This window comes from Rhineura floridana, chromosome 8, assembly GCF_030035675.1.
Source record: "Rhineura floridana isolate rRhiFlo1 chromosome 8, rRhiFlo1.hap2, whole genome shotgun sequence".
In the NCBI taxonomy this organism is placed as follows: Eukaryota; Metazoa; Chordata; class Lepidosauria; order Squamata; family Rhineuridae; genus Rhineura; species Rhineura floridana.
Genome location: NC_084487.1, coordinates 48,118,366 through 48,170,194, shown reverse-complemented (window position 1 = coordinate 48,170,194; position 51,829 = coordinate 48,118,366). Strand labels below are relative to the sequence as shown.

At 42.8% G+C, this 51,829-nt stretch overlaps 1 protein-coding gene across 3 annotated transcripts; it reads right to left on the bottom strand.

Moving 5' to 3' along the window:
• Window positions 1-9,310: 9,310 nt before the first annotated feature.
• LOC133390537 (cytochrome P450 2D14-like) lies at window positions 9,311-42,791 on the bottom strand. 3 transcript variants are annotated; one of them, XM_061639332.1, is made up of 10 exons: window positions 42,742-42,791; window positions 42,362-42,466; window positions 38,296-38,467; window positions 36,995-37,147; window positions 35,095-35,255; window positions 32,266-32,439; window positions 27,396-27,537; window positions 18,428-18,615; window positions 17,312-17,453; window positions 9,311-10,162 (listed from the first exon to the last, which is right to left on the bottom strand). In XM_061639332.1, exons 3-10 carry the CDS (start codon window positions 38,390-38,392, stop codon window positions 9,984-9,986), a joined length of 1,236 nt encoding a protein of 411 aa, XP_061495316.1. In that variant the 5' UTR covers window positions 38,393-38,467; window positions 42,362-42,466; window positions 42,742-42,791; the 3' UTR covers window positions 9,311-9,983. The 3 variants fall into 3 exon arrangements, with proteins under 3 accessions (XP_061495316.1, XP_061495314.1, XP_061495315.1); XM_061639330.1 differs by lacking the exon at window positions 42,742-42,791 and having other exon boundaries at window positions 42,362-42,720; XM_061639331.1 differs by lacking the exons at window positions 42,362-42,466; window positions 42,742-42,791 and adding an exon at window positions 38,716-38,822.
• Window positions 42,792-51,829: the final 9,038 nt, after the last annotated feature.

The window sequence follows — 51,829 nt, the reverse complement described above, 5'->3', positions numbered from 1 at the left end:
GGCCTTTGGTAAACCAAATAAGTATTTATTTACTAATAACAGGAAATAACAAGATTACTTCAGGAATGTTTCACAAGCGTATGGTTTCATATATGGTTATTTATGTTTCTGTTCATATATATCCTCTTTAAATATCAGCCAAATCCAATCCAAACTTCCCTCAGAACTCTGCCAACCAACTCAACAACCTCTCTCCAACCGACTCTCTCTCCAACTCTCTCCCCACCTTCCAACCGACCCCCTCTCATCACTCACAAACCTCCATTTATACCTTCAGCCAGCCAGCCACTCAGCCAATCATCATCCAGCATACTTCAGCTTCTCACCCATGTACTCCCCCTTTCTCTCTCAGTCAATTACCATACATCACCCAATAGACCCGCACTTACCATATTTACAGATGCTAACTTACAGGAACATCACAGTGGTCTCTTCAAGATGCCTCATTCTGTAGAGTTAGAGCTATAGATTAGAACAGTGGATCCCAACCTTTATGAATATGGGACACCCTTTGTAACCTCAAAAAGTTTTGCAATCCCCATGTGCTAATTGTTGTAATTTTAGTAAGTTAATTGAGAAATATATAAACATTAAATAATATCACTTTATTAATCACAATAACAAATATGATGATGATATCTATCACCAGAAGATCCCAGGACAGGTTACATCAATATAAACAACTTTTAACAAATTTTGAAGAAAATGAAAGGAAGGCGATAAAAGTAAACTACCCAGAGTGTTGAACAGAGACTGGTTAATGCCAAGGCATTTGGACTCTGGTTTTAAATGTTCCTTCTATATATAACTTGGCCTCATCTTCAGCACTCGGCTCGGGAAGCTCCATATGGCAATAACCCCACAACAAGAAGAACAAGTCTAACGGACAGAATCTCAACAGGTGAAGTGTTCCTCATAATTGTATTTCCATGCTAGAAAGGGCTCGATTTAATGTATATTTAATTTCTGCCTGCCACACAGCTGTTAAAGGCACAAGAGCCCTGCTCTCCCCAGTGCCAACCATGCACCTAAACCATGCAAAGAACTCAAATTAAGAGTAAAAACAACACAATTTGGGCAACTTAACATATTTTAAAATAAAAGAAATTTAAGATGAACACATGCAACTGTATAAAAGTACACTCAAAGCTTTGATAAACAGCAACAAAAGTACACTGAGCATGTGCAATTTCACATTTTAAAACTCAATTTATCAATCATTATTTTGCTTACTTACTGTCTTGGGCCAACCACTAACTCTCAGCCTAACCTACCTCATTATGGCTAGTGAAAATAACATACAAAAATGCATTATATTAGGAGAAATTGCTTGGAAATATATGTGCAATAGTCAAAATTTCATACAAAAATGTGTTTATTAGGAGAAATTTGCTAAAGAATTTTCATACGGATTATTTTTTAAAAAAAATTTAAAGCAAGTTGCTGGAGAAACGTAGAGAACTGAATTTAAGATTGAGAAAATGAGAAGCGGAGAGAACCAAAACTGACAGATTTTTTCATTCATAATGTGAACTGATCTAATTTGCTGGTTCCAGACTTATGTAGAGATTGGACACAGTAGCTCGGTGAGTGCCTTCTGACCTGGGGTCTCATCTTCCAGCACTGTCTCATGTTGCATTTTAGATACTCTGTTCATAGGGTTTTCATGGTAAAAGGTATTCAGAGGGGGTTTACCATTGCCTTCCTTTGAGTTTGTGGCCTATTGCCGAAATAAACACAGACACCATTGACTGGGTTAAATAATGGGCCACTTTATTAAAAACAGAGTCAATTATAATAAATGAACCTGCAGAGGGAAAATCAAGTGTAGGAGAATTCTGCTGATCCAGGCAAAGCCTGCTTGCAGCTATAGGGCAATCAAAACCTTGCCTGGGGCTGCCCTGTGCCAGGCCCCAGCTCCGGCCACACCCTGAAGATGTGTAGGGGGTCCAACCCGCATCACTGCCCCCCGGAGCCCTGAAACTCCGAGCAGATGAGGCACGTTGGCCCCAAAAGCGGCCCATTTTCTGCCCCTGGGCCGTATAGCCCTGAGCTGCAGGCCTCCGGACCGCCAATCCCCCCCAAAGGTGCCTAAAGGTATCACCTAGCTGCCCTGTCCCTTTTAACCTTTCCCCTGCACTTCCTTGACCAGTGACCATTAACCTGTTAAGCCAAAACAGACCAATTAGCCTATTAGCCCCCCAAGGCACCCGTGCTAACTCTTGACCCTCCCCTGCAACCACAGTGTGGAGTAGGCAAAAGAAACCTGCAAGCAAAGCGAGGCAGGCAGGCCAAAAATTCCTAGTCGGTCCCGTAGCAACCAAATTAATCACACTGCAGCCAAGGCAGGGTCGGGCGGGCACCACCAAATTCACAGTGAGGGTGGGTGGCTGGCGGCGCGGCCTTAAATGGCCATCTGCCGCCCTGGCGCCAGCACGCTGCGTGCACGTACACCTTCCCAAGATGGCGGCTCGGTAAGTCCCGGGCACGGAACGGGGTTGGATGCATCTTAGTCTGGTGTCTCAGCTTTGACCATTCCGCCTTGGGTGCCTCTACTAGGAGTTCAGCCTCTTGATCTAGACTCCTGATGGCATTGCTCTCAGCTTCTTCAACACTCTCAAACCCCCTCACCACACTAAGGTGTGCATCCTAGAGGCACCTCATGTCTCTAGTAGTACCATATTTGCTTCAATCAAATGTTTCTCATCCTATATCAGGGATAGAGATAGGGAACCTGTGGCCCTTGTAATTTATTTATTTATTTATTTATTGCATTTATATACCGCCCCATAGCTGAAACTCTCTGGGCAGTTTACAGTACCTAAAAACACTAAAAACACATATACAAATTTAAAACACATCTTTTTAAAACAATTTAAAACACAATTTAAACATTTAAAACAATTTACATTTGTAATGTTCCACACTTTTATGTTAAATTATTGCATGCATTTGTATTACGTTATTTATGGTGCGTTTTAGTGAGTTGGTAAAGTAAGCAGTGTGTGTTGGGAGGGGGAATGAGTGAGACAGAATGTTGGGGCAGGCTGGTTTATGATTGGTTGAGTGAATGGGGGGTTGAGAGTTTTGTATTTGAGTGTTTGGCAGTTGACCTGCAAATAAGGAATTGGCTTAGAAGAGATAGGGCTTAACGTTTGAAGGGATAGGGATTGATGCTGGAGAGGGACAGGGTTTGACGTTTGAAGGGAAAGGGCTGGAGAGTGTGTGTTGGTGTGAGGGAGTTGTGAGAGTTATATAGGCAGATTAATATTAATTGACAATACAGTAAAGACTGTCGGAACTGTATACGTAAATAACATATTTAGAAACCACATGCTTGAGTGCTTGAAATGTAAACAGTCTTGCTTAGGAAACATCATGCCTGGTTGTTGGCCAGCTATTACAAGACTACACGGGTGGCAAAACATAAACAAAGGAGAAACAGTATCAATGACGGCAGAGAAGTATCTGAGAAAGTAACTCTGTAACTAGGTTACAGAGGACAAACCCAGGGCTGTTATCTTTGAGAGTCATAAAGATACACAGGGGATTGAGGCTTGACTGGAAACCTGGATGTTTACAATAAAGGCTGGGGGAAATAGGCAGAGTCCCTAATAGCAGTTTTGTGATAAAGGGTGGTGGAAGAAAAGGGAAACGACATCTCCCTCTGCTAAAGGTGAAGAGTTGGCAGGGTGGTGACGTGAGCACTCAAACGTGTTGTTGAGTCCAACATCATCTGGAGGGCCACAGGTTCCCATTGTCCTTGCCTGTAGGCCAGCAATCTGAAAGTTACCAATCATAATAAGGAGAAGGATAACACATATAAGAAGCCCTTACCAGATGTCCCTTTCTGGTGGGTGTCAACTGCTTGGGTTATTTTGCTTCCTAAGCTTCAACTGCCTTGCAAGTCTTAATAATACTCAAAAGGCAGAGAGAGGGCAGAGTGATGAGTTTATGATAAAAACATATAAGTAATTACTGGAAAAAACAGATGTATTAGGAATTAATCCCTAATCAACCTAATAGCAATTTTTCACTCTCTTCCCTCAACTTAGAACTTTTTCTTCCTCCTCCAACTCCCTCAGAATCTTAACCCCCTCCCTACAGAAGGCAGACACTTTTTAAAACTCAGGTCAAATTCCACCTCCTACATTGGGTTACAGAGAAGCTTGTTACCTAGGCTGCACACACACTTACCTGTTTGTAGCACAAAAATGTAGTTTTTCCTCAGTACAGAATAATTGATGCTTGTTTACAACATACTGTTTTCAATCTAGATTGATTGCAGTAGATCCTGCTGTCCAGAAGGGTGGGTGTAGTTACTTGAAATGTGTTTGAAACCCCTCCCCTTAATTAAATCACATGTTTGAAACCCCTCCTCTTGTGATTTTGGTATACACCCACTGGGGTGGAAAGTTCTGTCACTTGTCAAGGATTATCAATACTTTGGCATAGTCATTAACCAAAATGGAGACAATAATCAAGAAATCAGAAGACGACTCAGACTGGGTAGGACAGCTATTAGAGAACTGGAAAATTAAACCAGAACTATCACTAGAAGCTAAAATAAAGAAACGGAGGTTATCATATTTGGACACATAATGAGAAGACATGATTCACTAGAAAAGACAATAATGCTGGGAAAAACAGAAAGAAGTAGAAAAAGAGGAAAACCAAACAAGAGATGGATTGATTCCATAACAAAAGCCACAGACCTGAACTTACAAGATCTGAACAGGGTGGTTTATAACAGCTATTGGAGGTCGCTGATTTATAGGGTTGCCATAAGTCATAATTGACTTGAAGTCATCTAACAACAAAACAACAAACTTACATGTTTATGAGGTGGTCCAAGGGCTGTGTTTCTATTCTTTATTTCTTTTTACAGGACCTAGCTGCTTAGAGTGGTTACACACCATAGCTCATCATGTGTCAGAAAATTCCCCCAAGATTGACAGTACATGATGATGTCCAATTCTTCTTAGGGACTTTGTATGGAAAAAATATGATCCCCCTGCCTGCATGGGGCTCCCACATGGTAGACATTCAAACTTGGAGTAGGGAGCTGATTGTCTCTAATGTAAATACACTGATATGAACATTAAACCACAATTCTTTAATGTTCAAGTATGTTCAGCAGCAAAAATTGTTCTGGGAATACTAAGACTTTCTAAGCATGGCCATTACCCTGATAAATACAGATTTTGTGAGTTTATAACCACTACTGCACCAATATGTCTTACTTCTTCGGATATTATCGATCTTTTCTTTCTATATAGCAACAGCCATACGACTAGAGTGATAATAACCTTTGCAAACAATGAGAGGGCAAAGAAGTTTCATGCTTCAAAAGCACTTTTGGCAGATCATGGATTATTCATTATTCACTGCTTTAAGAATGCAGTCTCTCCTTTTCCGTTGATAACTGAAGCCTTTAGATCAAATATTTCTGTAAATGAACACACCAGTCCTCCTGTTACTCCAGTTACTTACTTACAACAACCTGTTTTGGAGCATCAATCCTTCTCTAAAGACGACTTTAACGAAACACGTGAGTTGGAAGACCTCCAACTCATCGAAGTCTTCCCTGAATTACCACTGGATGAACAAACCAAAATAATTAATAGGCTAGATCGACTGAAGATGGATTTGCACCAATTACAACATCAGTCTCCATCTCTACCTAGTAAACCTAACGTAAAATCCACTAAGACTCCTCCTCATCTCCAGCCAGATGCTCCCGTTTCACCTTCTATTTCCTGGACAGAAAGACGACACTTGGATCCAAATGAGACTGGAATATGTTCTCAGCCCTCGCAAACTTTTGGTCATGTTAATAGGGGGGGTAAATTGATAATTTCAAATGTAAGTGTAATAAGACCGGAATTAGACCAAATTTCCCCACTAGCTGAACTTAATCCTTGAAACTTACAGGCATGTGATGACAATAATTTGTTTCACCCAGTCCCGGTCGTTTCCCTTACCTCCGGGCTTAGTGATGCCTTTAACTTATTATTCTGGAACATAGCTGGATGGAATAATAAAGCAAATGATCCAGAGCTTTTAACATTCCTCCGTACATTTGATCTCATATGTCTCCAAGAAAAATGGTTAACAGAAGATCAACCTTTTTTTGTTAATGGATTTAAATGTTGGACTAAACCAGCTAAGCGCTTTGCGCAGAAAGGCCAAGCCAGTGGAGGCGTAGCGTTTTTAATTTCCACAGAGCTAAACGCTACAGTAACAGAGATACCATTCTCATCTCCAGAACATTGCCTAGCCCTAATTATATCTTTTAAATCACTTTCTTTACAAACGTCTCCATCTCTTCCACCTCTCATTTGTATAAATGTATATATTCCCCCCAGTGGCCCAAGCTTAAACTCTCAAAGGTGGCAAGATCTCCTAGAATTTATTGAGCAAATCCAAGAAAAATATCCCATATATAATTTAGTTATGGGTGGAGACTTCAATGCCAGGACGGGACCCAATATTCCAAACTCATTAGTACTTCCAGACCTATGTCAAGGAGACTATTCATTCCTTCCTCGTACTTCATATGATAAAGTAATAAATCTAAATGGACATGCTCTATATAAGATGCTGATAGGTATAGGCTTGTTGTGCCTCAATGGCACTGAATATGATTCGTCTGAAGGATTTTTCACTTTTATAACCAAAAGAGGTGCCAGCGTGGTAGATTATGTGTTGATCTCTCCACAAATTCTAGATCTTGTAAAGAATTTTGATATTGCCTATAGATCTGACAGTGACCATCTTCTACTGTCACTCTCCTTGTCCCTTTTTGTTAGTAAATCAAAAATACCAGACGTTTCAGGGCCCAAAACGCAGAAGATGGTCTCCCTTGGTTCTTGAGGAAGTAAAATCAATTCTAATGTCTTCTCCATTGATGGAGTTAAGGCATAAGGCTACCTTGCCATCTAATGACATAAATGTGATCTTTGAACAGATTGTATCCCATCTTCTTCCAGCTGTCAGCACATCTAAGGCTATCCCAGATATAATTCAGCATGGGAATAAACCGTGGTTTGATAAAGCCTGTTTGGCTAAAAAGAAGCAGGTCTGTTATCAAACCCGTTTTACTAGATTACATTATTCGGAATCTGCCATAGTCAAACTTTATACTCTCAAAAAAGAATATAATAACTTATTAAAATATAAAAGATCATCTTATGTTACCTCATTCTGGCAAAGACTTGGGGCTGCGGCTCTCAATTCCAATCAGGAGATCTTCTGGAGATTGGTTCGTAATTCTCAGTCTGATAACTCCCACATCTCAATTCCTCCAATCCTCCCCAAGTCTTGGATTACCCATTTTCAGGCAATTTTCGACGACCCATTCCCCTTGGATCTTCCCACCTTTGCCATCCCCATAGACTGTCCACAATGGCCCCCAGTAACTGGAACTGAAATAGACAACTTGATCACGCAATTGCGCTCCGGGAAAGCCCCAGGTCAAGACTTCTTACCAGCTGAACTGTATCAATCTTTCCCTATATGGTGGCGCCCTATTCTTGCCACCTTATTTACTAAAATCAATGAAACGGGCCATATCCCCCATAGTTGGAAAACGAGCATTGTAGTGCCAATATTTAAAAAAGGTGATCCCACTAAACCATCAAACTTTAGACCCATAAGCCTTTTGGACGTTGCCGCAAAACTGTACGGGCGTTTTCTTCTAAATAAACTCCTTGATTGGGACAAGGAGCAAGCTATTATATCAGACGTCCAAGCAGGGTTCAGGGAAGGGGCTTCAACAATACACCAACTGTTTATTCTACAGCACCTTGTTAAGCATGTAAAGATGAACTCACAACGCTCTTTATATCTAGCGTTTATTGATTTCTCGGCTGCCTTTGATTCTGTTAACCGTCGTATACTCTGGAGTAAACTTGAAAAGGCTGGCATTAATAAAAGATTGCTTTGGCTTCTCCAATCCTTACATCAAGACATGGTCTTAAGAATTCGCTTAGGTCATACCGGTCGCCTATCGCAAAAAATTCCAATGAAGAGAGGAGTAAAGCAGGGCTGCATATTGGCCCCTTTCTTGTTCAACTTCTTTATTAATGATATTATCCCGGCAATGTCCTCCCCGACTTTTTTTCCACCCTCAATCAAAGATAGAAAAATTCCGGTCCTTCTATATGCGGATGACTTACTCCTACTCTCCCAAAATAGGATAGGCTTTAAACAAATGCTCTCACATTTCCAGACATACTGTGCCGCTCAATGTCTTCAAGTTAATTATACAAAAACTAAAATAATGATATGCGGAAAGTATAACAAAGTCAAATCCATCTGGCGCTTAAATGGACATATAATAGAACAGGTCCAAACTTTTAAGTATTTGGGAATCTACATTAACAACAAATTGTCATGGGCTCAACAGTTGGCACACATCAAACTTTTAGCTCTTAAGGCCCTTGGTCTTTTGAAGAATTTTTTTTATTCCAAGGGTGGCCAACTGCTGAGACCCATGTCCAAACTTTACATATCAAAAATTCTTCCAAAAATCTTGTATGGGTGTGAGATCTGGGGCCCTTCCCTCCGGACAGCCCTAGAACCAATTCAAAACACCTTCTTTAAACAAATCTTAGGCTTACCCAAAGGCACCCCGGCGGCTTTTATGAGAATAGAACTTAATTCCCCCTCCCTAATGGCCAGAGTTGACCTAGTGTTTTTACGCTTATGGAAAAAATTCTCGGAGGCCAACTCACCCTCACTGGCCAAACTTTGCTGGGAGGTACAACTAGAAAAAGGGGGTTGGGCTAAAATTTCTATGATCTGGGTATCCAGTATCTTTTGACCCCTCCTCTGCTCGCCAGTCTCAATCCAAAGGTTCTGTCTAACCAAATTTACGATAGTGACGCACAACATGACATCACAAGGATCGCCACTTCCCATTTTTCCAAATGGTTTATCTACATCAAACCAAATCATATATGGCCGCCCTATTTAGATGTCCTAACATGCGCGCCCCTCAGAAGAGCCTATACTGAATTACGTTTCCAGATGATGCCCTCAAATTGTTTGTATGGCCGATACTTAGGTATCCCACATGCTGAAAGGTTATGCATAGCAGGATGCAGAGTGCCAGAAGATCTAATCCATTACATGCTCGATTGTCCTCTATATTCTTCCCCAGGAACAAGATTTTTAGCACCGCTGATTCCAATGAATAATAACGACAATAAGTCCCAGATTTTGATTTTTTTATTATCTGCTATTCAGCCACATATGATAATTTCTATTGCTAACTTTGCTCTAGCGGCAAAGAAACTGAGAGCTTCTTATTCTGGGAATAGTTGTTAAAATCAATTTATTTGAAATTTTAATTTAAATTCAATTTAGGATGATTATTTTATATTGTATGAATGTATATAGTATTCTTGTTGTAACAGCCTATGGCTATAAACAACTTATTAATAAACTGACTAAGACTTTCTAGAGATTTTCTGCAATCAAAAAACAAAATCCATCTGGCTTTGAAATCTGTTGAAGAAGGGAATTGCAGAGTAAGTGAATACACACATAGAAGGTGGAGTAGCGCCTTCACCAAAGTGTAATACAAGGGGCAGGGAAGCTCAGAGAGTCATCCTTGGCATGAAATTCGAGGTGTTACAAGTATGTTTTTATTTATTGAATGCTGGAGGGTCTTAGTCCATGTACAAAGGCATCTTCTAGTTCCATATCTGGAGCAATTCTTCTTTTCCAGCCACACTGGTGGTGTAACCTCAGGGCCAAGCTACATATTACTTTTAATGTGTAGTTCCTAATGTACACATTCAAGGGTGATAGACCATGTGGTTGTCATTGCCTGTGACTTTGTCACCCGATATCCTTGCATTTCCCATTGTTTTCTCTCTCTGTGTCTCTTTGACTCCTTAACTGCCCATTTCTGACTTCTCCTCTGCTTTTGGGGTTAATGGTCAGGACTGTTAGATATACTAAACTTGGAACCATTACCTAGGAATGGCACAAATCTGGAAAGGGGATGGATTAACTGTGAGGGCATATAATCTTTCTTCCTTGGGCCTGGGATAGTTCTCAGGAATGCAAAAGGTGAAATGCTGCAGGAGGCTGGTGAAGAAGAGGAAGAGCTCCATTTTGGCCAGCTGTTCTCCAGGGCAAGCATGACGACCTGCAAGTAAAAGACACATAATATTTTGTGCATCAGAATAGGAGGAAGGATAGCACATGAACCCTCTCCCTGAAACCTTCAATACTCAAAACCCACAACTACTTTCACTTGCCCTTGGCAGAGGCAAAGTTTAGTCAGTTCATGTTGATTTTGAGCCACTCTCACCTATGCGAAGCCAGTCACATGACTTGTACTGCTAAGGGCTAAAATCAGCGTAGATTCTCCTTTTGGAATATGTGAAGGAATGAAACTATTTCAGCTGCTTGGTGCTAACTGATGTGACATTTAAGGGGGAAATGTAGATGAAAGCAGGAGCAGGCAATCTGTGGCTCTGCAGATGTTGTTAGACTCCAACTCCCACCAGCCCCAGCCAGCATAGCTAATAGTCAGGGATGATGGAAGCTGTAGCCCAACAACATCTGGAGGTCCACATGTTGCTCACCCTAAAGAAGGAGACAGAAACCAAGGAAATCATGGTAAAGAGAAATTGAAATGAACTCTACTGCTTTTCCAATTAGACATGCCATTGGGAGGGGGGGAATGGAAATCATGTATATGTAACTCTGTAGATAGAGTGGGTTAGGTTTACAATCTGGATGGGTGGCCGCTTAGGAACCACATGTATGTCCTGTCACTTTGATTGCCATGACGGAAGAAAGATGAGATATAAATTAGGTCTGTGCACCATATTTGGCTGAGGCCCGAGCCAAATTGGGCCTATTCTGAGGGATCCATGTCTCGCTTGATTCAGGTTGAGACAGCTCCGGATCACTACAGGTTGGGTTGGGCAGCCCAGAGCAATCTGGGGCTGTCAGGGAGCAGGGCATCAGGCAAAAAGGAGAGGCGGGCATGCACAGGAAGAAGGAGAAACTGGGAAAAGGAGGCACCTCTTCATGAGAGAAGGTATGTGCCTTTTCCTCCCAACCTCTCCTTCCTGCTAGGACTACACTTCTTGATGGAATCCTCCCACTTGCCAGCTGATAAGCAAAGGATTCATTCTGCACGGTGCTGCTTGCTGCTCCTTTGAGAGTGGCTTGTGAAGGAGCAGAACCCTGCACTATGGAATCATTTAGGTTACCAGCTGGTAAGCAGCTGCTTGTTCATGAGCATGCAGGGAAGCCACTCGTAAAGGACCAGCACTGATTCCATCCTGCAGGGTCCCATTTGCACCCACATGCTCTCAGCAGGAAGGGGGGGAAAGATGCAGTGTCTCCTCCTTCCCCAGCCTTCCCAAACATATTTTTAAATCCTATGGCGCTGATCTGTGGGACCCATGGCAGGCCAATCCACCTTGTCCCAACCAGGGCCCCACTTGCCCTGTCCCAGATCCATCCCCAAAGCAACCTGGGGATTCAAAGGGACCTTGATAGGCTGGAGCATTGGGCTGAAAACAACAGAATGAAATTCAACAGGGATAAATGCAAAGTCCTACACTTAGGAAAAAGAAACCAAATGCACAAGTTATAAGATGGGGGATACTTGGCTCAGCAATACGACATGTGAGAAGGATCTTGGAATTGTCGTTGATCACAAGCTGAATATGAGCCAACAGTGTGATGTGGCTGCAAAAAAGGCAAATGCTGTATTAGGCTGCATTAACAGGAGTATAGCTTCCAAATCACGTGAAGTATTAGTTCCCCTCTATTCAGCACTGGTTAGGCCTCATCTTGAATACTGCGTCCAGTTCTGGTCTCTGCAATTCAAGAAGGATGCAGACAAACTGGAACAAGTTCAGAGGAGGGCAACAAGGATGATCAGGGGACTGGAAACAAAGCCCTATGAGGAGAGACTAAAAGAACTGGGCATGTTTAGCCTGGAAAAGAGAAGACTGAGGGGAGATATGATAGCACTCTTCCAGTACATGAAAGGTTGTCACATAGAGGAGGGACGGGATCTCTTCTCAGTTGTCCCAGAGTGCAGGACACGGAATAATGGGCTCAAGTTGCAGGAAGCCAGATTTTGACTGGACATCAGGAAAAACTCCCTAACTGTTAGAGCCATATGACAATGGAATCAATTACCAAGAGAGATAGCAGGCTCCCCGACACTGGAGGCATTCAAGAAGCAGCTGGACAGCCATCTGTCAGGAATGCTTTGATTTGGATTCCTGCATTGAGCAGGGGGTTGGACTTGATGGCCTTATAGGCCCCTTCCAACTCTACTATTCTATGATTCTATGGGTGTGGGATTAAGGGTTTTTAAGCCCTACCTTAATTTAATAGCTCTAATAAAATTGCAAGAAAATACATAAATAATAAGTTTAGAGAACTGTTGTTATATGCCTTCAAGTCAATTAAGACTTATAGCGTCTGTTATGAACTACCCTGTTCAGATCTTGTAAGTTAAGTTTTGTGGCTTACTTTATGGAATCAATCCATCTCTTGTTTGGTCTTCCTCTTCTGCTACTACCTTCTGTTTTTCCCAGCATTACTGTCCTTTTAAGTGAATAATGTCTTCTCATTATGTGTCCAAAGTATGATAACCTCTGTTTCATCATTCTAGCTTCTAGTGATAGTTCTGGTTTAATTTGTTCTAACACCCAATTATTTGTCTTTTTCGCCATCCATGGTAGGTGCAAAGCTCTCCTCCAACACCACATTTCAAACGAGTTGATTTTTCTTTTATCTATTTTTTCACTGTCCGCCTTTAACATCCATACAGAGAGATTGGGAATACCACAGTCTGAATGATCTTGACTTTAGTGTTCAGTGACACATCATTGCATTTGAGGACCTTTTCTAGTTCCTCATAGCTGCCCACCCCAGTCCTAGCCTTCTTCTGATTTCTTGACTATTGCCTCTGTCAAGAATAGCTAACTTTGGTCAAGCTGAAGTGAGGCAACCAGAGAGAATTCTGGGAGCCTGTGGCTTCCTTAAGATTCCCTACTGGGGAAGATCCGAAGCTCAGTGTCAGACAGGCAATTTACAACCTTGCAAGAAAATGCAACTGATTCTTAGGTGTTGCCCCTTATCAGCATCCTGGGATTAAAAGTCAGGAAGAGGGGATATTGTAGATTGGGACACCTGGATGGTGCTGTCTCGCTCTCTCAATCTTCAAAGACTTCAAAGGAAGGGATCCCCAGCAGGGGCGGGATATGGCTATTTACTGTCCCCCCTCCTTGTTGAGGAAAAGAAACCCATAAATATGAAGAAGGTTCTTTCAAAAGGGAGTTCCCACATGTTCCATCGACCTCGACTCGCTGACGTGTAACAGGGACAGCCGTTTGGGAACCGGCTGCTCCATGAAGGAATAGAGTTACTTGGATGTAAGTATAGGATCTTAGTTAGGATAAGTCTTTCTTTTGTTTCGTGTCTGTATTGAACATCTCTCCTTTTGTTATGCCAGTGACCATGTGTAGCCCGCCTGAGGGTGATTAGCTTTAAGGAATCAAACTATTATTTCTCCTTTTGTATATACCAACGTATCTACTCTTAAATAAACAACTTTGTATAAAAGGTTTGTATTGGCTTGCAACTAAGGATTCTAAATGTAGTGCTGGAAGGCTGAACGCTACGGATTGATTAGTGAGGGTAAATCCCTCTAAAATCACATAGTTCTCTGAGGTCCCTTCACTCAGGGGAAGAATTTAGAAAGAAGGGTGGTGGCAGTGAATACCAGGGATAATTACTTCCGTGGAAAGGGAGGAGTGTGCCTGAGAAGTGGAGACCCAGTGGGGTGGGGACTGTTCTCAGAAGCAAAGAACCCCCTTGGAGTACTGAGGGTGAGGAACCCCAGGGGGATGGTTCTTTGACAGCCTCCATTTTGGTTAATGACTGTGCCAAGGTATTGATAATCCTGGACAAGTTCAATATCCTTGTTGCAAACTTTAAAGTTACATAAGTCTTCTGTTGTCATTACTTTAGTCTTCTTGATGTTCAGCTGTAGTCCTGCTTTTGTGCTTTCCTCTTGAACTTTCATCAGCATTAGTTTCAAATTATTACTGGTTTCTGCTAATAGTATGGTATCGTCTGCATATCTTAAAATATTGATATTTCTCCCTCCAGTTTTCACACCTCCTTCATCTTGGTCCAATCCCGCTTTCCGTATGATATGTTCTGCATATAGAATAAACAGATAGGGTGATAAAATACACCCCTGTCTCACACCCTTTCCGATGGGGAATCATTTGGTTTCTCCATATTCTGTCCTTACAGTAGCCACTTGTCCAGAGTATAGGTTGCGCACCAGGACAATGAGATGTTGTGGAACCCCAATTTCTTTTAAAGCATTCCATAGTTTCCCATGATCTAAACAGTCAGAGACTTTGCTGTAATCTATAATGCACAGGCTGATTTTCTTCTGAAATTCCTTGGTCTGTTCCATCATCCAACGTATGTTTGCCATATGATCTCTGGTACCTCTTCCTTTCTAAGTCCAGCTTGGACATCTGGCATTTCTCGTTCCATATATGGTAAGAGCCTTTGTTGTAGAATCTTGAGCATTATTTTACTTGCATGGGGTATTAAGGCGATAGTTCGATAATTACTGCATTCCCTGGGATCCCCTTTCTTTAGAATTGGGATGTATATTGAATGTTTCCAGTCTGTGGGCCATTGTTTTCTTTTCCATATTTCTTGACAAATTTTGGTCAAAATTTGGACAGATTCGGTCTCAGTAGCTTGTAGCAACTCTATTGGTATACCATCTGTTCCTGGTGATTTGTTTCTTCCAAGTATTTTAAGAGCAGCTTTCACCTCACATTCTAGAATTTCTGGTTCTTCATCATAAGGTTCCTCCATGAGTAAATCTGTTATCCTTGAATCTCTTTTATAGCATTCTTCAGTGTATTGATTTCATCTTCTTTTTATTTTATCTTGGTCAGTCAGTGTGCTCCCCTGTTGTTTATTCAACATCCCTACCCTTGGTTTAAATTTCTCTTTAATTTCTCACATCTTTTAGAATAGGGCTCTTGTTCTACCATTTTTGTTGTCCTCTTCTATTTCTAGGCAATAACTATTGTAATAGTCCTCTTTGTCCCTACGTACTGGTTGCTGTATTGTTGCATTTAGGGTTCTAACTGTGTTTCTATGTCCTTTTGCTTTTGCTTTTCTTCTCTCTTTAACCATTTTAAGAGTTTCATCAGTCATCCATTGGGGTCTTTCGCTCTTTTTAACTAGAGGTATGTATGTATGTATGTATGTATGTATGTATGTATGTATGTATGTATGTATGTATGTATGTATGTATGTATGTATTTTATTACATTTATATACCGCCCCATAGCCAAAGCTCTCTGGGCGGTTTACAGTATTGTCTCTTTGCATTCTTCCCTGATAATGTCTCTGACTTCAATGCATAGTTCTTCTGGTTCTCTGTCAACTAAGTTTAAAGCCTCAAATCTGTTCCTTATTTGATCTTTATATTATTCTGGGATGTTATTTAAATTGTATTTTGGCATTATGATTGCTTTGTTGGTTTTCTTTAGCTTTACTCTGATTTTCGATATTACTAGTTTATGATCTGTACCGCAGTCTGCTCCTGATCTTGTTTTTGCAGAAAGTATGGAACTTCTCCATCTTCTGCTACCAATGATATAATCTGTTTGATTCCTATATTGACCATTTGGTGATGTCCATGTGTACAGTCGTCTTTTTGGTTGCTCAAAAAATGTGTTTGCAAGAAACAAATTATTGGCTTCACAGAATTCAATAAGTCTTTTGCCTGCTTCATTTCTATCTCCTGAGCCCCATTTCCCCACAATTCCTAGTTCTTCTCTTTCCCTTCTTTTGCATTCCAGTCCCCCATGATTATCAGCACATCTTGTTTTGGTGTGTGATCAATTTCTTCCTGTACTTCAACATAAAATCTTTCCAATTCCTCTTCTTCTGTGTTTGCTGTTGGAGCATAGACTTGGATGATGGTTATGTTAATAGGTTTCCTGTTAAATCTCATTGATATCACTCGCTCAGACCTTGCATTATAGCTCCTAATTGCTTTTGCTACATCACCTCTCACTATTAAAGCAACACTGTTTCTTCTTAATTTCTCATTTCCTGCATAAATTATCTATTTTAATTCAGTCACGCCAAGTGTTGATAAGTTCCATTTCTTGCTTGACAACTTCTTACTTTTCTGGTTCATACTTCTCACATTCCATGTTCCTATTGTGCATGTTGTACAACTCCAGACTCTCCTTTAGCATCTTTGCGCATCAGCCTCTGGACTTCCTTTCGGCTTTGACCCAGCTGCATCATTAGTCACAGCGCTACTCATATGTCCGTTGTTCTTCCCCAGTAGCTCAGTGAGTGTCTTCTGACGTGGGGGTCTCATCTTCCAGCACTCTCTCATGTTGCATTTTGGATACTCTGTTCATAGGGTTTTCATGGTAAGAGATACTCAGAGGTGGTTTACCATTGCCTTCCTCTGATTCTGGATGCACCAGACTCTAGAAGATGAACAGAAAAGGATGGAAACTTCTTTATATTTAATTGTTGTAAACCGCCCAGAGAGCTTCAGCTATCGGGCGGTATACAAATGCAATAAATAAATAAATAAATATTGCTAATAAGCGTGATTAGGGAAATAGTCTAGACTAGGTGTAGCTGGATGCATTTTCTTAATTTATTCTCATTTGCGTTTGTGGTTAACTGTTGAAACTGTTTTAAAATTATCCCTACCCTGCCAACATCTTGATAATAATGGCTGAAATTGCTGCCTTCATAAACCTTTCATCTAGCTTTGTTTTAGTGCAGTTTTGTCTAAGGCCTTGCTATTCACTCCACACATATTTGCCTTACCCACATTGCCTAATACAGAGCGCTGGCTCAACCAGTAAATACGTTGCAGAGATTAAAGGGCTGTTTATGGGTAGGGAGGCAGAGAATAAAGATACCCACTTGATGTCTCAGCACCATTTGGGAAAGAGGAAGGAAGACAATACAATAGGGCCCCACTCATATGGCGGGTTACGTTCCGGACCCCTGCTGTAAAGTGAAAACCGCTGTAAAGTGGAACTCATTGAATAGTATGGTGTGCGATGCCTGAAAAGCACCGTAAAAGCAGAACAAGCACTGTACGAGTGGGGCTTTAGTCCAATTGTGTCTAATTGAGACCGCTGTATTAGTGAATCGCTGTAAAGCGAAGTGCCATAAAGCGGGGCCCTACCGTAGTACAACTTGCAACCCTCCTCCTTATATCTCTTGGATTTACCTGCAGAGAAAGGCAAGAAGGCCTCTCTCTTAACGAACTTCCCATTTGCATCTAGAAAGTGCTCTGGGTAAAATTCTTGTGGCTTCTCCCACATGGTCTCATCCTTCAGTACAGAGGAGAAATGGCTAAAGACAATGGTCTCCTAAAATGGCAGAAAAACAAAGGGATTAGAATCCACTGCTGGTTTCATCATGTAGCTTTTCTCTCTCTCAATATATAATGTAATTAACAAATGAAATAAATTAAAAATGGGTGTTTTTATAGAAGGGTTGTTTGTTTTCAAAGTTTAATTCATGTTCATAAGGGGTTTATTGGGAGGAAATATTCCTGGTCATCCTGGACACCAACTAGTGAACAAAGTGGAGAGAGTTGGTTTGAGAGTTGGCACTTTACATCTGTAGTATCATCTCCTGACGGTTAAGGCATACAATTAACCCCAAAGGGGATGTGCTGAAGTAGGAGGGGGAAAGGGTCAGTCAGTAGCAGCTTGGGAAAGAGACTGGGAAACCCACTAAAATTTGAACGTCACATAATTGTGTATTTTATTATATACACCAAATTACCTTAGGTAATCTTTTCGGCACCAGGTCAAGACTTTCCTCTTCTCCCAGGCACTTTAGCATGTGTTTTTTAAATTGTTTTTAATTTTTTTAAATTGTCTTTTAAATTATTTTTAAAAGGTGTGTTTTAAATTTGTATGTTTGTTTTTTCATGTTTTTAGTTGCTGTAAACTGCCCAGAGAGCTTTGGCTATGGGGTGGTATACAAATACAATAAATAAATAAATAAATAGGTTAAAATTCCAATAACGTGCTGAAGCAATGCACTACAGGGCATTGTGAGAATTTAAAATAGTGGGTAGAATCTGAGAATCAGATATGTAAGACATATATATAGGGATTGGTACTACAAAGGTAAAATTTAACGTAGAAGACATAAAATCAGTGTCACACTCTACCTTCAGTCCCTCATGAGTGACAGTTGAACCTTATTAGTGCTAACTTTGGTTTGCTGTGAGCATCAAGATCTCTCACATTGTCCTTTATGTGTGATCAGCCAGGTTGTGGTTTAGCACCTGTGATTTCATTTTTTAAAATATACTTTTCAGGTACGGTACCTTGGGAATGACAAACTTGCCAACTTCAGTATCTCTGTGTGTCAGAAATGGAAAGGAAATAGGTGTCACATCAGCACAACGTTGAATTTCATGTATCACAGCACAAGTATAAGGCAGTCTCAACTGGTCTTTCATCATGGGTGATTTTACCCGGCCAATCACTTGATCAACTTCTTCTTGGACCCTTTCTGGAAATATTAATTTATAATTATTAATGTATTGCATATGCACCCAAATTTACTGTTAATAATAATAATAATAAATTTAATTTCTTCGTCGCCTATCTGGCCAATGGCCACTCTAGGCGACTTACAAAATTGTTAGAATACAATTAATAAAATACAGTAATACAATATAAAAACAATACATCTGCAGCAACAATATTAAAACTGGGCAGGAGGCATTACAGTTATAACAATTAACCCTCCCCGGATACCCCGAAGGCCTGCTGAAAGAGCCAGGTCTTTAAGGCTTTCCGAAACACATTTAGGGAAGAGGCGTACCGGAGATCTTGTGGGAGGGAGTTCCAAAGAGTGGGGGCCGCCACTGAGAATGCCCTCTCTCTAGTACCCGCCAATCTGGCTGTTTTTGTTGGCGGGATTGAGAGAAGGCCCTGTGTGGCCGATCTTGTCGGGCGGCATAATTGGTGGCGTTGAAGGCGCTCCGTGAGATAAACTGGGCCAAAACCGTGTAGGGATTTAAAGGTCAATACCAACACCTTGAATTGGGCTCGGAAAACAACTGGTAGCCAGTGTAGGTCGAACAACACTGGTGTGATGTGATCTCGGCGGCGACTATTCGTAAGTAGTCGAGCCGCCGCATTTTGTATCAGTTGTAATTTCCGGACCGTTTTCAAGGGTAACCCCACGTAGAGCGCATTACAGTAGTCCAAACGAGAGGTGACCAGGGCGTGTACCACAAGTGGGAGCTGGTGAACAGGAAGGTAGGGTTGCAGCCTTCGTATGAGGTGTAGTTGGTACCAGGCTGCCCGGCTCACTGCCAAAATCTGAGCCTCCATGGACAGCCTGGAATCAAGCACAACCCCAAGGCTGCAGACCTGGTCCTTTAGGGGTAGACTCACCCCGTTGAACTTCAGGTCAATATCGCCCAACCTTCTCTTGTCCCCCACAAGTAGTACCTCGGTCTTATCAGGGTTCAACTTCAGCTTGTTCCTTCCCATCCATCCACTCACGGATTCCAGGCACTTGGACAAGATCTCCACAGCCAACTCTGGTGAAGATTTAAACGAGAGATAGAGCTGAGTGTCATCCGCATATTGATGACACTGCAGCCCAAATCTCCTGATGATTGCCCCCAGCGGCTTCATATAGATGTTAAATAGCATGGGAGAGAGGATAGAGCCCTGTGGCACACCACAATTGAGAGGCCAAGGGTCTGATACCTCCTCCCCCAACGCTACCTGTTGGTACCTGTCGGAGAGAAAGGAATGGAACCACTGTAATACAGTGCCTCCAATTCCCAATCCCTCCAGGCGAAGCAGAAGGATACTGTGGTCGACAGTATCAAAAGCCGCTGAGAGATCGAGGAGGACAAGAAGGCCCATCTAATGCCCTCCTCAAATCATCTACCAGAGCGACCAAGGCTGTTTCAGTTCCGTGACCAGTCCTGAAACCCGATTGGTATGGATCCAAATAATCCATTTCATCCAAGTGTGCTGACAACTGGTTGGCCACCACTCGCTCAATGACCTTGCCCAGAAATGGTAGATTATGGCTCAGGTACCACAACACTCATAAACAAAATCTTCAAAACATAGGAAGCCTCAAAATGGCACATTCAGAACAGGAAACACACATTCCATGCTGGATGTTTTGTTCTGATCTGATCTTACCATCAAACCTTTCCCTCCCCTCTAGAATATTTTGAAAAGCTTTCTATCCTCTATGCTACTCATCTCACCACATGCCAATTAGGCCCCAGCTATGCTTGCTGAAAGCTTGAAAATGTATTTCCTCTTCCCTTCAATATCTACCTTGGTAGCACTAATTGATGATGTGAATATTTTTAAGGCAAGGTTTCGAAATCTTGTTTAGCTGCCCTATCCTAACTCAAAATGCTTTTTAATGGATATGTGAAATAATCTCCAGTACTCTGAAATTTCAGTTAGTTTAGTTTATTATTAGATTAGCTCAAGGATTGCCAACCTTTTTGGACCAGAAGGAATAGTTCAAATTTTGAGAGGGCTGAGGGCAGCAGTCACAAAATGGCTGTTATGAGGGTGTGGCATAACACAAAATTACAGAGTAGTCATTGTGAAGCGTTCCCCATAATTGTATTTCCATACTAGATAAACAACTCCAAACAAATCACTTAGTAATCACAGGTCTAACTTCATTCATTGGCTAATAACACTGACAGGCAGGCACAGCCAAGCTGGCTCATTTTACAGAAATCACTTAGAAGGGTACTTGCACCTTTTGCTCCATAACTTTCTTTCTAGAAGGACTAGAGACTTAATCTTTTTTTAAAATGAAAGTTCAGATTCTGCACTACCCACTGAGGGTGCCACTGAAGACCTTTGGGGGCACCATGGCACTACAGGCAATGGGTTGGCAACCTCTGGTTTAGCTTATCATTTATCATATACACTATACAATTCCTGTACACTGTAGACATGTATATTTCCCAAATTCTCTCATTGGTTTTAGATTCCTCCATCTTATTAATTAATTAATTATACTTGTATACCGCCCCATAGCCGAAGCTCTCTGGGCGGTTTACAGTAACTTCAACTGTAATATTTACAGTGTCTTCAACAATCTAACTATAACAGTGGACTTGGACAGTCAAATGCCTATTACTTTGAAAGCATACATATTTGGAGCACTCTTAGCTATGCAGACATGCATACATTTGGGAACTGACTAAAAAAAAAGTCAGTTTAATACACATCCACCCAAATGGCTTGAACAAGAATCTGTAAACATCCACAGATAGGGATGTAGAGATAAGAAAACTCTGAATAAACTCATGTCATTGTCTGGAGAAGGAAAGATGGAACGTGTCATGGCCCCGTCAGAGGACTCATCAGACAAGGATGACTCGGGAGTAACAGCAGCAGACCCAGAAGCAGCAGACCCAGAAGGAGAAATGGAGGAAACTCCTGAGAACCCAGCTCTTTCTCCCCCTCAGCTGCAGAGCACCCCAGACACAGCTGAAGCCCTTCAGCCAGACGCAGACAGTGAACAGGATACTCCCCCCTCACCTGCAGAACATAGACAACAGAAGGTCAGGCAGAAGAGGGGCAGACCTGTCCACTTAAGGCCAAAACGCTGATGGCTCACACCTGCTGACAAACCTGCTCCTTAAAAGTCAAACCTTGGCTTCAGCTTGTTGCTGACTACAATGTCAGGTATGACCACTGTGTGTCTTCCTATCCCCTGAACCTTGACTTGGACTGATCTCTCGGCAAACTAGACCCGGACCTTCACTGATGTCTCTTCTGGATTTCTGGCTTGGCACGTAAGCTTTGAACGGCCTCTGCCCTTATCTTGCTTCCTCCTTGCTAGCCTGGCAGATTTATAGCCAAGCTGTTGGCTGAGGACTTACGGCCTGGCAATTACCAAGGAATCTCCAGCCCTGCCTGCACCCCCACCGACACTGCTGTCTCAGTGAAGAGCTGACAGAACTGCCATCACTGGTGCTTTTTTTGTTTGTTTGTTTGGGGATGGGTAGCTCTAACTTGCTGCCCAGAAAAATGTATGATAAAATCCTAGGTCAGTTCCCAAACTTTTTCCCTCCATGGATCACTTGAAAATTGCTTATGGTGTTGATGGACCACTTAATTACTTTTCTGCCTGTTGTATCAATTGTAATGCGCTATGCTAGATGCCAGGGCTGGCTCCAGGAATGCCGGGGCCCTTGGGCATCAGCTTGGCCTGGGTCCCAGTGTGTTGTGTACGTGTGCGCACCTGCAGACCTGCGCATGCACGCACACGGACCCCCATGCCCCCATCTACCTGTCTGCTGTCTTTTACCATTGCCCTTAACAAAGGGCAACACCCATATTTTTTAATGGAAATGCTTATGATGTTCCATGTGTTTTTTTCCTATTTACATATCAGTTAGGCAGATAGTTGCCCTTTGAGTCTGTCTCTTGCCTTCGGCTAACTGATGTGCAGCTTAATGATTCCCCCCTTGCAATTCTTGTTGTTTTGCAGTACTTTTGATTTTTACTGTTGAAAAGTCGGCCATCTCTGCTTGTTAACTTCTTTTTTCCTGCTAAATTTTAATCTTTTTTTAAAAAAATTAAAGTAACAAGTACTTTTCACAAATAATTGAAATTGCATTTTCTTTATCCTATGAATTTATTTAATTGGATTTGTGAGGGTTATGTTTTACAAGCAGAAAGTAATATTGCTATTGCTGTGATTTTGTTACTGTTATTTTATATTTGAAAATCACTCATTTTTTCTTGAATTAAAAGTGTGTATTTAAATAATAAACAAGCAAATGTCATGCTTGCAGAGCTTGGAAAAGTTACTTTTTTGAACTACAACTCCCATCAGCCCAATCCGGTGGCCATGCTGGCTGGGGCTAATGGGAGTTGTAGTTCAAAAAAGTAACTTCTCCAAGCTCTGCTTGTGTGACCATTTGAATTGCTTTGTAACCACTGCAGCAACACCACCACTACCTTGTATTTTTATTTATTTGATTCCTTACAAAATCCTAAAGCTACTTACGCAACAACTGAAAGGTATATACTCTGAGAGCTGGTAGAGGGAGTGACAGCAGCAGGTACATACACATTTAGCACACACAGAGAGAAAGCCCATGATAAGCACAGCAGCAGTGAAAGCATTCATTCAGAAATGGGGGGGGGGGGTTGTGGTGGGTCAGTCATCACATTGATCATAATTACAATCAGACAACATTGCATGATGGACTGTTTCCCATGCCAAAGCATGGCAGAGACTCTGAATGCTCTGTAGAGCTGTCTAGCTGACACAGGAAATTGCAGGCAGGATGATTTGACAGTTAACAATGACATATAACCTCCAGAGCTTGGAAAAGTTACTTTTTTGAACTACAACTCCCATCAGCCCAATCCAGTGGCCATGCTGGCTGGGGCTGATGGGAGTTGTAGTTTAAAAAAGTAATTTTTCCAAGCTCTGCGGCTAGGGCAGACAGGCACTGCTGGCTAGCACAGTCTGTCAGCAGACAGCAGTACAATCACCACACATCATGAGGAAACTTTTTTTCATTATGGCAATAACAACGCCATTCTTTTTGTAATGTATGTTTTTGGTGGCAAGATGCAGTTGACTTCCAATCCAAGAAGCAAGTAAAGTCTTTCTTCCATTGTATGGGACATAGCATGGGTCAAGGGAGTCAGTAGAATTACAAACAGCAAAACAATTTTTGAAAAAGTAATAAAGGTGTGACTTTCATAACGGTATGTCTGGAATCCCTGCATCATGCTGTTACCATGATCCGCTGCTCCTCCACCACTAAGTCCCCCACACTTCATTTCAATTTCCAAAAATTGCAAAGTGAATTTTATTTGACAGCAGGTTAATTGCTCAGTTGATTCACCCAGCTAGCATTGCAGCATGCAAGGCACAACACTGGAATGGGTCTCAGAGAGAAGTCACCATCAGAGTAGCAAGGCCAGGGGAGGGGAGGCGTAATACTGACAGGCCAGTTTTGCTTTACAGTTAAAAGGTGGCCTGAGGAAGGGTAGAATGGTAGCCTAGAGGATTCCTGCCCTGGTAGCAGCCTAGAGAATTCCCCCTGATTATGGCAATGTGGATGCGCTTATGCCATATAGCAATGGGATGGGCAATGCCAATGGAAGATGCACCATGCACTGCAGTACAAATAAGCATTGCCTTCCCCCCTCTGGCAACAGCACTCAGGGGCTTATTTATATAACTTATAAGAGAAAGCCAAAGCCAAACAAATATGCTGAGTAGTGAATGAAGTGAGTCTCTCCTATTGCGCTCAGAAAGTAGTGTCCTTCACTGCATTGAAGGAAAACGTAATTATTTTTGTAATTGGCATAATGGGCAGACCTGACCAATTCATTCAGTAAGGAGAAGCAGTCAATTTTTTCATGCCAGTGTGGTGTAGTGGTTAAGGTGTTGGACTACGACCTGGGAGACCAGGGTTCGAATCCCCACACAGCCATGAAGCACACTGGGTGACCTTGGGCCAGTCACTGCCTCTCAGCCTCATGAAAACCCTATTCATAGGGTCGCCATTAGTCGGAATCGACTTGAAGACAGTACATTTACATTTTTTATGTGTAAAATAGCATCTAAATAAGTCAGTGCAACCCTCACACTCTGCAACAAAGTGTTATTTAAGGTCCTCCGCAGAACACTCATGCAGTGTGCAGTATCTGTGATGTTGTTGCCACTTAGAAGAAAAAAATTAAGTAGGCTTTCATAGATGAAAATGAAAAAAATTGCATTGCATTGGTAGATTGCAATTACATTTTGATTGTAATAGAACTAGGAGTAATTTTACTACTTTTGTGGAGTAATTGTAACGTTTCCAGAATCACTTTTGGGCATTACTTGGGGAGGGGAGCAGGGGAAGTCTTCTGCTCTTCTGATTTGTGGATGAAAATCATGTGCCTCAAACTGGGCTTCTGTGCAGTGTTGATCTTTCCTCATGCTCTGTGGATGGGGAGGAGGCGACGAGGGAGGAAGAGGAGAGTGAGACGGAGTGGAGTGGAGAAAACAATTATTTAAAAAAACAGATAGTGGTGGTGAAGAATGGAGTGGAGGAAAAAAGGATCCAGATGTCAAGAACATGGATAAAGGAGGAGAAGGAGGCAGCGGCAGAATGGAGATAAAGAACTGTGGAGGTGAAATATGACGTGTGTGTGTGTGTGTGTGTGTGTGAGAGAGAGAGAGAGAGAGAGAGAGAGAGAGAGTGTGTGAGAGAGAGTGTGTGAGAGAGAGTGTGTGAGAGAGAGTGTGTGAGAGTGTGTGTGAGAGTGTGTGTGAGAGTGTGTGTGAGAGTGTGTGTGAGAGTGTGAGTGTGTGAGTGTGAGTGTGAGTGTGTGAGTGTGAGTGTGTGAGTGTGAGTGTGAGTGTGTGAGTGTGAGTGTGTGAGTGTGAGTGTGTGAGTGTGAGTGTGTGAGTGTGAGTGTGTGAGAGTGTGTGTGTGAGAGTGTGTGTGTGAGAGTGTGTGAGTGAGTGAGTGTGTGTGTGTGTGTGTGTGTGTGTGAGTGTGTGTGTGTGTGTGAGTGTGTGTGTGTGAGTGTGTGTGAGTGTGTGTGAGTGAGTGAGTGAGTGAGTGAGTGAGTGTGTGCGAGTGAGTGAGTGAGTGAGTGTGTGCGAGTGAGTGAGTGAGTGAGTGAGTGTGTGTGAGTGAGTGTGTGTGAGTGAGTGTGTGTGAGTGAGTGCGTGTGTGTGAGTGCGTGTGTGTGAGTGAGTGAGTGAGTGTGTGTGAGTGTGTGTGAGTGAGTGAGTGAGTGTGTGTGTGTGTGTGTGTGTGTGTGTGTGTGTGTGTGAGAGAGAGAGAGAGAGAGAGAGAGAGAGAGAGAGAGAGAGAGAATACTGTGCTTGCACTTGCCACACAAAGTGGCCTCCACCACCCTCTCTGGCTACTGTGCTGCATTTGCAGTATTTTAACTTTTTTGCATCTCAGGGGAAAATATTTGCTTGAGTGAGTGTCCCTTAGTTGTTGGCAGGGCAGGGTCTGGGAGGTGCTTAAGTGAGAGAGATTACGCTGGCTGGCTGAGTGGGGGGGGGTTGCACTTGGTTTGACGTGCAAAGGTCTGAGTAGTGGCCTCAGCCTCCCTCCCCACCACCCTTACCAGTGGAGAGACCACTATTGCTATCTTATGAATAAAAATAATTATTCTACTACCTCTGTATGTTTGTTTATTTTTAATGTTGTTTTAGGCTACTTAGATGTGCAGCAGCCAAGGCCAGCACCTTGTAGGCTTTTTTAAAAAAGTAACTGAAATGTAATTGTAGAGATTACTTTGGAGGAAAAGTAAAGTAATCAGTTACTTTCAGAGCAATTGTAATTGTAATGGTAATTACTACTTTTTGGGCCATGTAACTGTAATTTATTACTTTTTAAAAGTAATCTTCCAAGCTCTGCATGAATGTTAATATCCATTTCTGAGAATTAACAACACGAGAAAATTGGAGAGAGGTTAATGGATGTAAATAGCTATAGTTATCACCTAGACAGCCATTAAGAATGCATCAGCTTAGAGGAAAGACAATTATGAAGATAATAGCATAAAATCCAGAGGGTGCTACGACAGCTGCGGCCCACTGCAAGAAATCAGTGCCGGTCCAAAAAAAAACCCGGACTGCTGGACTAAGTCAAAATCCAGCATTAAGTCTGATTTAGTGGATATTCTCTGCCATCCCCAGTGGGTACCCTGTCTCCCTTGAAAAATAAGGAGGAAGTTGGAAGAGTGATACTCTTTCCCACCCCTTTCAACTCTATGTGCTTTTCAAATCCTTGAAAAATCTGTGTGTGTGTGTGTGTGTGTGTGTGTGTGTGAATACACATGCACACACTTTCTTTCTGGATCTCTGGGGTAAGGGCTGATTGAGGGGGGGAGAGAAGTGGTCGGAGGGTGTGGTGCTCATGTCACTTATTTAAAAATTCAAATATGCCCATGAGCCTAAAAAGGTGGGTGACCCCTGTAGGCCACCACCAACTCTGCCTTCAGTTTTCAATCCATTTTCACAGGTTTATTTGGCTCCTCATTCTGAACTTTTAATGGTGGTTATTACACAGTCTCTGAGTGACACCCTGATGCTCAACATGTTGGGTGTTATAACTTCCTTCTTTATTGCCTAATGGGAAATCCTCCAACTCAGATCTTTCTCATTGTCCACCTGTCCTCCTACCAGTGGGTAGGCTCAGTTTTTCTAGGAGGATGATCAGTTAGCTTATAGATGGGTAAGCCCTCCAATTGGAAAACCTCTGAGGCATCCCTGCATCTCCCCCAGTGCTGATCACTTACTCTGAACCTCAGGATGAAGGACCATTTTCAGCAGTCCCCAGAGTATGGTGGAAGAAGAAGTTTCAGTGCCAGCCCCAAAGAGTTCGACAATTATATTAATAAGGTTTTGCTCATTAAAAGTGCTTTCTGGTTTCCCTTTAGCCTGAAAGAAATTGAACAAGTTGGTAACTCCTGTGGAAATGGCACAATATTATACCATTTTTGTGAGATAATGCTGTGTATGATCTTTGCCCTTGTTATGAATAACCTGCAAGATATATACGTGACTAAAGCCAAGTCAATAATAAAAAAGAATAATGGTGCTCAGTGTCCTGAGATATATTGGACAAGCAAACATTTCAAAAAGCACATGGCTGTTGCAAAAAAAAATAAAAATAGTAGGCATATTTAAAGCAGGGAAGAAGAACCCATGGCCCTCCAGATCTTATCAACAAGCCTTGTCAGTGCTCAGACATGATGGGAGTTGCAATCCTACAAGATCTGGAGGGGCACAGCTTCCTGTTGCTGATTTAGAACTTCTCTTTCTCTCAACCCCCCCCCATATCATCTAACATCTTATGCTCTTGTTATGGCATCATGACACTGAGAACTCCTCTCCTTCTGTTCCATAGCATTGACTGTCACTGGCCAGCCATATGGAAAAGCTGCTTAATGCATGCCAAGAAGTTTGAGAACTAAGTGCATTGTGCGTGTGCAATGACTGTATTATTCAGGCCACACATGCCTTTGTGCATGCATGGCTCAGCATCCAGAGGGAAGAGAACTTTCTACCCACCATGGTTTTGCTGATGTTTTAGGGGTGACATTGGGCAATAATGCTAAATCTGCCACATGAGGCCTCTTCTCTGGCCTATGAAAGACAATTGTAGGAATGGGACCTGCCACAATCAGTCATAACTTTCTGAATAGTCTGGAAAGTCCCCTTGAAAATCTGGCCTGAATTGTGCAGAACTGAACTCTCCAGTACATTCTGAATTCAATCTTGGGTCATGTTTGGTGGCAACCAGCACCAGAGTAAAGTTTGAGGGGGCTCTTGGAATGGTGCCCTCAACTCCCCCCTAAGCACTACTGTGGCACCACTCTGAAAAGCGCAATGCGTATGGTGAGTGCGGGCAGTAATGAAAGCAATTAGCAATACTAGATAGAAACAGCGATACTCCTCTCAAAGTCAAACTGAGAGGCTGCAGGCACTGCCACCTTCATTCCCTAGACGACTCAGGGCCTAAATATCTGAAAGATCACCTCGTTCCCTATAGACCCTCTCAGGTGTTGAAATCAGCAGAAGGGACCCTCTTGGTAGTTCCATTGCCCTCAGACATTTGTGGGGGCCAGGAGAGGGCATTCTCTATGACTGCCCCTAAATTATGAAATTACCTTCTCACAGAGGTGCACCTGGCACCGTCACTGTACAGCTTTCATCGTATGCTGAAGAGTCCAGGGGTATAGGCATCCAGGGTACTCGGGGATGTGTGTGTCAGACTCCTTACTTTTTGGGGAGCAGGTCCCAGCAGGGACTCTATGGGCTCATCCAGACGACTGTAAAATGTGTGACATGATCGCTTTGTGTTTTCATTATTTTTCGGTTGTCCATATGACGCTGTGCGCTTTTGCGCATTTTCGCACGGTTAAATCCACTCCTGCAATACCGCAAATCACGCAATTTGCTTTTTTAAACCGGGAATCATCCGCTGTACCTTCAGGCACTCGGATTCAATACCGTGGACTTTACAGCTGTGGGCATTTGATGGGCGGTTCTTGGGCAGTTCCCCATATCCCTTCCCTCATTCTCAGCCAATCACGTATTCCCACTGTTGCACATGTGCGCTGCGCGAATGTCCGGGGAAAGCCTGGGAAAAAGGAACCTATCAGAGCAATGGTGTGGTGTTGGGGGGGCCCTGCAACTTCTACTGTGCAGATGCAAAAAAGTGCATTTGCGCAGAAGCATCAACAGCGGTTAATTTTTAGCCAGCCTGCAAACTGGGCAGCCGCTTAGAGTGAGATCTGCAATTGTGGTTGTTTGGAAACTTTTTCAAGGGAGAAAATATTTATCTTTGCCTAACCTCCACCTCCCACCTCTCACCCCTCACCCCCCACATCAAATGCCCTTCATGAACGTATTGGTCTTTGCTTCCAGGCATCCAGAGTCGAGGGAGAGGGGGGGAGAATAGAAATAGAGGCTTTCCTCTTGGATTACAGACCCTTAGTCAATTTCGCTTTCCTGCCTGCAAGGCTACTCTCTTCGAGTCTTGTCAATTTCAACCACAGCCTGCTGGTTCTCCGCAGCCCAGCTGAGCTGAAAAGCATACAGTCGCTTTTGCGAAATATGGCAAATACAAGCAAAAAACCCACAGGAATTACTGGCATATAAGTGGTTTGCTAGAGCTCTCAGCCACCCGCAACCATAGAGACTGGTGGTCTACCTTCCTAGACATGACACATTGTTACTTGGTGTTCTGGAGAAATAAGTGGAATTGCAATTATGTGTATCTCCAGAAATGTTAATATGCATAAAGATAGAAAAGCATACAGTCGGTTTTGCGAAATATCGCAGATACAAACAAACAAAAATACAGGAATTATAGGCATATAAGTGGTTTGCATGTTTCTTTTATCAGAGGGAACACTGCAAAGCCTGTGCTGGTCACTTCAGCGCAGATTGACACAGCAGCACACGGGGCTGTTTGCCTGCATTCCCTGGCCGAGCCAAGAGCAGCCACCCGTCGGGGGGGGCTGTTTGCTTCCCTCAGGGGCAGCATTCTTGCCACCGAGCCGCATAATGGTCCGGGGCTGAATTCTGTAGTGAATGAGCCCAACGGTTGCGGAGGGATTCACCCGGTGATTACAAGCACTGATCCCTTGCACTGCCCACAATCCCCCTGGATGGTCAGGGGCACCTGGAGACACACACCCCCAGCCGGCGCTGCGCCAGAGTGGTGAGCGACAAGGAACTCCATTACAGCCACTACTACCAAACCATCAGGAAATTCAAACTTTCGCACTCGTACGTTCAAGCGCATGCACCTTGTTGTGCTTTGTTGCAAAGGGGGAGAGGAGCATATGTCACATTTTTGCGGACCAATTGGCTGACAGGGGGGAGTGTTATGGGTGGAGCTGGGAAAAAGCGAGAAGAAGTACAGGTCCTCTTGCTGCGTGTGTGGGCGCAAAAAAAGTGGGTTTTTTTATTGGGAAAGAGCGAACAAACAGGCAAAGTGAGGACGAACCGGATATGGAAAACATGGATTATCCCTCTCCATTTGGATGAGCCCTATGTCTCCAGCATCTTTCCCTACTGATTAGAGCTAATCAGAGTGAAAGGAGGCAAGTCAGCTGCTGAGAAGACTTTTCTCAGTAGCTAACACACTCCCCTTTCATGCTGATATTTGAATTTGTTTTGTAACATTATGTAACCTTTTCATGTTGTGAGCCACCATGAGCATAGATTACTATGGAATGACAGCATACAAATGAACCATGATGATGATTGGCTCCTAGGGACATTTGTTGTTGTGGGAGATGGCATGTGTGGGAAGGACTGATAAGTGTGGTGATGAGATGGAGAGCAAGCAAGCAAGGCAAAGTGAAAAAGGAAGTAGGGGAGGGAAGAACTTGGGCTGAAAGGCATTGCATTCTCTCTCTCTCTCTCTTTCCCCCCACCCTCTGCTGCATGGACTCCAATTTGTTTACAAGGATCTTATTCTCAGCCCAGCAGCAAAAAGAGAGAGATGGAATATGTGTGGTTTTGTTCCAGCCCAAAGCCAGGAGTAGTATGGGAGCAGGAGGGAAAGAGAGGAAAAATACATTCAAGGCAGGGGGAGAAAGCGTGCTTCAGCTTTTAATTATACTCTATATATGTGGGTCATGCATGGTAGGGTGAAATGCAAATGAACATGCGTAAGTGTTTGTGTGTGGTGGGGGTGCAGCTAACACCATTAGGGATCAGGCATTTCCATGCTTAAGTTTCTTCCTAAAACTCATAAGCTCTGCCCAAATGCAGTTACTCTGAGTCATAGTATGACAACGAAGAAGGGAAACTCAGCAAAAGAAGTTCCTTACCTTACAGTATCTTAGTACATTTGCCCATGTACATGCACAGAAAATAGATCTAGCTGAAAGGCAACACACGTATATCGACATCTATCATTGTAATGCATCAGTAAGGCAAGGTACTCCAAACTAAGTAAGAGACTAAGTTCTTACTATATCTTACTAAAGATTATTGTATAATCTTAGAAGTTTGTATAATCATAGAAAGGAGCATGACTGTGAGGGGGTGTGGTGTGACTGTCATGAAGGGACCCTGCACTTTTGAATTTGCCACTACACTGCTGCTGAAGACGCACCCCTTCATCTGGCTTTTGGCACTTGAGATACATTTTTTTCAGATCCCCTTAGTTGTGAATGTAATTTGTTTTAAACTGTTTTTAACAATGTGTTATGCATTGTTATGACCCACCCTAGGACCTACTGATGAAGGGTGGATAACAATAATAACAATAACAACAACTACAGTTGTTGTTATTTCCCCTACAATACTTCTGGGCCGGATGCAGCACTACAATGTTGGGATGCAGCCAATAGATGCTTGGCCATAAAATATTAAAAAATAAAAGAGTGCTGGTTTTAGCTACAGATGGACTTCTATGGACCCAACATTTGATCAATCATGTTACATCCTCTTTTGGGGACTTCCTGACAATGCTAGATGTAGGATATCATGTCAGGGTAAAGGTTTCTAGATGTTTCCCCACAAGATCCTGAAGTTTTACTGATGCAGTTTAGGTGGCAGACATTCTAATCAGAACTAATCAAGTGAAATCTAAAAACCATACAAAAAGTCCCAGAGGTTCTGTGTCATTAAATGTCTTCCTACCTTTTCCATCTCCTCCAGAAATGCATCAATCAAATCTCTTGGAACGGTGGGATCTCTGGTGTTCTTATGTTCATTCACAATCTCTTTCAGAATAGCACTAATTTCTTCATAGAGTTTCTGCACTTTACGGTGAGGTCCAGGAAAGCAGGACAATCCGGATCCTGCAGCCAAAAGCTGGTATAGCAGAAATCAAAGAAAGAGACATGGACATCTTTTTCAGATACAAAGGTAGCATTTAAGAGATATTTCACTTGAAGTGAAATTGTATTCTTATGGAAAGTTCCTAACTAGCAACTTTTTCACACTGATGAGGAGATACTTTTCTCCCAACTTCATCACCATTCTTCCCCTTCTTCCCTCATGCAATAATTTGGGGGCTGCTGTGAACTAAACTTCAAAAACAGACATTACCAAACTTCTAACTGACTAGTATTCACATGTAACACTGAGCCATACTCTAGCATTACATGCATAAGCCTTGGGTTTGTCACCTCCAATCCCTTCACAGCCATACCAGAGAAGAAAAGTAGAAGGGGACCACAAAAGCCTGAAGCTCATGTGCACAACACTAAACTATGGTTTAGAATTATGTGCAGTCCAGACCATCCTGTTGCCAAGTTGCAGAATCAATCAGAGTTAGATGATACATTACTTTTCTACTCGGTTAGAAACTGATGGCAAGGCTACTATTTTCTTTTCCAAGATCATTTTTATCATTATTATTAATCTTTGTTGCTTTGTTGCTGTAGTAATTATAAATGAAAACATTTTTTCCCCAAGAAAACACAGCGAGTGTAATGTGTAATGTGGAGTGGAAGACTGGTGCAGGGGAAAGAGGGATTTTTATCATTTCTTTTCTGATTTTTTCTGCTCAAAGGCTCACACCCAAATGGCTATTTGTATTTTTCAGTTAAAGAAGCAAAATGCAGCTACGGGTCAGGGTCCACAGATGCTCTTGACCTGAGAAGAAGAAGAAATGCAGGAGACCTGTCTGTCATCAAAAGTAGTTTTTTTACAGTTTATTTCAACGGGATTTTTTGTACATCACTTTGAAGACCATTTTAAAATGTAAAAACAGTTTATACATTTTTAAATAAATAAGTAAAAATCTCAAATGACACAAATAAATTGTCTTGCTGCAAAGGAAGTGAAGCAAGATTCCTACCAAAAAAGAAAACTTATAAAATGAAGTGTGTTTCTGTTCTTGGTTTGACATGAAATTTCGATGTTTTTTGAATGAATATCAGCTCTCTCTCCCCACCCACTTTCCAGAAACTAGAATTTAATGCTGAAATTCATTAGCTATTTAGCTTAACTAGCTCAGTTCAAATAGCTCAGTTGCTCAAGTAGCAATAAGAGAAGCATTGAACTGCATACGGCTCTCCCTTTCACCAGTTCCAAGCTTTTCAGACTTCAAATGAGGGTCTTCATTTATTGACCAGATGAGGCTGGGGGAAATTCCTGATAACTGGGATAATGCCTCCCTCTTGTGGATCAGACAGGGTCACTGTCAATCTTCTGCCTCCTCTCTAGGGGGAGAAGACATCCCACTCATCAGACGGACCCTTCCTGAGGTTGGTGCTGGTAGGGTCTATTCACAGCTCCTGCCTTTGTCAGTAGTAGCAGGGTTTTGGCTGTATTTTTTGAGTGAGTGCTCTGTGATTGTGTTTGTCCCCTCTCCAGTTGCCTTGGCCTGTTTACTGTTTGTGGTTTTTCTTTCAAATTTTACCTCAAGTTTGATATTTGTCTGTGTCTGGGACTCTCTTGCCCCCTGTTGCCTAGTGTGAGAAACGAAGGAAGTCACCTTGTTTCCCCTTGGGGCAGCCTGTTTTTCAGGGTCCACAATCATCCATTTTTCCATCTGGGCAATCCTTTGGGTCTGTGGCTCCAGGCACTGCATTGGTGGGTCCCACTTTCAAACTGGTGTGGCAGGGATGCTATTTGTATTTTTTCATTCAGTGTGTCTGTATTTATTTCTCTCAGTATTGGAGGGCCTGACCCTGCCTTTGCTGTAGGTTTGATCTCCCTTCAGAGCATAAATTTCTACTCTAGCCCTTTCTATGGAGCGGCTGACAGAGGCTTTTTTTTACTAGTAGGTCCCATCATCTCTCGACAGGGATGCCATTTTGAGTTGACTAGGAATGGGCAACCTCCTCCTTGCCTGAAGTGTGTGTTGCACACAATAGCTGGTGAGGCCCACACCTTTGTTGGAACCCAAGTGGGCTCACCTGTTATGGGCTTCTCATTTTAGTGGCGTTATTTATAAGGCCCAAGCAGGTTCTCTGTTTCTTATCAAGCGCTGAAGCAAAGTAGGGGCAAAAGGCTCCAGGCACACTTCCCACATTTTTTCAAAGGGCTTCCTCCCACACTTCTGAACCCATTGTGGAGCCCATTGTGGAATGACTATGGCCTCATCGGTGACATCGTTGTCCTTGTGCTATGCTGCTGGCAGGGAAGGTGATTTGTCTGATGACAGTGCATCTGTCTGTGAGAGGTCATTTCCAGTGCAGAGTGTTGTTTGGGGGCAGCATGCTTCCAATCCCCAGGCAACAGGATAAGCTGCCCTGCTGTGTTCTTTAGGGAGCGGGAATTCCTTGGGGAGGGAATATTGATACTGAGTGTCAATGCCACGCCACAAGGACCTCAAAAGGTTTGACTACATGCTGATGGGTAATCAAAGACTGAGTCAGATAGGGCTCCTTGATGAGGGTGCTCCGTAACTAACATGGGGTGACCTGGGGGAAAAAAAGCCCTCTCTTTGTACATGCTGACCAACCAAAAGTCAGGTATCTGTTTCCCTTTAATGTGTAGACAAACTCAGGAAGGTACCTGAGGAATGCTTCTGGCTATTGTCTTCATGATCTCCTCAGTCATCTGCATTAGCTTCAGGAATGTCTCATCATTGTATTCAAAGCGGTCACCAAATGTTAGGTTACAGATAATATTACCAACTGCCCTGAAGATGAGGTTTTTGGGATCAAAAGGAGAACCTGGATAAGATATGAGAACAAGGAAAAGATTAAAGGTGTGCCATCGTATAAGGCCTGCTTTCAATTAAGCAAGCATCGTCTAGATCAGCCTTCCCCAACTTGCCACCCTCCAGATACCTTGGGCTTCAACTCCCATCGGTCCCAGCCAGCATAGCCAACATCCAGAGGGCACCAAGTGGAAAAAGGCTGGTCTAAACAAGAAAAATCCAGGCAAGAAAGCATTCTGACTGTGGTGTCCCTCAAACACAGTTGCAAACATGCAAAAGCTATTCTTCTGTAATGCAATCCCATATGGCTAGGGGCTGAGTGCAAGCAGAGCCAATTGTGCAGGCCGTTCCTATGGAACTGGCATTTCCTCTGTTGTTGTGCCATTCACATAGCATAGATAGCTTCAATTAAAGACACAAATGAACAAAAACAAAGAGACCCTAAAGGCTATGCCAGCTTTGGAAATCGAGTAGTGTACCCCTTCATATATGGAATAATATGAAGTTATCACTTACCACTTAGGGAAAGGACTGTAGTTCAATGGAAGAGCATCTGCCTTGCATGCAGAAGGTCCCAGGCTCAATCCCTGTCATCTCCAGGTACAGCTCATAAAGATTCCTGTCTAAAACCCTGGAGGGCCACTGCCGGTCAGTGTACACAGTACTAAGCTAGATAGACCAATGATCTGTCTCAATATAAGGCAGCTTCCTATGTTTCTATGTAACTATATAACTCCTTCTATAAATGGGACTGTACATTCTTGGAACACTTTGCCATATAGCACAGGTAATCAGCTGCATAGCTCACAACCTCCATGTTCCACCAGTCCTTTCTTATATCATCCAGATCTAAGGAGCACCCAAAAAGGAACCAACCAGTGGCAGCTGGTAACATTTTGATACAACAGCAGGAAGGGCATTCTATAAACCTTCATGCTAAAACTAACCCCCATCTCCAAATCAGCAGCAGCAGCAGCATAATTTTATTTATGAACATTATTACTAGAAATCTTGCAGCACTATAAAGACACTTATTGTGGTGTAAGCCTTTATGGACTAAAGTCCTCTTTATCAGAAACATTGAGGGCAATCCTAAATTGGCAGGCATATAAACACACACAGTGGTGAGGGGGAGTATAGCGCCCCATAGCCGAAGCTCTCTGGGTGGTTTACAGTAACTAAAAACATTAAAACAAATATACAAATTTAAAAACACATCTTTTAAAAACAATTTAAAACACAATTTAAAAATTTAAAATAACTTAAAACACATGCTAAAATGCCTGGGAGAAGAGGAAAGTCTTGACCTGGTGCAGAAAAGATAACAGTGTTGGCGCCAGGCGCACCTCGTCAACAACATCATTCCATAATTTGGGGGCCACCACTGAGAAGGTCCTCTTCCTTCTTGCCAGACTCCCAGCTTCCCTCGGAGTAGGCACCTGGAGGAGGGCCTTTGATCTTGAACGTAGTGTACAGATGGGTTCATATCGGGAGAGGCGTTCCATCTGGTATTGTGGTCCCAAGCCATGTAAGGCTTTATAGGTCAAAACCAGCACCTTGAATCGAGCTCGGAAACATACAGGCAGCCAATGCATGTGGGCCAGAATCGGTTTTATATGTTATAAATTATGCTGCTGCTGCTGATTTGGAGATGGGAGTTAGTTTTAGCATGAAGGTTTATAGAATGCCCTTCCTGCTGTTGTATCAAAAGAGACTCCACAGCAGAGAGAATGTCGTCAAGAATGAAATTACCTTCTTTAGATCTGAATTCAGAGCACAAATATCCAGCTTCTTCAGACACTCTCTCTCCAAGCATTTTCTTCCCCATCCCAAAGTTCTTCAGGATGGAGACACAGAATCTTCTTTGCTCCCTCCAGCCATTGCTACATGTTGCCATTAGTATTCCTGAAGGATATAATATAAATTCAAAAAAGTTCACTATTTGTCTCTTCATTTGTTCAGAGAACTATTCCAGTGTGAAATCTTTTTTAACCCCCCCAATGTTTTTAACCTTTTTTTAAAAAAAAAGTCTTGAAAGCTTTTTTTTAAAAGTTCTTAAAGATGTTTTGTTTTAATGTATTTTAAAGTCTGTTTTTGTGATGTTTAAAGTGTTTTTAGTGCTTTTGTTTGCCACCCTGGGCTCCTGCTGGGAGGAAGGGTGGGATAAATAAATAAATAAATAAAGCTTGGTTTTTGTTAATTTTCCTTCTGATTTTTTTTTAAGCCAGGACTGGTGTACTGTCCTTGGAAATTGCTAACCATTCTCTTAACCCTGTGAGTCCATTGACAGCTGCGGTGTCTGGTCAAGGCCTAGCTTTTAACTGTGCCGCCTGCCATGTTATGCTGATCACACAGCCAGCAGATGGCAGCTGTCCTGCTGACTAATGTGGCCAACTTTGCAGTTAAATCCACAAAAGCTTCTCTTCCACCTTCCTGTCCCTACCTATGTAGTCCTTTACTGTCAAATGAAAGGAAGAACAAACTTCTCAAAAGCTTCAGTGCCCAGTCACACACGTGTCTTGCCTTCCCACAGGCAATTGAGTGAGTGTCCATTTACAATCTTAAGTGCCACCCTCATCCACTTGCATGCTTGCTTGCTTGCTGCCTGTTTCTCTCTTCCACTCTCGTTTCTTTTCTTCCTTTCTTATGCCATTTTCTTTTTTGTGGGAGGACCAGTGGGAGAGCAGAATGAACACATAGCTGTGCTTTTCTGCCACTTTTGGCTCTTCTGAAAGTGGCTTCCCACTCCCACCCCCAGCTGTTCCTTCCTCAGCTGCTGTTGTGTGGGAGAAAATCATTCTATCTGGGTTGCAGTGGCACTTCACTTCTGGGTTCTCTGCTCTACCCAGTAATAGCTACCATTGCCTGTTTCATCCAATGAATGAATGGGATACAGGAGAGAAGTGATGGGCCAATGCTGCTGCATATGTGTATCTAAAATATTAAATTGCCCTAAGATGGATTTTTGACTGTGCTCTTTTGGTCATAGCACTTCACAGACACTTTGCTAGAACGTATATAGTCCATTCCATTGAGTCAGGAGCAACACTCACCTGCACAATTCTTTCCATGGCTAATTAGATTCAACAATGGAACTGATGGTCGGTCAATGAAGTCCTCAGCTTTTTGTCCCAGTGCCTCCTTTATCATCTTGAACCCATTTAGTATGACAATATTTTTCCATCCAGCCTTGAGTGAGATGGCTGGTCCAAACTTTTTTTCCAGCTTTGATAGATAGGAAAAAAGAGAGAAAATTAGGCTCATATGCAAAGGAAAAGCACAACAAAAGCAATTAAATCCTAATGTGGGAATCTTATCAGGATCAGCCTCCTGGGCCAAATTTGGATGGGGCTACCAACTGTCAATCTTGTGACATCATAATGATACCACATGATTGACAGGAGGGTTGTCATATTTGATTGTCAAAATCCCTTGCACAAACTTCCTGCAGCTTACAGCTTGACTATACATGCCTGTTTCCTGCTGGGAACTGGCATGGGCAGCCAAACTGAGCAGAATTTTACACCAGTTCATCAGCTGTTATGTGGGTTTAAATCCTACTGTGTTAGCTGTGTGTGCATGCTCCCTGCTAAGAACAGGCACAAGCACATAAAGAAAGCTTGTAAGGTGCAGACTTCTTTCTTTCCTCACCACACCCACCAAGTGAGGGAAGAAATAAGCACTTGGCCAACCCTATGCTGAGGCTTTGGGATTGACAGATGAGTTGTCCACATGATTGATAGGTGGGTTGCCGCACCCAAATGTCAAAATCCCTTGCTCTGGGTTTTTGCCAAAATCTCTCACTGGCTGCCAGGGAACTGCAGCACAAAGGGCATTGCTAGCATGGGCTGGCAAAGCACTTCTTTCTCCCCTCCCCTCGCCTGCACCTCACAGGCTTTCTTTGGCTGTGCATGACTGTTCCCTACTGAGAACACGTGTGCACAGCCAAACCGAACAGGATTTAATCCCTGCTCATTAGCTAATGAGCTTGGGTTAAATCCTGCTGTGTTGGCTGCAGGCATCCTCAGCCAATGTAGAATTGAACGCTGCCCTCCTGGCTATCAGCTGACATCGCAAGTGATGCCAGCTGATTGACATGTGGGCATAGTTTGAGGAAAATGACCTTGTGGGCCAAGAGTGCCCTGCTGGCCAAAGGTTTCCACCCCTGCCTTAATGGCACATCCCAATATATAGGGGATGTACACACCAGAGAGAGGGAGGGAAGGGAAAGGGAAGCAGGGCCACCAGGAGCTCTGCTGAGAAGCCAGTTTCATAAGGTACTTCCTCCATCCACTGTCACCCGACAGCAGCAGAGAGGGGGGAAAAGGGAAGAAAGGACATTGTATCACCTCTGCAAGAGACCAATAACTCCTCTCCTCAAACTGCTTCCATTCTAGCTGGTCGTATAAGAGATTGCCTTATTTTTATTTTTTTAACACATTTTATTTCTTCTTTGCCATACAAATATCAGAACAGTATAAAACAATACATAACACACAACCAAAGAAAGAAAAAAGGAGCATTATTCACATTGTTGCATATAAAGAATTCAATTTTGTGTTAATTGCCCTTGTTTAATAATTGTTCTCTTTTCCACTTTGGATTTTCCTGTATAGTCTTTTTAGAGTGGTGCATGTACACACGCGCACACACACACACACACACACACACACACACACACACACACACACACACACACACACACACACAGAGCCGCATATGCAATATGACTTGACCAAGATGCTCAAAATTTTTCTACTGCATTTTAAAGTCTTTCTTTTTCCTTTTTCCTTTTTTAAAATCAACTTCTTAAGTGTATAAATAAAAAACTTTGCAACAATTTAAATGTCTGTTACAATGTACTGACATGTAGCTTATACAATCAAAACATATATACATAAATAAATTTAAAAAGGAAGAAGAAAATAAAATAAAAATGTTTTAAAATTATAATAATAAAAATAAGAAATCAATAAATAAAAAAGAGGTGAAGAGAGTTACTGAGATTAATGTAAGCTTTAAAAAACATAACATTTAATACAAGGAATGCTATAGAGATCTAGAAATTTACTTTTGGTAGATGGATTTAGTGCAGTAAACTGCATAGACTACCTGAAGACATCCCTCCATAATGAGGCCTGAGTTGATGGCTTATAGAAATCATGCTCCCCCACTGCTATATAGCTTATAAACACAAACCATTTAATATGAAAGTTGTCTTTTTTATTTGGATCCTGCCTTGCCAATCTTTGTTGTGTCAATTTTTCCATTAAAGCTATGTTCCATACCTGAGAGTACCATAATTCTATTAAATTGTAATCAATCTTTTTCCAATGACGAGCAATTACAATTCTTGCTGCCACTATTAAGGTTACTATTAGATCCTTAGAGTGCAGTGATAGATTATCTCCTTGGAAAATCGACAAGAGAGCCATAACAGGATCAGACTGCCCTGTAATCATCCCAATTTCATGAAACACTTTTTTCCAAAATGCCTGAACAGCAGCAAATGTCCACCACATATGAAAATAACTTCCAAGCTCTCCAGACCCCCTCCAACACCTCTGTGTAGTAGTATTATTGATTCTATGCAAAACTAATGGAGTTAAACACCACCTATGAACAATTTTATATGAATTTTCCCACAGTTTTGCTGATATTGAATCAAATGGGAATTTATCCCATAATTTTCCCATTTTACAGAATCAATCTCCATACCAACATCTTCCTCCCATTGTTGTCATAGACTATGTGAAGTCCCAGTAGTTAAATCTAGTAATATTTTATATAAAGATGATAAAGAACCCTTATCAGTGAATGATGTTCCCACCAAGTACTTCTCAAATGAAGTCAATGATTTCTGTCCCTGCTCCTCCACAGAAGGTACTGTTAAGAAGTGCTGAACCTGAAGTAACTGATACCAAGTACATTGATGTGGGTATAGTTTTTCCTGAATTTGTTTAATAGTAAGTGGAACTCCATTCATGAATAAGTCATGTAATGTGTAAAGCCCCTTCACCTCCCAACAAGCAAAGTCTGAGAGCTTATTTTGATAGTAAAATAATGGATAGTGAAGAAATGGAATAATAGTTCACTGAGATATCAAACTCTTCCCCCACAACCTTCAGACAGACAAGTCTGCTAATAAGAAGGGGTTATCTAGGAAATGAAGGTCTTTATCCCTGTATGCTATAAAAGGTAAAAATCTAATTTTCAATTCCCAGCAGGCTGGACATTCCATAGACAACCATGAACAATTCATATCTTTCTGAATTACTAGCAACAAATTTTTCAAGTGCAGCATCATGATACAGTTTTAAATTGGGTATTCCTACACCCCCCTGTGCTACCCTCTTATATAAAATAGATAAACAAAGTCTAGGCCTTTTCCCTTGATTTATGAACTTCAGTAACAAATTTTGCCAACTTCTTAATTTATGGGTGGTGATGGCAATTGGGATTGTCCTAAAGAGAAACAATAACTTTGGGAGAACCATCATTTTCACTGCTGCAACTCTGCCCATCCATGAAAGAGGTATGTGTTTCCAATCCAGCAACAATTTTCTTATCTTCTTTGTCAAAGGAGTGTAATTAAGTAATTCCGTTTTGCTTATTTTTTTAGGAATGAAAACCCCAAGATATCTGAGTGTAGAAACGCGAAGTTAAGAGATTGCCTTGTTACTGATTTCTGTAAGCCACTCTAGGAATTTTTTTGTGGTTGAAGAGCAGAATAAACATTCATCAAGTAAATATACAAACACATTTTTTAAAATAAAAAAATTGTTCATAAATACACCAATGCAGTGCTATACAATGCAATACTAGACTTAAGGGAAAATTCTCTCTGCTACTGTAATCTCAGTTGTCCTAGACTAAAGTCCCCACTGTATGCCTTCACTGATGTCCTAGGTAGGCCACAGATCACTGACAGCAATGCTGTGCCAAAAATATCTTCTATGGTGGTGTATTTTACTATTCTGCATCAATTAATGAGGAAAGAAATTGCATTTGAATATTATGCAATTGGGGGGTGTCATTTTAGCTGGTACAGTCACTCCTGGCTAATGCTATTATTCCATAACATGCAATGCCCTCAGAGCTGGTCCAGCCAGCACTTACCTGTTGGATAGTTTTATGTGGGTCCTTTATATCAGCCAGTAGCAAGTTCCCAATGAAAGGCAGAGGGGTAGGTCCTGGTGGATAGCGACTACATCTCTTCCTCCACTTCACATAATCAAGCAGCAGGGCAAGCAGTATGAAAGAAAATGACAGATTTGTGAGGTTATTCCAGCAGAATGAGAGCTGGCTCCACAGCCAAGAGATGGAACCAGAGATCCCAGCTATTGGAAGCATCACCTTCCTTTGATGTTTCTCCCTCCCTTATTCTTGTTCTGGAGGTGTTCCAGACTCTGCTGCTCTTTCAGATTCTCATTCATTCTCTTTTATTCTCTAATTCTAATTATTGTAGGAATGTGACATGCCATTATTAATCCAGTTACCTCAATAGCGATGCTAGAGCTTTACAACTGCAACTGAGGAACAATTGTACAAGAACTGATGCAATAAAAAAAATCTTGTGTAGATTTGCGTAAGTGGCAAGCTCAGCAACTGATATTCAGTCCACATGAATCAGACTGGGAAGACAGCAACAGGATCAAAAGTTGAATTTAAGCAAATCATAACTGAAGTTAGTAAGGAATAGGATATACCTCTGATGGATGGTTTGGCAGACAATATGTCTTTCCAACAGGTATGGAATCTAAGGATGTTCCTGGACTCTGCTTAACTCCTCGATAAAGGGTAGTAATGGTCACTGGGGTGCCTTTGATAAGCATTTTTTATAGTCTCCACCTCTTCTCAAAGGTGAAGATATTGTTGCACAGATGTATGTTTCTGTAATCTCCAAGAAGGACTACTGTGGTGTGCTCTACATGAAGGCTGCCCATGCAGACACCTTATAGACTGCGTCTGATGCAGAATGCCACTGTTTGGCTCCTGATGAATAATGGGAAGTTTCAGCATACTCAGCCAGTATTTTGGCAACTGTACTAGCTGCTATTTAGCATCCAAGCCCAATTCAAGGTACTCATGTTTGTCTTCAAAACCTTTGATGGCACAGACACACATGCAGTCCACCCTTCTCTCCCTCATCTTTCCTGGAGAAAACATATCTGTTGGTGGAAGGAACAGAGGAAAGATCAAGGATGCAGCAACAATTGCAAGAGGCACAAAGGGATTGAGTGCCCTCTTCCCTAGATGCTAGGAACATTATGCTAATTACTGTGTTATCACTGCATAGCAGCCCTCGCTGGATTGTCACCTTGCAGTGGTGAGTGGGCTTGCATGTTTATTTTTTATTTTATTTATTTAAACAATTTATATCCCACCCTAGTTCATAGAATTCAGAGCGGCGAACACGCAAACAATATCCAATACAATCCAGCATAAAACCACGAGAAATAAAACAATTAAAAATTTTAAACTTTAAAAGCTTGACGAAACAAAAGTAATTTTAACTGACGGCGAAAATCCGTAAGTGAAGGGGAACGTCGTATCTCTGGCGGCAGATTATTCCATAAAATGGGAGCTATAGTCGAAAAAGCTTTGTTCCTAGTATTGGAACGACGAATTAAAAAGGTAGAAGGAATGATGAGAGAGTGTTCAAAAAATACTCTTGTCGGTCGCTGAGATTTATATTCCAAAACACGGTTTGATAAGTATATTGGTGCTAATCCATGTAGGGCCTTAAAAGTTAATACCAGGATTTTAAACTGATGTCGAAATGAAATCGGTAGCCAATGAAGTTGGTAAAGAAGAGGTGTGGTGTGCATTTGTGGGCCAGCTCCAGTCAGCATTCTGGCCACCGCTCTCTGTACCAGCTTAAGCGGGCGGAGTGATTTTGCAGATAGTCCAATATAAAGAGAGTTACAATAGTCCAATTTAGAGGTCACAAGAGCCTGTGTCACTTTCCTCAGGTCTGACATTCCTAGAAACGGACGGAGTTGGCGGACTAGTTTTAGTTGAGTGAAAGCACTTCTAGATACAGTTGCAATATGGGGTTCAAGGGTCAGAGTAGAATCAAGAAGAATACCTAAACTCCGAACTTGGGATTTTAGAGGGAGTGGGATCCCATCTAAGGTAGATAGGTTTTTCACTTCATAAGAGGGTTTCTGTCCAATTAATAGAACCTCCATCTTTTCCGGGTTAAGTTTTAATTTATTCTTATTAGTCCAGCTTTGAATAGCAGCCAGGCATTGGTTTAAGGGCTGAATCGCCTCCAGGGCGTCAGGAGGAAAAGAATAGTAAAGTTGGGTATCATCTGCATATAGATGGTAATGTATTCCGAAGTCACGGATGATCCTTCCTAAGGGCTCCATATAAATATTAAATAACATTGGCGATAATACGGAGCCTTGGGGGAACAATGGCCAAACCTTAGATGAAGAGTTCTCAAGGACAACACTTTGGAGTCTGCCCTCCAAAAAGGAGCGAAGCCATTGTAATACCATGCCTCGGAATCCCATACTAGAAAGGCGGTCCAGAAGAATAGTATGATCGATGGTATCAAATGCGGCTGAAAGGTCTAACAGAACTAGATAAGTTAGATTTCCTCTATCTAATTCAAGTCGCAGATCATCCACCAATGCTGTTAGCACTGTTTCAGTCCCGTGTTTGGGCCTGAAACCTGATTGGAAGGAATCATAACAGTCATTAGAATCCATAAATGTTTGAAGTTGTATGGCTACAGCACGTTTGATGACTTTACTGATAAAGGATAGATTAGAAACTGGACGAAAATTACTAAGAAGTGTGGGGTCAAGAGAGGGTTTCTTCAATAGTGGGATCACTATTGCCTCTTTCAGAGATTTGGGGACATGGCCTTGTTGGAGTGAGACATTGATTATCACACTAAGCCAATTTGCAAGTTCGGCTTTCTAAGTTTTTATAAGCCATGAAGGACATGGATCTAATGTGCAATTCGTCGGTCTCATACTAGTGAGAAGTTGAAGGACGTCTGCTGGGTAAAAAGGTTGAAAGTTTGAAAGTGAAGGTGGGTGGGCAGCTTCTAATAGAGTGTCATTAAGTTCTGACAATTTGCCTATATCTATTTCTGATGGAATATCATTATGTTCTATCGTTGTGATAGAGTCCAAGGAGGCTCGAATCTGATCCACCTTACCTTCGAAGAATGTAGCAAACTCTTGGCAACGGGCTTGAGAATGGACAATATTGGAATCCGGTTGTTTAGGACGAAGTAGACTGTTAACTGTCTGAAAGAGTTGTTTTGATTGATTTCCGGCTGATGTAATTACGGCAGAATAATATGCTTTTTGGGCAGCAAATCTAGCCAAAGAGTAGGCTTTCACAAATTCCTTAGTATGGGCTCGGTCGGATGGGCTCCTAGTTTTCTGCCAACGGCGTTCTAATTTTCGATAAGTACGCTTCATTTCTAACAGTTCTTTAGAAAACCAGGGGACTGATTTAGATCTTGTAATCTTTAACGGGCGTAGTATGTTCCAGTGAACCCTGTGAGCGATGCCATCGGGAGTCATGTACTCCCAGCAGGGTCACCCATGGTGGTAAGGTCAAGGGAGAGGAACCAGGCAAAGAATGAGCCAAGAAAGTCCTCAATGGCAGAACAGGCGGAGGATAACAATGTGTATGTTACAATGGCTGTGAAGGTGGATGAAGGCTGCAGCAGATAAAAGACTTCCAATCATTGCGGTATCCATGCCATTGGATCAAAGCCTTTTTATGTCAAGACTGTGTGTTGATCATCGTGCACTGATCTCCCCACATAAAACAAATTCACGCACAGGCGTCTTCTAACCAAACCAAACAAAAAGTCCCATTGTGATCAGTGAATGGCAACGGGGGCAGGACTGTGAAATCTGGAAGCCCCTAGTTATGGACTGGCACATGGGCAGTGGATACAGACTCAGTCGTCCTGGCTCAAGGACCGAGGCAGTTGAGTAGTTCGGCAGCTGTATCCACGACTGAGCAGACCTATTCAGGATCCACTCTGCTCACCCCGTATCGGGAGGGGGCTAGAAAACATGCCCTAAACATAGTCTGCCTCATCTCTCTCCCTGATTGGATCACCGCGTCCAGTGGGGTCACCACTTAGCAATCGCAAAAGACAAATGAACTTTGGAACATGGAATATACAGACATTGCTGGACAATACAGATAGTGAACGTCCTGAACGCAGGAGTGCTATCATTGCGAGGGAGTTGAGACGTTTTGATATTGACATAGCAGCACTCCAAGAAACTCGAAGAGCAGGAGGGACAACTGAAGGAAGAAAAAGGAGGTTACACCTTCTTCTGGAAAGGACTGCCTGAACAAAAATGATGAATACATGGAGTACGCTTTGCTATTAAAAATGATCTTGTGAAGCTCTTGTCAGAAGTTCCTACTGGCATTAATGAACGACTCTCAACTCTCCAGTTAAAACTCACCAAAAACCAGCAGGCAACTATTCTAAGTGCTTATGCACCAACATTAGATGCTGATGAAGACATCAAGGAAATTTTTTACACCCAGCTGGACACCATCTTATCAGAGATAACTAAGGAGGACAAAATTATCCTCCTGGGCTATTTCAATACAAGAGTTGGGCATGATTTTGATTTTGATGGCCAGAAACCATTGGGAAAGAAGGAGTTGGCAATAGCAACCTGAATGGAAGTCTACTTCTGACTAAATGTGCAGAGCATAATCTTGTTATTACAAACACACTCTTTTGCGAGAAAGATAAATTTAAAACATCATGGAAGCACCCTTGGTCGAAGCACTGGCATCTCCTGGATTTTGTAATTGTCCGTGCTAGAGATCATTGTGATGTACTCCTCACCAGGGTGATAGAACAGATCATGAGAACTACCGAGGCATCTCTTCTTGCTACCACAGGTAAAATCCTTGCAAGGATCCTCACAAATCACCTCCTACCTATTTCAGAAGACATCGTCCCTGAATCCCAAAATGGTTTCCACCCTTCCAGGGGGACAGTGGACATGATCTTCACTGCACGACAGCTTCAAGAAAAATGCAGGGAGCAAAACCGACCTCTGTATATGGCATTTATTGATCTGACTAAGGCCTTTGATACTGTAAATCGAACTGCTCTCTGGACCATTCTTCTGAAGATTGGATGCCCTGATAAATTTGTGAATGTTTTGCGACTCCTCCATGACAACACGACGGCAACAATTTTGGATAACAATGGCTCTCAAAGTGATCCATTCAAAGTGGGATCAATCATCAAACAGGGATGTGTCATTGCTCCGACCTTATTTGCTATTTTCATCACCATGATTCTACACCTTGTTGAGGGGAAACTTCCCACTGGTGTGAAAATCACATATCGAACAGATGGAAAGCTTTCTAATCTCAGTAGGCTGAAAGCAAAAAGTAAGGTAATTACAACCCCTGTCACAGAACTTCAATATGCCAATGACAATGTAGTCTCTGCACATTCAGAGGAAGATCTTCAAACTATCCTAAATGTCTTTGCAGAAGCATATGAAAAGCTTGGCCTCTCGCTTAACATCAAAAAAACCAAAGTGCTTCATCAGCAAGTGCGAACCAATCCCTCTGTAGCACCATCAATCCAGTTTAATGGTGCGATGCTGGAGAATGTCAATCACTTTTCTTATCTTGGCAGCCATCTCTCTCTAAAAGCTGACATCGAAGCTGAAATTCAGCATCATCTGAGCTCTGCGAGTGCTGCATTCTCCTGAATGAAGCGCAGAGCGTTCGAGGATTGGAATATTCGCAGGGAGACAAAAATGCTTATTTACAAAGCCATTGTACTACCAACCTTACTGTACGCCTGTGAAACATGGACCATCTATAAAAGCCACTCCCAACTTCTTGAAAGATTCCACCAATGCTGCGTCCGGAAAATTCTGAAATTGCTTGGGAAGATAGACGGACTAATGTTAGCATATTGGAAGAAGCAAAGACCACCAGTGTTGAAACAATGATCCTCCAACATCAACTTCATTGGACCCGCCATGTTGTTTGAATGCCTGATCACCGTCTTCCAAAGCAGCTACTTCACTCCCAACTTAAGGATGGAAAATGGAATATCGGTGGACAGCAAAAGAGGTTTAAAGATGTTCTCAAAGCTAATGTAAAAAAATGTAACATAAGTGTTAGGGTGACTTTTAGTTCCCACCAAGGGTGGGCTTGGTCACCTTACTACCTGTCGGAAGGCAGAGCTGGGGTCCCAATCCCGGGGAGCTGGATCCCGGAGAGTTGGGAGAAGAGTATTCGGATGGATGGCAGAGGGAAGGGGGAGGAACTTCCCCCCTTTGGAGGGAAGACGAAACAGAGGAACTGCCAGTGATAAGGTCGCTTAGCAACGGGGAGCCTGAGCCCTCCCTGGACATTCTCACGCCTCCCCCTCTTTCAGGCTCAGAGCAAGAGGGGGAAGAGGGAGGGCTGCTCACAGCCAAAAAGCGGGGAGGCAGTTTACCATCAGCCCCTCCCCTATCCCCCATCCTGGAATCGGAAACTTCAGAAGAGGAGGGGGTGATGCTTCCCCCCTCACCGCGCACACGCAGACAGCTGAAAAGACAGGAGAGAAGAGGAGGAAGGCGGGCAGTACCTGAGGGGCAGTTAAGGAGGAGCGAAAGATTGCGCGCCCGTTTGGCCCCTTCTTAAAGAACAGGCGGGAAGAAGTCCCTTGCTCTGTCAACTTTCTCCCAATGCCGCAGGACCTGTATCCCTGTATTGCTTCATGAGAAAACGCAGTCTTTGTTTGGACATTACCCTAATAAAACATGAATTAACTACAGCCGTTGGTCTGGTTCCTGAGTCACATCCTGGGCCTGACAGCTTGACAGAGCCACCTAAATCACCCTCAACGCTCTCTTCACTTGACTGGGACAAGATGTCAAAGGGAGCAGCGGGGGGGACGAACCCCACTTCTGAGATGGAAGAAGTGGAACTCTTGAGGACTAAGGTAGCTGATTTGCAGACGGATGTTCAAGCCCTGCTAGCAGCAGTCAAGGCGCTGAAGACGGATAATCAAACCTTGAAGGCCACGATAGACCAGATGCGAACAGCCCCTCCAGCTGCCGTAGTAAAGGTTCCCATTGGATTGCCCCCAAAATACGCTGGACAAAGTGATCAGTTGGCAACCTTCGTGGCTCAATGTGAGTTATATCTGGATGTCAGGCACACGGAATTTCCAGACGATGGGGCTAAAGTAGCTTTCGTGATTAGCCTCCTGGAGGGAGAAGCTGCAAAATGGGTGACTCCGTATCTCGTGAGAAAGGATACTGTCTTAGGAAGGTACAGAGGATTTATACAGGAGATGACCGAGATGTTTCAAGACCCGCAAAGGGCTGAAACAGTAGCGCGGCAACTAGGCGCTCTGAAGCAAGCTAAAGGGACTGTTTCCGAGTACACTAACGCTTTTAAAATTCTGTCCCAGGAAACTGGTTACAATGACGCCGCCCTGATGTTTATGTACCGGAGTGAATTAAATGCTGAAATCCTGGATGTGTTGGCCAGGACCTCCCCCCCCACTGACCTACCAGGGCTCATCCGGCTATGCCTGCAGATAGATCACCGGATGGAAGGAAGGCACCTGGAAAGGAAGCAGGAGGTCCCGAGATACTCAGCCTCGGCATCCCGCAACAAGACCCTTCCCACTGCAGGGATGGCAGGTAATGCAACTGAGGGACAGGGAGGGGCTAGGCCAAGACTGTCGGAAGAAGAAAAGGAAAGATGACGCCAGGAACGTTGATGCTTTTATTGTTCAAAGCTGGGCCATGTGGCCAGAGACTGTGGACTGAAAGGGGGGAAAGCCGAGCCGTCGGGAAACTAGAACACCCAGTCCACGTGCAGGCCGGTGGACTGGGGGCAGCGTTGTATAAAGGCCCCCCAACGATCCAACCTCCCTCAAAGGGGGTGTTGGTCTTGCCTATTCGGATTACAACTTCCAGAGGAGTGGTGTTTAATTCCACTGCCTTAATTGACAGTGGAGACTCCACAAATTTTATTGATGCAAAGTTAGTCAAGCATCATGGAATTTCCTGGTGGAAACTGGACACTCCCCTAGCTGTGGAGACTATCGATGGGAGACCCCTGAAGTCAGGAGGGGTGACACAAGCCACGGAGGAAGTGAAACTTCAAATCCCTGGGCACGAAGAGTTCATTTCGCTATACGTGTCAGATCTCTCGAACTTTGAGGTGATTCTGAGAATGCCCTGGCTAGCAAAGCATGAACCCAAAATAAGTTGGAAGGAGGCGGTGGTGTGGTTCACCTCACAGTATTGCCAGGAGAACTGTCAACCTGAAGGAATCAAGAACACCTTAGCGGGGGCAGTGCAAGAGATCGAGCAAGTGACCCTGCCGCCAAAGTATGAAGAATTCAAAGATGTGTTTGATGAAAAAGAGGCAGAGACTTTACCCCCCCACCGCCCTTACGACTGTGCGATTGACCTAGTGCCAGGAGCCAGCATCCCATCAGGGAGAATCTACTCTCTCACAGAGAATGAGAGGGAGGCCCTGAAGGAATTCCTGGATAAAAACCTGAGGCGAGGATTCATACGCCCCTCACAATCCCCTGCTGGAGCGCCACTATTGTTTGTGAAAAAGAAGGGGGGGAACTCAGACCCTGTAACGACTATCGCGCATTGAACCAGATCACCATCCCCAACAGCTACCCGCTGCCCCTGATCTCAGAGTTGCTGGACCGACTGCGCTCTGCAAAAATCTTCACGAAGTTGGATTTGAGAGGAGCGTACAATCTGATCAGAATGAAGGAGGGAGATGAATGGAAAACAGGATTCTTGACCGCTTACGGACAGTATGAATACCTGGTCATGCCGTTCGGGCTTTGTGGAAGGGCAGGAATTTTTCAAAAATTCATGAACGACGTGTTTAGAGACTTGTTGGACACGTATGTAATCTGTTACTTAGATGATATCCTGGTGTTCTCAAAGAACCAGGAAGACCACGACCAGCATGTGAAGACGGTGTTGAAGAGACTGAGAGAAAATCACCTGTATGCTAAATTAGAGAAATGTGGATTTGACCTCAAGTCTCTAGACTTCCTTGGATATCGAATCTCAGCGGAAGGCATGGAGATGGACCCAGGGAAAGTAAGCTGCATATTGGACTGGGGCCAACCTGTCACCAAAAAGGATGTACAACGGTTTTTGGGGTTTGCCAATTATTACAGAAAGTTCATTCCAGGGTTTTCCAAATTAACAGCTCCTCTGACTGACTGTTTAAGGGGGAAGAAGAAGTTTCAATGGACAGAGAACGCCACCGAGGCCTTTGAGGAGCTGAAGAGAAGGTTTGCTACTGAGCCCATTCTGCGCTTTGCTGATCCGAACCGCCCTTTCGTAGTGGAAGCAGATGCTTCAGATTTTGCCATCGGGGGGGTCCTGCTACAATTAGACCAAGAAGGGAAGGAGCTGCACCCCTGTGCGTACTTCTCTCGGAAGTTAAAGCCTGCAGAGAAGAACTACACAGTTTGGGAGAAGGAGCTGCTGGCCATCAAGGACTCTTTTGAAAACTGGAGACAATACCTAGAGGGGACCTCTCATCAAATTGAAGTGCGCT

Coding starts and splice junctions, on each gene's coding strand:
- LOC133390537 (XM_061639330.1), bottom strand. CDS start 42,595: ATGCTTCCAATAGCTGGGATCTCTGGTTCCATCTCTTGGCTGTGGAGC. Junction 32,440..35,094: donor TAGCCAGAAGCATTCCTCAG/GTACCTTCCTGA, acceptor CTGCTATACCAG/CTTTTGGCTGCAGGATCCGG. Junction 17,454..18,427: donor GCAAGTTTGTCATTCCCAAG/GTACCGTACCTG, acceptor CTGCCATTTTAG/GAGACCATTGTCTTTAGCCA.